The 71,817-nt window shown below is 41.5% G+C and overlaps 4 protein-coding genes across 4 annotated transcripts in view; 3 read left to right on the forward strand and 1 right to left on the reverse strand.

Moving 5' to 3' along the window:
* Window positions 1-12,746: 12,746 nt before the first annotated feature.
* Window positions 12,747-15,511, forward strand: hey1 (hes-related family bHLH transcription factor with YRPW motif 1). Its single transcript, XM_061741831.1, has 5 exons — window positions 12,747-12,914; window positions 13,012-13,087; window positions 13,501-13,584; window positions 13,677-13,758; window positions 13,892-15,511. The coding sequence occupies exons 1-5, from the start codon at window positions 12,829-12,831 to the stop codon at window positions 14,557-14,559; spliced, it is 996 nt and encodes a 331-aa protein (XP_061597815.1). The 5' UTR covers window positions 12,747-12,828; the 3' UTR covers window positions 14,560-15,511.
* Window positions 15,512-19,182: 3,671 nt separating this feature from the next.
* Window positions 19,183-28,602, reverse strand: stmn2b (stathmin 2b). Its single transcript, XM_061742449.1, has 5 exons — window positions 28,444-28,602; window positions 23,019-23,114; window positions 22,752-22,924; window positions 21,741-21,932; window positions 19,183-20,995 (listed from the first exon to the last, which is right to left on the reverse strand). Exons 1-5 carry the CDS (start codon window positions 28,460-28,462, stop codon window positions 20,936-20,938), a joined length of 540 nt encoding a protein of 179 aa, XP_061598433.1. The 5' UTR covers window positions 28,463-28,602; the 3' UTR covers window positions 19,183-20,935.
* Window positions 28,603-34,811: 6,209 nt separating this feature from the next.
* Window positions 34,812-49,837, forward strand: si:dkeyp-120h9.1 (Y+L amino acid transporter 2-like). Its single transcript, XM_061742450.1, has 12 exons — window positions 34,812-34,920; window positions 39,333-39,638; window positions 39,832-40,007; window positions 40,336-40,478; window positions 41,758-41,883; window positions 42,202-42,346; window positions 42,500-42,623; window positions 44,295-44,398; window positions 44,541-44,637; window positions 44,755-44,904; window positions 45,507-45,690; window positions 47,992-49,837. The coding sequence occupies exons 2-12, from the start codon at window positions 39,510-39,512 to the stop codon at window positions 48,084-48,086; spliced, it is 1,473 nt and encodes a 490-aa protein (XP_061598434.1). The 5' UTR covers window positions 34,812-34,920; window positions 39,333-39,509; the 3' UTR covers window positions 48,087-49,837.
* An 18,729-nt stretch (window positions 49,838-68,566) lies between these two features.
* Window positions 68,567-71,817, forward strand: part of ripor2 (RHO family interacting cell polarization regulator 2) — a 75,659-nt gene continuing 72,408 nt past the window's right edge. The window contains exon 1 of the mRNA XM_061742452.1: window positions 68,567-68,639. Coding sequence (XP_061598436.1) covers window positions 68,579-68,639 — 61 coding nt within the window. The 5' untranslated portion in view covers window positions 68,567-68,578. The remainder of the gene's footprint in view (window positions 68,640-71,817) is intronic.

A 71,817-nucleotide genomic window follows, 5' to 3' on the forward strand; every position in this document is an offset into this window, starting at 1 on the left:
TGTGCTCTGGTGTGCGTGGTGTTGCGGTTGCTCACCGCCTGCCCCCTCCCTGGAAAGATCAATTTCACAGGATCACACAGTGAGCTCTGGTTCCCAGGCGCTCCTCACGCGCTCTGCAGACGCAGCCCATTCCTTCTCACAACCTGACTCTTGACCCCCCCGTCATTACGAGGGTCAGAGGAGCGGCAACCCCTCGCTGCAGCGGGAGAGGAGGAGCCTTCGCTCTCCTTGAAGACTGCAGACACACCGAAGGCAGGGCTCCTCAACGGGGGGCCAAATGTCAAACGTTAAAACATGTTTCAACTGTTTGGGCTTGTTATCGAATTAGCGAGTAAAGATGAGGCGATTACAAGTTTGTGAGCATGAAGAGTTTATGTTATGAGTGTGTGTGCACACGCACGGTTGACGAATGCTTGCCACCATTGCTGCTTTTTTTGCCTCACACTGCAGCATGTGTTCATGTTACGCTCACTGATCACGCTGTAGCCGTATCAAAGGTATCAGATGTGAGGCAGTCAGTGTCGGTCACGGCAGAATCCGTGAACTTTTCTTTTACTCGTGACTTATGTCGCCTACCCACCAGTTCCCCCGTATCTAATCCCAGCTGCCGCTCACATGCTAGGCACTCCAACGACCTTAAATCGGAAAAAAATGCGACCAGATGCAAATTAAAACATATACTCTGGCTTTTCTGGCGGATTAAATGCTCGTGGAATCTCAGTGCGAAGAAGAGTAAATCACGTTCAATCATGAGGACATCACCGCATCAAGAATATTCATGACAAGGGATAACTTTAGCAGGATTTATTATGTCCAGGAACAAACATTTGCATTTGCAGGAAGAACGGGGCACAATAACAAACGTGTCCTCAATGCCACCGAGACTTTGTATCTGTGAGAAGCAACGGCGTAACGTGCACTGACATATTTGTGGAATGTGCTTCAGGCCTGAAATGCAAAAAAATAAATGGATGTATATTAAATGAAAAGAAGAAGATTATATGGGCTCAGGCGGTCTGGAATGAAACAAAAGCAATGTAAGAATAGCTGTATTTTATTGTTCCTTGGCCTCCAAAGGTCACCGCCAGAGACCTGAACGCCTCCCATGCTGCTGTTCATCAGGTGCACAAGTCAAGAAAAAAGTGTCTGAAGTGAAATTATAATCCACTTATCAGAATCTCAGTTCTTGATATCTGACGACTATTTAAAACTGTTGATTTAGATGGAGCAGATAACATACTCTCTTAGACTTCAGAAAAGTGTTTTTTCTTAAAAGGTGGAGCCCTGTCATGTTTCTGTTAACGCAGTGAATGGACTCTTCTACACACTCACAAGTAATACATAAGACACACACACATACCCCCCCCTTTTTTTTTTATTTTCCTCTCCTTCTGTGTCTCGATCTTATCTCTATTGCTTTGCTAATTAAATGGTGCAAACTAGGGGTGGAAGGAAGGAAGGAAGGAAGGAAGGAAGGAAGGAAGGAGGGAAGGAAGGAAGGAAGGAAGGAGGGAAGGAAGGAAGGAAGGAAGGAAGGAAGGAAGGAAGGAAGGAAGGAAGGAAGGAAGGAAGGAAGGAAGGAAGGAAGGAAGGAAGGAAGGAAGGAAGAATGGAAGGAAGGAAGGAAGGAAGGAAGGAAGGAAGGAAGGAAGGAAGGAAGGAAGGAAGGAAGGAAGGAAGGAAGGAAGGAAGGAAGGAAGGAAGGAGGGAAGGAAGGAAGGAAGGAAGGAAGGAAGGAAGGAAGGAAGGAAGGAAGGAAGAATGGAAGGAAGGAAGGAAGGAAGGAAGGAAGGAAGGAAGGAAGAAAGAAAGAAAGAAAGAAAGAAAGAAAGAAAGAAAGAAAGAAAGAAAGAAAGAAAGAAAGAAAGAAAGAAAGAAAGAAAGAAAGAAAGAAAGAAAGAAAGAAAGAAAGAAAGATAAATTCCGGCTGATGACGTGTTTGTGTAACAAACATGGCGGATCTGAGTCATTCCAGTTTTGCAGTACAGGTGAACTCATTTAATTGGTTTTCATTAATTCAATGTAATGGGTGTAGTTTAGTAGCATTTAGTATCTTTTAGAGTAGTGGTTTGGGGGCTCCAAAGACTAAATGTGGTGATAGATTTATAGTTACAAAGGTGGAGTTGAATTGGTATTTTTTTTATCGTCATTTTTATCGTTATCAGGATAAATGCCAGAAATTATCGTGATACATTTTTTAGTCCATACCGCCCATCCCTAGTGCAAACTAGTCTGTGAGTACAGATGGAATAAATGTAAAAAGGTAGACAATATGTATGTAAAGGAATGTATAAGTTGCTGATACTGAAATAAAAACTAAGTTAAAAAAAAAACAAAAAAACTGTTGATTTGATTTTATTAAATTCAAAGAAGCGGCTGCTCAGGACCCTTATGATCATGATTATCATTATTTGAATGTTCTTTAGCATCATTTTCTGATTTGAGATGTCCAAACCTGGCTCGTGTTCTGGAGGCCAGTTGGAGAGCGCGACCGGGTCAAACTCGAAGCGAATAATCACCTCAAGCTGAGATGAAAGTTAAGTAACCGCCTTTGTTCTCCGTGACTCTCCCGCTCCTCTCACAGTGACCACCCATTAGGAGTTTCAGTGAGTCCAGACAGGAGTCACACCCACTAACCCCCCCACTCCCCACCCCCCACTAATGAAACCAGACAGCAATGATTACGACCTGCAGGTACTTCTTGGATTCAAACTGGGAGTCAAATCAACTTCTACATCCCATCCACCTGTTGAATTTAGATATCAAGTGTACCAGACTGAGGATTAGGGACCATTGAGATCAGAGAGATGCAGATGAAAGGGTGTGTTCAGGTCCCCGTCGTTTCCTGTGGGAAGAAAGAAAATCACCAGTGGGATCTTTGAAACATATGTCCATCAACCGTTCAGCCTGGAAAGCGCTCCAGGTTGTTCTGGGAAACAGCTCACCAGGAGACCACAACACATACGAATGTATACAAACAATAAAGATTTATCCCTGCTGTTTTCTTGTATAAACACACTAACACGTGCATCTCAACAGTGAAACTAGTCCCACTTTTACTTTTGAATAACGTCTTTTATGCTACTTATTGATTTTTTATTGTTTAATTTCATTTTATTCTTTATTTCATTCAAAAAAAAAAAACTATTCAATACAAATACAAACACAAATGTTCATAAATTGTTAATGAAAAGGGAGCAGAAAGAAGAAGAATCTTATTTAATCTGCCCCTTTTTCCCAAAAATAAATTCACAAATAACATAAATTAAAATTTTTAAAAACAATAATATTATAATATATATTATAATAAAATAATAATATAAGTTTAACAAGTACTGGACAAAATAGTGTCCCAACTATTTATAGCACTCTTAGATAGCCTTCTAGGCTTGAACGTTTAGCTAACACCATATTTAGAAATCCATCCATCCATCCATTTTCCACCGCTTACCATATTTAGAAATGTTGATATTATTTTTTTATTTTACTAGTTATTAATTAATTTGAACTAATTTCAAATTAAGTGTATGAATAAAAAGGCACAACACTTTATTATATTGCTGCACATGTAAATAAATCAATATTGAACCAGTTAAATGCTAACTAGCTTTATGTGGATTTGAACCTAAAAGCAACCAAGACTTTATTTCTAGTAAAATTGCATACATTACTTAAATCAATTATTTAATTTTATGTATGTATTTGCATCGTCCCAAAGTGATCTACAGAGTGTTACCAGGACTTCACGTATGCTGCAGCTGTTGTTCACCTGTTCACAGGTTGACAGGAGCAACAGAGCCGTTACTTGTCGCTTCACTGCACACGTACGTTTGAACACGAGTACTTTCACTCTCGTCCCTCCAGTTTGTTCTGAATGTCTGTGAACGGCCTTGTGAGGTGAAGACGTACAACAGTCCTGACCCCGATGTCTTTAGTTGTTGGCAGTGGATCTGCAAAGAGTCAACACTGCTCAGGGGTCGGTCTCCGGGCTCAGATGTTGTGTCTTTATCTATAAAAGGGGGTTTAACTCAAACTGAATCTAAAAAGAGACAAAATAAAAGAATCAACTTGTAGTCAAAGTTTGTGGTGATTGAGATGACATCCTCATATTCAATGGCTGTGTTCATCTTCACACTGATGTCTGGCTGGTTTCTGTCCTTTTCCGGGTGTGTGGGTTTCTGTGTGTGAAAAGGAGCGAGGGGGAGGTCCTAAAACACCTCCCATGGGGACACGAGACAGAGATGAGTGTCAGCGGGTCAACTCCGACACGTCCCCCACTTCCTCAATACACATGTGCGTTCTGAGCAACGTGTCCAGAGTGGAAACGGGTGGAGGAGAAGACGCGGTCAACGAAACTCACGGGGGAACTAGCAGTGATTGACAGGGGCAGACAATGAAACCACGTCCCCCCCCCCACAAGCACAATACGGGATTGTCACACACACAACCCTCACCCTTCCCTCACAAACAGCCCACCCCCTTAAAGACACTCACATTCATGGCTCATTTTGCTTTAACCCCCCCCCCCCCTCTCTCTGAGGGACAATGGTCTGGTGTCACACACGTCTGGAGCAGAATTAGCCGTTACTTCCTCTCCCTGTCAGGGGAAACAAAGTTAGCCTTCCTCCGTGCTCCACGCATCTCTATTTATAAACAATAACAAGGCTCACCCTCCGCAGGGTTTCACCAGAGAGTGGCTCCACACATTGTTTTGAGCGGATGAACATCTGTCTGTGGCTAACCTGCAGACGCCGCGCCACTTTAGCGTCTACTGACTCACCGAGGCCTCATCTGGTTTAAGTGACCCCCAAAGAAGCGTATATACATTCCTGCACCGCTGGTTGGCTCGCTGCACGTCGACCGCGTGAAGGGTTCCTGATGCCAACACGTTCTTGTGCTTTTAAACTCGGCAGTGAAGCAAAAAACGCTCCTCAGTTTTTATGTTTATTCTAAATTTATGAGGTTTTGATGAGTGAGACGTCCCAAATGCAGCAGCTTTTTAACCAGAACATGAAGGCCTAGATCCTGCAGCTGGTAACCGTCATTAGGACCACCGTAAATATGTGGCATGGGTAGAAAACAGTGCATAAAGTACGGAAGAGTATTAGGGCCATGCAGGAGAAAAAATATTTTGAGAGGGGAAGATTTTTTTTTATTGTGCACTTCGAGGAAAAAGTCGAAATGTCAAGAAAAAGTCGAAATGTCGAGAATAATGTTGAAATACAATTTCAAGAATAAAGTCAAAATTTTGCCTTTTTTTCAACATTTCAACTTTATTTCACGAAATTTAGACTTTTTTCTCAACATTTCGACTTTTTTTTCGGAATTATATTTCAACATTAATCTCGACATTTCGACTTTTTTCTCGGCATTTCGACTTTTTTCTTGAAATTGTACTTCAACATTAATCTCGACATTTCGACTTTTTTCTCGGCATTTCGACTTTTTTCTCAATATTTCGACTTTTTTCTCAACATTTCGACTTTATTCACGAAATTTTGACTTTTTTCTCAACAATTTGACTTTTTTCTTGAAATTGTACTTCAACATTAATCTCGACATTTCGACTTTTTTCTCAACATTTCGACTTTTTTCTTGAAATTGTACTTCAACATTAATCTCGACATTTCGACTTTTTTCTCAACATTTCGACTTTTTTCTTGAAATTGTACTTCAACATTAATCTCGACATTTCGACTTTTTTCTCAACATTTCGACTTTTTTCTTGAAATTGTACTTCAACATTAATCTCGACATTTCAACTTTTTTCTTGACATTTCGACTTTTTTCTCGAAGTGCATAATGAAAAAAAAACCTTCCTCTAAAATATTGTTTTATTCTCCTGCCTGGCTCTAATACTCTTCCGTAATAAAGAGACGTTTATATCTACAAAAATCATCTTTGGGTTTTTCCGGGACAACAGAGATGTTGTTGTGTATGAACAGACCCTGAACTGGTCACATGACAGTGGTGTTGCTTCCTGCTTCATGCCTCTTGGACACTCTTCAGCCCCTCTTAATCTAAATAAAAAAGAATGATGGCTTGTGGTGCGAATGTGTCTGACACGGACAGTCTCCTGTGTGAAAGGACGACCGCCGACCGTATCGAGGTCCGATTCTCCGGATATTGTCTGGAGTTCATGCGTGAAAAAGCGACTTTGCAGACGTCCGAGGAGCAGAATGGCCTTTTAACAAAGAAGCTGCACCTCGTAATTTTTATGTGAGACATTTATCATCATAAATGGCTACCTACTTGGCTGCTTAAGCTTATTCCTGCTTTTCCATGAACTCCAATACAGGTTTCTGTAACTTCCTCTGTCACTTTGCATCAGCTCGAGGTGTTATTGTAAGATTAGTTATCTGATGTTTTAACCATGTCAGGAAAATTAGCAAATAAAAATCCACTCCTGCAGGAAAAACTTTGTTTTTATTATTTTATTGCATAGTTGATGAAAGGAGAAGAGGCTGACAAAATCCTTTACGAACCAGCCTTTAATAAGGTAGCAGCCCTCAGCTGATCATTTTCACCAGAGAAGACTCTCCGGAGAGGTTCAGATTTTGAGTCATTATTTTTCAAACCCTGCAAGGAAATAGTTGGCTTCACATCAGACTCTCGCTTGCACCGATCTCTTCTCGACGAGCATGGCTGGCATTAGAGCGACACTTGTGCCGATGACGTGCCTGAACTCCACGCGGAGCCTCGGGAACACACGTCAGCGTTCAGGCAGTCGACAGTCTCGCATGACTTGACTAACTGAGAGTTCCTGGACGTGGCATCAACATCGTTCATCAAAGTCAGTCTGTCGTCGCTGCAGCCTGACTCGATTTACACTCCCCGAAGTCGTGCAGGGTTACCGAAGCTCTTCGCAGGAAATCACATCCAAACAAACCAAAACAACGAGACACCTGACGACATGCGAGCCACTCTGTAAACACGTTTGGCAGAAGTAATTACACTTGATGCAAAAAATATGTACAGCACAGGGAAGGGGGGGGGGGGGGTGGATATTGGAGAAATCCCTCTTTCAAACAGCTTCAAAGCCTGAATGTGCTCTAGCATTTCCTCTGGTGAGACAGTCTAGGCGCTCTTTGTCTGAACTGATGCCATTTAATTGCGGCAAAAAGCAGTTGTGGCTTTCTCATAAACTGGAATTCCAGCCCCCCCAATTTTTTTTTTTGTACAGTACAGGAAGAATGTGGAAATGTATGACTTGAGGGGAACTTGAATATTTAATCTCTAAGTATATACTGTATAAGCATATCTCCCCGTGCGTTTCAGTCGTCTGCGTCTCAGAGGATTTAACGCTAATAAGAAGGTCTGAACACTCGAAATGACCCTCGAGTTCAATCTCACAGAGAAATTAGTCACTGGGAGGAAAGAAAATGCAGGGAGAGGGCCTGATCTAAAAAAAGAAGACAAGAAAATACGTGACGAAAAACAAAACAATGTAAATTAGACATGAAAGAGAAGAAGAAGTGAATACATGACAGAGGGAGCAAATGAGGTGAAGCATCACTGAGTTTTGGCTGTGAGTTTGATTCGATTCGGTGGCCTGATTTGCAGGGGGAGGAGAGGACGGGCGGGGAGGGGGGGGTTTGATGATGTGGTGTTGCTGGCCCTCACCTTCAAAGGGCGGCCTCTGAAAGGCCCTACTAATCACAACATGTGATGAGACCAGTAGAACAAAGACAGCCGGGCAGAAAATAACAGCGTGGGAACTCTGGGTGAACTTGAAATACAACAAGAGCCCCCCCCCCGCCCTCCCCTCCCTACTCTTATTCCCACTCCCACTAGTTGCACACACACACACACACACACACACACACACACACACTCACACACACACAAGCAGCCAGACGTTAATGCGGACACACACCTGTGTTTATTAAGACAAAGGCTTCAAGTTGCATGAAGTCGGACGTGTGTGAAGGCAGCTCCCACTGTCCCCCCCACACACATACACGCACATGCATGCACACACACACACACACACACACACACACACACACACACACACACACACACACACACACACACACACACACACACACACACACACACACACACACACACACACACACACACACACACACACACACACACACACACACACACACACACACACAGATAGCTCACCAATGCTCAGCTCAAATAATGCATGAGTGCATCTGTGTCTGTCCTGCTATAAGCATCCCCCTGTACAACAACAATGAGTTGAAAACAGCCCTAAGTGCTTCCTCTCATTCATATAAACCAAACAAGGCGGCCGCTAAACTCCGTGATGACTATTACGCCTTCGGCTCCCATTGATAAGGATCACGATATTACTGCATGGGCACACATGTGCATGCAAACGTTTTTATTACAGTGAGATTCTCGGCTGATTTTTGTTAACGTTGAGATTCAAATCTCAACCAGCTCGGTCCCTCTCAAGGGGACGGGTGCTTTTATGTGATTTTTCCATATTTCTATACTTCATCAACAGTCTTTTGTTGCTGCTGTCTGGTCCCTGATAAAAATGAAACAGATTTAAGAAAGACCCTTAATAACATTTCAAACAGATTTTTTCCTCTGAGCTAGCATGACCCGGGATGAACTGTGAATGTCCCGGATTAAATCAATGACATCAGTGCAAACGAGTCTGAAATACATTAAATATGGCAATGAACAATGGAAATAATAAACATTTATAAAGCATATACAGCTCTAACTTAGGGTCAACATGAAACAGGCTCTTAGTAAATCGACAGCTTTTTCAGACACAAAGAATTGTTATATTACGCTTCTGGGCTAAAAATGTGTTGCACGCCTATGTTTGCTTTTTAAATGCACAACATTCCTCAGTATCATATTAATAACATTAAACTGTCGTGCATGCTCAATCATGAACAGTTTCTACTTTTCCAGTCGCTTGGTTTCAGTCAGACTCAACACGTAACTCTTTGTGGATCCACGCTGATTACAGCCAGTACGTTTACATGCACTAACAGAAAGTCGAATTGTTGCCTTAATCCGACCGATATCGAAGTTTTAAAAGCCATGTATACACCTTAGCCGGGCTGTAGTCGAACAGAACTGAAGCTCTTGAGATCGAGCTTTTAGTGCCAGATAATGCGTCCTAATCCGAGTTACTTCGGCACGTATACAAACCCACGCTAAACCGAGTTACTGACCGCCCCGGGACCCCCCCACTGACGACACAGCGGGAGCAGGAATAGTCACATCACAACAACACGGTAACAGAAGAAGAAGAGGGAGACTTTGTGTACATCGTACCTGCAACATGAATCAGGCTTAGGCCCCGTTTACACGGAGCAAAAACTGAGGCGTTTTCATGAGTTTTGGCCGTTCGTTTACACGAAAACGGAGCTCAAAGTCACCAAAAACGATCATTTCTGAAAACTCGGGCCAAAGTGGAGATTTTCAAAAACTCAGTTTTCACGTTTGCGTTTAAACAGAGGAAAACGGAGATTTAGGCTTCAGAACGTCACATTATGCAACAGAAACGTCACCAGCGTCATGTGTGCGACCTGTGTTTACAATTAGTTTGGCCACCGTCAATATTTTCTTGTATTTTACCTGTTTTATATTCTAAAGTCACACTTAAAAGTAACTCCACTTCTCTGTCACTCCAAACGAAAGACTCTCGTTCCGTCTTGGAAGTAAAGCCTGAATTATGGTCCCGCATTAAATCGACGCAGAGCCTACGGCGTAGGGTACGCGGCGATGCGCGCCGTACGGTGTTGGTGTAACGCGGAACCATAAATCAGCCTTAACTGAAAGTTACACGTGTCATTTGTTGATGTTTTTTCCAGGATTCTGATTGGCTGGCATGACGTTAACAGCGTATTTATGCGGATCCGTGTAAACGAAGAGATTTTGAAAACGATCTCGTGTAAACGATGGAATTTTTCAAAACGTAGAGGGGGAAATATCTGTTTTTGTAAATACCCGGCTATGTGTAAACGGGGCCTTGTGTATGTACAACATTCACAGAGCTGCTGCATCGTTAGCGTCCATTATTTTGGCATGTTGTTGTCCTGCTTCGCACTTGTTTACTAATTGTACCGGAAGAACGCCAACGTGAAAGTGCGTGTGGTCCCACCTAGCGTCTCGGAGTTGAACGCACCTCCCTCAATAATCGATTGTGTTCTTGTGCATGTAGACTTGGATTTCTCTGAACCTCCAGTTCAATCCTTAACTAGATTGTTGCCAATAGCTTGATTTAGAAGTGCAAGTAACCACACTGAGTGTTTACAGTTGTATTTAGCTCTGAAGTACCACAATACAAATATTGTCATATGTCAACTGTTTATGCTACACATATTACAAATAATTAGATGGGCATTAATTGAGTTGAAAGGAGGGGCCTGTTTCACTGGTTCTATTGGCCCAATGGAAGCTATTTCATTGGAACTAATGCATTTAGCCTTTTGTTTTATGCTTTTTTTTTGTGTATTTTGCTGAATTCTATATCTATTATTATTATTATTATTATTATTATTATTATTATTATTATTATTATTATTATTATTATTATTATTATTATTATTATTATTATTTCATTATATGCACAAATATTTAATGCTCCAGAAATTTGCAAGACTTTATGTCCCTATAGTTATTGTGTTCATTATGTCTTCAGATTGATAGCTTTGTGGTTTTCTTTTGTTCAGACAAGGATCCGAGTTCTTACCTTCAAACTTTTCTGACAGTTTCGGCAGAAACAGTTGTGCCGAAACTGTCAGAAAAGTTTGAAGGTAAGAAATCGGATCCTTGTCTGAACAAAAGAAAACCACAAAGCTTCATGTCCCTATAGTCCTGTTTTTAAATGGATATACCCCAAACCCTATTTTTGTATCACAAAAAAACATTATAAAAGATATTTATTGTGATGTAAAAACCTCAGCAGCCTTCTGGAGCTGATTACAAGTGCAGAACTTGACTGGACTTGCATTTTCCAGCACTAAATTGCTGCAGTGATGACAAAGAAAAGATTTTACTTTTGCACCAGCCCATCTTATGTCACGACTTTTATATTCTCTTCGTGCATGGGGAATATAAGCAACTGTTATATTTAAAGAAAGGAGCCCCAGCTCCGTATGCAGTAACATGACCCCCCCATGTATACAAACACGGCAGCCCTGTCAAATTATTTACGTAGTGTGCCTATTATAGGAGCCACCACTCGCGCTGTGGTGATGATGTGGAAACTCCTGGGACACGCAGCGTTATGGACTTTTGTTGAATGCTCGCAACAGAGTCCTTGAAGTGGCCACGGAGTCTTCACCGTGCATGAGGTCTCTCTGTGGGGTAAGATTAGACTTGGTGGCTTCCTCTGGTTGCGGCGGTGCTCCCTCTGTCTCTCCTCCCGGGCTGAGTTAGTATTGGATTACAGGTTCACACGCTCGCTCGCAGACCGCCCGTCGCCCCGACCAATTGCTCCATTCATTCCAGCGCCGGAGACGGCCGTCGGCCTCTGATTGGTTATCAGCGCCGGTTAGGGAACTTTCCCACGGCCAGCGCGTGCTGACAGCCGGCCAGCCACTCCTCGTCACCACCGGGACATACACGGGGGAGGGAGGGGGGTGGCGGGCCAGTCACGGATCGAAAGTCCACTGGACCGCTGTCAAAGTTTGTACAGAGATCCTCTATGTCAGGAAGGATCCCTCGCATGTTTGTCAGGAAAAAACAAAAAAACAAAAAAACAAAAAAAAGAAAGAAACGGGAATGATTTTTTTTCTTTTTTCTTCCTGGGATAAAGGTTGACTTGCTAAAATGTTTTGATCTGCGGAGACAGACGCCACCGATGATGACAGACTAAGATTGAGGAGATATGTTTAAATGAGCTCACTAGTACAATAGCATAGTTATTGGTCTAAAACAGACATCTTTTTTTTTTTTTTTACAGCTTGTTAGTTCTGGATGCCACATTCAGGAAACAGCCAAGTCCTTTTTAAATAGGATCACAAACCGCTATGACCCACGTCGCTTTGTCATTTGTTGTCATTTTGTGTATCTCTGCCTGCTTATTTTGATTATTCTAGGCAAGGCAAGTTTATTTATGTAGCACAATTCATCACAAGGTGATTCAAAGTGCCTTACCTCAACATTAAACGCGACAAGACACAATTAAACAGTAGAAAACAAATAAAATGAAATAAAATGATAAGAAAAGAGGTAAAATAATAAAATCCACAAGTTGTTAAAAAGTAAGGGCAGTAAAGTACAGCAGATAAGTATTTAATTTAAGAACGCTTCAGTAAACAGTAATGTTTTTAGCCCTTCTACAAGATAATTAGCTTATTCGTTGGAAGTTTGAACATCATTGCATTTTGTTCTCATTGGTGTCACTTTATTCCTCTGCCCGGTACCTTAACATGTGCAATGATAATAAAGTTGAATCTAATCCAATCTAATCTTTATCATAACTAAATGTAGATTTGTAAATTGTTTGTCTCTTTCTGGGACCTATTTGAGATGGGGACAAGTGGTCGCATGACCTGTTTTGTCCACGTCTGACAGGCTTAGGGGGGGGGGGATCCAAAGAGTGAGTCGTCTCAGCTTCCCCTCCCGCCTCTCAGATCTGTCAGGGCGCACTGAGACGCCATTGGCCAGCTCCGCCGTCACTCAAGCCCGACGCGGCTCCCTGATTGGTCGGCGGAGCAGCAGGCCCCGCCCCCCTCGCTGGCCAACAGCGTCGTTGAAATGACACCGTGGGAAAGCTGAGCGCTTCAAAGGGAGTCGCTCCGGGCGAACCTGCACAGACGCACGTCTGGGAGACACGAGCGACGCACGGACGGACTAACTCACTCACTAACAGCAAACATGAAGAGGAACCACGACTTCAGCTCCTCGGACAGCGAGCTGGACGAAACCATCGAGGTGGAGAAGGAGAGCGCGGATGAGAATGGGTATGCATTTTATTTAGTTATAAAAAAAAAAGTGTTTCAAACCTGCCAAAGTTGGATTTGGAGCACGGACCAAACCTGCGTGTGACTTGTGTTTCAGGAACATGAGCTCTCCTCGGGGCTCCATGTCTCCCTCCACATCCACTCAGGTGCAGGCGAGGAAACGGCGGCGAGGAGTGAGTACATCCGCTTATCTATTCAATTCAATTCAGTTTTATTTGTATAGCGTCTATTACTTTTTTTTTTTACCTTGTCTGCACACATATTAATGATTGATACCATGACGTTAGAAACCAAAAGTATATATATGTGCATTATTACTATATTTAATATACATATATATACGCATACATATGCGTACACATACATAAATATACACATACAAACCCAGTGATTTTTTTTTTTTTTTTTTTTTTAGCGTCTATTACAACACAAGTTGTCTCTGGGCGCTTTCCAGAGACCCAGAACATGACCCCCGAGCAATTATTACATTATTATCAGATTATTTCATCCACCCGTCGCCTGTTTGCAGACATGTGATGACAAATGCACCAGGTCTAATGTATATTATTTTTTTTTTTTTGGTCAGATAATTGAGAAACGGCGCCGTGACCGAATAAACAACAGCCTGAGCGAGCTGCGCAGGCTGGTTCCCAGCGCCTACGAGAAGCAGGTGAGCAGGAACCCCATCAACAGGACCACAAACATGAGAAGAAGCTCTGAATGATCTCATTTCTTATGCCAATTTGTGTCATCACTCTGAAGGGTTCAGCCAAGCTGGAGAAAGCAGAGATTCTGCAGATGACTGTTGATCATCTGAAGATGCTTCATGCAGCTGGAGGCAAAGGTAACCTCACCTCACAAATACACTCATATCAGTCCAGTCAAGGTCAGAGGGATTCTCTGCAGAGCTTCTACAGAAGTTTTTTTTATTGTCTGCAGTTGATTTTTAAATGCATAACCTGTTGTCTCTCCCTCAGGTTACTTTGACGCCCACGCCCTAGCCATGGACTACCGTGGTCTGGGTTTCAGGGAGTGCCTGGCGGAGACGGCCCGCTACCTGAGCATAATCGAGGGCTTAGACAGCACAGACCCTCTCCGGATGCGTTTGGTGTCCCACCTCAACAACTACGCCAGCCAGCGAGAGGCTCACTCCGGCCTCAGTCACCTGGCGTGGGGCTCTGCTTTCGGATCCCCTCCCGCCCACCTGACGCACCCCCTCCTCCTGCAGCAGAAAGCCGGGGCTCCTCTGGCCCCCCTGCCCCGCAGCACCACCAGCAGCCCACAGAACCCTCTGTCGTCCACGTCGGGCTCGTCTCCCTCCTCTTCTTCCGCCTCGTCTTCGTCATCTTCGTTGGAGAGTCACGTCCCGGGGAGGCACAGCGGCCGAGCCACCCCACACTCGGATCAAGGTCCGATCCGGGTTCCCTCCACCACGGCGGCCACCGCCACAGTCCTGCACCCGGCGCTGGTCCCGTCATCCGCATCCAAGCTCTCCCCGCCGCTCCTCTCCTCTCTCTCAGCGTTCCCCTTTGCCTTCAGCGCCTTCCCCATTATCTCCCCCTCCGCCGCCCTCAGTCCCCCGGGCCAGACCTCCGGCGTGGGGAAACCCTACAGACCCTGGGGCATGGAGATAGGAGCATTCTGACTAAAATAACAAGAAGAAACGCAACACCATCGTCTAATAGACTCAACCCACCTACCAGCTGAGCTGGACTCAAGGACAAGACTTTATTTTCCTTGTTAAGAAAGTGCTATTTTTTTGCTATGATGTTGACATCCCACGGAGGATAATTATATCTTTTTTTTTTTTGTACAGAAAGAGAATCAGTGGGGAAGGAGACCGCGACTAAAAAGCAGCAGAAGTGATTTAATGTGTTGATTGACCTCGGTTCCTGCTCACCCCTTTAGAAGTTTCACCCACATTAGCCGGCGTGTCGGGGATGGCTTTTCCAGATGGTCAAGCAAGTTCTTGGGCGAAAGTGCCCGACCCCCACCCAAACCTTTTTGTTTCCCAGAAACACCAAAACCAAGTGTTGGTGCCCTGATTACAGCGGGGAGGGGAGGGGAGGTCTGAGTCGGAATAACTGAAACCAGGTGTTTTGTGTGACTAAATCCTGAACACAGAAGTTAGTTTCCAGCTTGGTTGAACTAATCATTTAGTGCTCCGTCGCAGGAGCTCGTGTCTGCGACTAATGTTGCCTCTGTACAGTAAATTATGCCCTTTTCAGCCAATGTATCACATAGGGTTTTCCTTTTTTTCTGTTGTAAATGATGTTAGGTTGGTTTTCATCACCTCTTGTTATCGTCATGTACTCGTTCAACGTTGCGGTTGTCGGCCAGCGGGCGCCAAGATGAGCTCCATCAATCAAAGCACCAAAACAAGGCAAAGCAATTATACCAACAACCTTTTATAAAAACAATCAGCACATCATTCCCACCTGCTACTTTGGGTTCTCCTAATGAAAGTCACTGCAGATTTGTATATTTTACAGTTGTACAAAGCATAAACAAGCTCTGAAAATGTGATTCTCTGCTGTTTAAAGTTGTTGCTGGTGTTAAAAGCAACATTCCTGTAATAAAGGAGTTCTAAATAATCACTTGTTTGTTCAAGCGTTTGTTTGAGGGGTTTGGATGTGTGTTTACTTGCTGCTTTTTTTGTTTTGTCCGTGTGTGAGTGTTTGTGCATGTGCGTGCATGTGTGTGTGTGTGTGTGTGTGTGTGTGTGTGTGTGTGTGTGTGTGTGTGTGTGCATGTGTGTGTGTATGCGGTACATATCGAAGACTGGTATCAGATGAGGCGGCTTGTTTCTCTCAGCGGCCCTCTGTGTGTGCACAGGAAACCATTAACAAGGAGGGGATATCCTGGACAATAGCAGCCCGCCTGGCCCCATGTCATGCGTGGGAACTAGGGGAGGGAAGAAGGAGGGAGGGAAGGTTGGAAGAGGATGAAGAAGGAAACGAAGGAGGGACTGAGGTTAGAGTAGGTGGAAGGAAAGGGGGAAGAAAGGAATGAAAGGAGAGAGGAGGAGAGATGGACTGAGAAACTGTGAGAGAGGAAGTCCACAGCAAAGAGCTTTGTCTCCCTGCCATCATTTCAGCGTGCACCAGCTGCACCCTCTGTTCTCTGTGCAGACACCCCCCTCCTTCTCCTCTAGACCATTTTAAGAGAAGGATTTTTTTTCCTTTCAAAAATATGGATCAGTCTTTCTCCTCTGGCCTCTCTCATCTTCCTCTTTCATCCTTTTTTCGGCTACCGTGGCTGATACTGGGTCAGGTATGATGTCAGCCTCGCAGCGGCTGCAGCTCGACACTCTGCGACACAACTGGTCGTTTGTCTCCCCCTTCTGGTGAGAATTGGAACTACACTCATGGAGTTTGTGAGAGAAATGGCTCTAAAGGAAAACCTAGCAAGCCGGTGTTCTGCCAATTTCTGCTGCTTTGCCAAAAAATGCTCCCTAGTGGTTTTCTACCTTTGTAGAGCTACAATTTTACTGTATTTTACTCCGTAGCCCACTTCTTTTTCCCCCAAATGGCCCTTGTCACTTGCCAGGCCGTCATCGTAATAAGAATGTGTTCTTAATGACCTGCCTGGTTAAATAAAGGCGAATGACTGAATGAATATCAAATAAAGCGATATAATTGTTTTTTTCTCTCTTTATCGTATAATGTTCACAAAGTGTAATGCGATTCAGGTCATGGGTAGTGTATTTTGAAGGATAAAATACTTAACATCCCATATTATCAATTTAGCGTGGCAATCAAACTTTGAAAATCGATTGTGCGCATGCGCAGAACCACAAAGTAGCATTTCTCGGCAGGTAGCAGAAATTGGCAGAACACCAGGTGTCAGCAAAGCTAAAACATTCAGTTTTTCAGTTGTTGATTTCGCTAATGTTGGTAAGAATTAACAGAAGCTGTAACCAGAAACTGTTTCAAGTAAATGGATTGCTGGCCTTGTAGTAAGCTCTAAAAAGAGACACAAATGTCTGTTGCAGCTTCCATTTTAGTTAATTAAATATGCATAGTATTATGTGGGGATCATTTAATTGTTTATTGTATTTTGTAATTGCTTACTGATGTCTCCCACATATGCAGTTGCTGTTAATAGCCGGTAGTAAAATATAATAAAGGAGCCTACCGTTTAGTTTGAACAATCCTTGTTGCATCCTGTCTAGACCCATATGCCTCCACGCCCTCTCCCCTCCCCCCACCTTTTGTTTAGGACAGTAGTGGTTCCTGTTGTTCAGGTGTCAGAGTCCAGCCACCTCCCATCATCAATCATCTCAGGTATAGAGAATGATCTGCGACACCACCACACTACCAAGTCTGAGACTCGTCTATGGAGTCGCTCACATGCAGCCTGCACTATTTGTCAGATGCACATCCTTGATGCAGATGTCTCCTTCCACCAAAAGTCAAAGATGCTCTGCTGGATTGAGGTCTGGTGACTGAGGACACCTTTGGAGTAACAAGAAATCATTGTGTTGATCAGAACCACCAGTTTGAGATGATTTCAGCCATGTGATGGGTGTAGGAAGTAGCGATCAGGAGACGGGTACACTGCAGTCATAATGCCATGGGCACGGTCAGTAACAATACTCAGGTTGGCTTTGGTGTTTAATGATGCTACTAAAGGGCCCAAAGTGAGCCTGAGCTGTTGATCCGAGGCAAGATGGATCCATGCTTTAATGGTATTTTAAAGGGAACCTATTATGGCATCTAATACCTATTTTAAACAGGCCTTGAATGTCTTAAAAACAAGCTTTTGATTGTTTTTGCTAAATAAATTAGAAATTCAGGCTCTGAGCCATGTCTTTATCTTCCCATTCTCTAACCTTATTATCTATGAGGGATTCTGAGTGGGCGGGGCTATGATAATGAGGCTCTGTGCTGATTGGCTGCCTGAATGACTGATACACCGCTACGAAAAAATGGCGGAAGCTCCGGCCGGCGGAGTTAGTTGTGGGCGTGGTTTCACGCATTGGAGGCCAAACTATGTAAATCTGCGCCCGTCATTACGTAACGAAAGGGCGCAGAATCTGAACGGCTCGTAGAAGCCACATCACACTAGACGGCTCATCCTGCTTCTATTTTCTTCCTGCCGCTCGCGTTGAAAGTCATGGATGAGGAACGGCTGATCCAGTTAGTTGAAATGAGAAGTTATCTCTATGATTCCTCCTCTTTTCACTACAAAAACCTCAATAAAGTGGCAGCTGCTGGAGGGAGATGGACAGAGAGCGTCCGATGTCACGCAGTGCTACGTGATAGTCGGACGCTCTCATGCAGTTACACGGTTTTATAGTTGTGGGTGTGGTTTTCATTTTGGTTACGTAATGAAAATGCACCGAACCTGAACGGCTCTTAGAAGCCACATCACACTGGACGGCTCATCCGGGCGGCTGTACAGACACTGCAGAATTTAGTTGCTTTCCTCCTTCTCTGAGTTGGCAGACTGAGGAGAGACCACTTTATATATGTTAAAGCAAGAAAAAACCTGTTTTTCATAATAGGTCCCCTTTAAATTGTGACCCTATCTGAATGACACTGAAATCGAGGTTTGTCAGATCATTTTTTTCTAATCTTCTATTGTCCAAGGCCTGTGCGAGCTGTTGCCTTAGCTTAATGTTTCAAGTTGACAGGAGTGACTTCTGCTGCTGCAGCCCGTCTTCAAGGCTCGTCCGGTCGTGCATTCAGAGGCGTTATTCTTCACATCTTATTGATAATGAATGGTTATGTGATTAATGTTGGCTCCCTGTCATCTCAAAATAGTCCGCCCATCTTCCCCTGACCTCTGACATCAGTTACTTGTGTTAATTGAACCAGTGTACCTATAAAGTGACCGGTTAGTGCTGCTCAAGCCTTCAGGAGGTCTCTGTGTTTACGTTTGTCTGTTGGTGAAGGGTAAAACATGAGAAATTAACATTTGGATCTGAATCTGTACATTTACATTTAAACAGAAACCTCCGGCTGAAATTGCTGATCAATAACATTAACTGTATCTATCCTAATCTTTGTTGCGGTCCGTTTTTATTGCTTTTATTTGCATTTCTAGTGTGTGTTGTTTTTAATCATTCGGATGCATTTCTTTGGCGGTAAAATAATTGATTCTGCGACATGAATAAAGATGGCCTGCCTAATTTTAACAGCTTAAACAGTTGGAAGCGTAGAAAGGGTAATGTTATTGGCAGAAGTAGAGAAAATTCACCCATCAAAATGCTGGAAATTTGACCGTTTCTGTTTCCCGAAAGAACTCACTCTGAAGAAAAAACCCTGTTTTATTCACTGAACCCCAAATCTTTATTAACCACTGCTTGCTCACAAAGATATACGTGGAAAGAGAGAAACACACAAATGGACAGAGAAGAGAAAGAGAGACAGAGAGGCAGGTCGGATATTCACTGTGTGTTGAACTTCCTCACGATTTTTACATGCTGTAATGTCATCAGTGCATATCTCACCAGATCAGCGTCACACAGCACGAGCACTGTCCACCCTCTCTGAAACACACTCACACAACCCCTCACACACATCCACCTGTGCGTGCGTGTACGACGGTCTCCTCAGGTTCTAACACCCCCTGTTACAAACCATTTGCATCCTTTTAATACGCTCATATACACCTCCGAAAGATGGGAATACTGTGTTCATGGATGGTCGTTGCAGTGATGCCTGTTATGGCTTAAATATCTTCCTTGTGCCTGCTTTCAAGTGGAATTTACAGAGTTTTGGGGTGAAGTGCAATGATTCCAGTAGGTGATGTAAGAACTATTCAAGCCTTTTATGAAACAGAAAGCTGGGACTGATTTGAATTTTCTCCAGCGTAGATTCACAGTAGCAAGTGGAGTTTATTTTGTATTGTTTTGTTATGCTTTTGCACGCCAGTGTTTTCAGGATGCACCTTAACCCCAGTGATGCTGTACAAGACAGTAACAGTGACTTAACTGTGACTGGAGGCTCATTTCTGAGGACTATGAGACCATTTTTTATTTTTTTTGTCAGGGAAGTTGAAACAGTTTCCGGTGGTAAATGAACAGTATCTATAGAAAACCTCTCCCAAGCCTTTGTGTTTGGGTTGTCTGCGTGGAGAGCATGTGAATGAGTGCTTTTACAGCACAGGTGAAACAGATGAAGACGGAGAAAGGAGGATGAGAACGGGCTCCTTAAATGCTATAGTGGTCTCCTGCGGGACAGTCACTACCTAATTCACAGGAGTGGATGTGCAGCAACGACTTGCAGTCCCCACAGCAAGCAAGCAAGCTGTCCCCTCTCCACCTGGGGACTTTCCTCCACCTGCCCCTCGCTAATTGGAACACTGGCAAAAATCTGGATGGAAAATCTACTCCGAGCAAATGCAGTAAAATCCAGTTTTGCGTTCAGATCTGATGGGTCAAATGAGTTAGCGCTCACTGGAGGGGACGAGGGAGTGGATGGAGCGAGCATGCAGGCTTGGTGAGGATGCAACCGGTCACAGAAACATCAGCTAGCTGGCAAACTCACAACAAACACCTAAGCCTGTTACCACAAGAGAAAAAGAAGAAAATCATAGCAATAATAATAAAAATCTCAGGCTGAAATGAAAGAAAAAAAATGAAAATGAACCGATTTGTACATCTATATATATGCAGGAAGAGGGAAACTATATATAAAAATGGCACACTGCAATCAATACTTTTGCTGCTTGAATCGCACTGTATATAACAAAAAAAAGTATATACAAAAACGGGCTGTCGTTTGTCAATTTGATTTTTTTTTTTCCTTTTCATTAGAGCAAAAACATTCTTTTTTGGAAGAAATTGGCCAGAGCCATTAATTTTTTTTCCTTTTTTTTTGTCGTAATTGTTTCCACCTCCACTCCCATTTGGCTTCTTGTGGTAGTTTCATATCAGTATAGTGGGGATTATGGTCGAGAAAGAGGTGAGAAGGTGGGGACATGTGGGATACGCTGGGGAAGGGAGGTGTTCCTCAGGGCAGACGGTGTTGGTAGAGGGTGTGGAGGTGGGATGGAGAGACAGCTGAGGCTGCTCACGGCATTAGCTCTTCTCTCAGCTCCTTGTTCCTGCGCACCTCCTGAGCGTGCTTCTCCTGGAAAAAAACAGAAAAACTAAGGATGTCACATTTGTATCTTTCCCAACATTTCATCTGAACACCTTCCCCTCTTTGATCATCGACGTGTCAACAGCGCGTAACAGTGCATCTTCTTCTGCTTCTGCTATTTTTGACTATATCTTGAGACTTCATCTATTTTTTGTCACCGTTTCATACTTTCCTGCTTCCAAACCCTCCTCAGTAAACCACACTAGCAAACTTCTACGTTTATGCCTCCCATACATTTCTCACAGACGTCTCAACTATGGGATATTTTAGGAAAAGTCAAGAGAGTTGCGGCCTCGCTCTAAATTACAGGAGGATATACAACACTGATGCTATGTGGCTCCAAATTGCTCATCTTAGATGAGTGTTTATTTAACTAAATGTTGGCTGTAATTGTCCCTTTCCATCTCAATGAATCTATTATTAACAAAGTGTGTTGCTCAGTAATGCAGGAAAACAAACAAACAGTTAAATTCATGTGGTAATAATATGGGGGGTAATAAAAACACAATTAAAAAACCGTTGCCTCAGAGCAGGATGTGCTCCTCGTGGTCAAATATTATACACTTGCATGTGCAGCATCCATATTTTATGGGTTGAGAGACCTGCTTCTTCCTGGTTTTTGAATTTCCCCTGTCACTCGACTGCCCTGTTTGCCTCTGAGATCAGTTCGTTCTGCGTGACGTTTGCTTTGGGATTAAAAATAAATTGGACTGAAAGTTTTGCTCCCTCTCACCCTCTCCTGCAGGCGCTCCATCATGGCGGCCAGGTAGGCCTGCCGGTTCTCCTCGATCTGCTCCATCTTCAGCTGGAGCTTCTCCTCGGCCATGCGGCTGAAGTTGCTGTTCTCCTCCATAGCCTTCATTAGCACATCACGCTCGTGCTCCCGTTTCTCAGCCAGGATCCGAAGAATCTGAGCCTCCTGGCACTGGAGGAGCAGCGAGCACAGGAGGAGTCGGGTCAATATCAGGGCTGTACACTAATCATAAACCTTTCTGGGAATTTAGACGCAAACACGAGTTGCTGCAATGAATCACATTAAATGACTTGACTGTTCTTCAGGGCATGTCATCTAAATGAAATACTAAAAAAAAATGGTGGTATTGATCGGTTGAATGATCAATAGATTGATCTGTTTGTGAAATGCTGAATATTCCAAGGTGATTCTATTGACATTAAAATCAATGGGATGCAAGTGTTGTAATGTAAATAGTGTCTCTAATTCATCATTTGTATATTTCTGAAATGCAAACACTTTATTTGGTTTGATGTTTTTGCGGATTTCACTGATTCTGGGCAGATACACTGCAAAAACTAAAAATCTTAACAACTTGTCTTATTTCTAGTTAAAATGTCTCATTTTTAGTAAAAAAAAATCTCATTACACTTAAAACAAGACTCATCACTGGAAAAAACAACATTTTTCACCTGTTTCAAGTAGATTTTCACATAAAATAAGTAGAAAAATCTGCCAGTGGAACAAGATTTTTTTGCTTGTAATGAGAAAATAAATCTTGTCCCACTGGCAGATTTTTCTACTTATTTCAAATGAAAATTTACTTGAAACAGGTGAAAATTGTCAAATAACAAGTTATTTTTCTGGAAAATGACTCTTGTTTTAAGTGTAATGGGATTTTTTGACTAAAAATGAGACATTTTAACTAGAAATAAGTCAAATATTCCTGGTAAGATTTTGAGTTTTTGCAGTGTAGCGGCAGTTAAACATGGCAGGAAGAAGCATCCTTACTCTCCTCCGGTCCTCAGCTGCCTCCAGCTTCTTCTGGATGTCGTCCAGGGAGATGTCCCTCTTTGGGGGGCTGGTGATGTAGTGGGCCACTTCTGATACGGGGGAGGGCGGCTTCAGGATGACCTCGAAGGCCTGGCCTGAGGCGCGCTTGTTAAGGGCCTTGATGTCCATGTCTGCACGTGAGAGCATCAAAAGAAGAGGAACGCTGTTTGTTGTTTCCAAATGAAATTTCATGATTTTTTTTTCGTCATTCGTTCTTCCACCTACCTTGAAAGTCCCCCATGATGTTTTTGCGAGTCTCGGGATACAGACAAGAGCAGATGAGCGAGAGGAAGGAGATCTCCTTCATCTTCTCTTTGTAAGCTGTGAAGGTAAATCAAAAATGAGGCTTTGAAGTCGTGCATACTTCCAGCCGTGCAGCTCACATACGAGCAAAGAAATAAGTATTAACCTAGTAACACAGAAAAAGGATGAAATATCATTAACCTAGTTCTGCTTCCGCAAGAGTCCCCCGATGTAAATATGAGCATTTTTAGAGGAATTATTATTCACCAAAAGCTTCAAAAAGAGAAAACCTCGTGATGAAAGGAAGCCTGCCGCAGCCGAGCTGCTCGGGGGGTTGTGGGCTTTTTCAGGCCTTTTGTTTTTGCTGTGATATGAGGGGCGTGTGATGGATGTGTCCTCACTTGGCCTAATTTCCGCAACAGCCAAGACGCAGCCATCCCCACAGGATCCTCCACACATCACAGGCTATGCATTTGATTTTTATGTTTTATTTATTAACTGTGCCAGACCGACGCCCGCTCAGCACCCAGACATTCTCCCGCTACTGGAACAAAGCAAAGGACATCCATCTCATGAATCTGAGGGAAATTAAAACGCAAAGATTTAGTGCATATCATCAAATGATCTTTAGGACCTCTCTTATCTTCTTGTCTTTACGGATAGCTGTTGAGAGCTTAGCTTATCAGCATCACGCAGCAATGTATCCATCCATCCTGGGGCTCACTTATGGTCCAAAAAGTCCAAAAAACCTGGCATGAATTTTTGATAGCTGGCTTTTGTGACCTGAAGCCTGCTGGTAAAGCAGGAACGGCAGGAGGGGAAATAATGAAAAAAAACAACCTTTCTTCTCTCTAGCGTTATTGGCTTCTATATCTCGGTTATATGAGTCTCAACTTTAGCAGCAGTCCCATCAGGGAGAGAGCTAAAAGTACCTGCAACACGCTGCCGGTTATTCTGCGTTTGCACGTAATGGCTGTGCTCTGTTAAGGTGCAGCGCCTCATGGAGCAGATTTGCACGCCACCTCTCTAACGATGGCATAATCCGTCACCCACAGCATCCACCCTGCAGGCTGAAATCTGCCATTTTGATTCATGATTTGCAGCAGGCTACAGTTAAGCCAGAAATGAGATTTAGAGTAAAATACCTCCTCCGTGGTGGGGTGGGGCAGACAGAGTTATTAATCCAAATTCCTCCTCCTTACTCGTATTCGTAGCTCCCACTCCCCTATGTCTCGCTTTCTGGCCTGCAGACTAGCAGACGCCCCGGTAATGTGATAAACTCTCAGATGTAGCCCTCGCTGCTCTCTGATGGCCTTGTTAACCCCTTCCCCGAGGAGGAGGAAGGAGAGGGTGGGGAGTGATTAGGAAGAAAACGAGATATACTGGGAGTGAGGAAAAAAAGGGATGAGCACTAACAGAGCAGGAGTGACACCTCTGATGAAAGGTGGAACAAGAGAAAGCGATCGGCTGATGGGCTTCACAACAACACTCACTCCTCTCTGATTCACATGCCAATCACAGAGAGAAAGCATTCAACGGTGGCAACGCGGGCCACTCCCAGTACGGTAGCCGCTGGTGCGGCTGGCCTCAGGACAGCTCAACCGAAGCAGCTTCTTCAGGTTGAAAGAGCTTTAATTTGCAATTAGTGGATCGCACCGTCGCTGCTGCTGAGAGGAGGGGGGGGGGGGATGGGGGGCAGGATACATTTGGAGGGCTGTTGATGGCTCATTAGGGGCTGTGGATGCATGTAAGGCCTCAGCAGCCGTTTCCTCCTGCACGCCACCCCCGTTGACAGAGGAGCACTCGCTTTAACAGTGCAGTGGAGCAGGTAATTTGAGTCAAGTGCTGAATCAGCAGATCTGCGTGGACCGCATAGACTCTTGGCCATATTTCCTGCAGTTGGTAACGTTGAGAGGTGCAAGTACTCTTTTTTCTTTTGTTTTTACAATCAATAATTATGCTGATTATTTCAATTAGCTTTTTCCTGACTCATCCAGCTAAAACCCAGAGTTTTGGTATATGATTGATTGTACAGGGAACCACGGCATGTCACATTAAGATCATTTTTTTGTTTGATCCACTATAGTTATGTGTAGCAATCATTAGAACTCTCATCCTCTTTTCATATATGCTGCATGAGCTGAGGCTTTACTAATACCAGACATGAGACAATTTCCTTTCCTTGTTATCTTGAACAATAGCTGCACTGTAACTCTGATGCATATTTTTCTAAATGATCCACAATGAAAAATATATGAGATTCATCATAGTAAATATTAAATTGCCCATGCATTTCCTAAGAGAGAATCGATATGTTCCCCTCGTAATAACTTGCAGGATACAGAAAAAACGAGAGATGATGGACGGCGGTGCAGCGCTGCAGGAAGTGACCAAACACATTATGGCTTCACACGTGTTCACGTTCTGCACTTTCATGCCAGACTGAAAGAGTAATCTCAGATGGAGTCGACACCTTTAATGCGCCGCTCTGGGATGCTGGTTTCATCCAGCAAGGTCAGCATCCTTCCTCTCAGAGAACTGCTCCTCACGTCCTGTCCCAGCCTCAGAAACTGCCTTCAAATCACACTTCCTCTTCCAATCCATCAGCCAACCAGCACACATCATCAGTATCTAACTGTACCTCCCTGCCAGCGACCATCTCTCCCCCTGGCACCTAAGCCTCCATCTCATGCACCACACCAGCTGACGCATTCTCAATCTCATCCTCTCCTTCAAGCCATCTTTCTCGATATTTGTCGCCCACGCCCTCCGTGGCGTTTTCCTGTGTCAGCACAAAGCAGCACCACACCTGCACTTGTTATTTCTCTCTTTTTTTTTCCCTGAGCCACACTCTTCCATCTTGTGTTAGAAATAAATAAATACATAAAACAACCAAAACTGGAATTTAATAGTCACCTTGAGAAACAAAAGCATGAAAAGTGCCCATTAAAAGCATCCGTGCATCAAAGCTTCACTGGCCCCCTGGGTGCCACAGTTTGCAGGTCTTGAGGAGCGCATTCAGCAGCTCTAAAGTGAGGCCACTCGGCAATAATATGATCACAAAATTAGGAAGCTATCACAACAGTAAAAATTGCAATTAAAGGAAACAATACGGCACCCAAATGATCGCAGGTAGCTGTTGCATGGAGAGCTGGTGGTGGGAGGAGGAGGAGGAGGGGGGCCATTACAATTTATATAATGTGGCTCCTATGGCCTAAAAACTAAGATGTTATACTTCAACACCTCTCTAAGGAGCTTTTGCTTGATTAATGTAATAAGTTAAAAATACTGCACATAGAAGATGCAGATAATATGATATTTGCAGAGGATGTAAAAATGTCTGAAACGTCCCTGACCTGAATATTTAACACAAGACAAACAGCCCAGGAGCATGCACCACAGCAGTCCCAGAGGATTAATGTCACCCCCTCCTCTCAGCCTGCCTTTAAGAGCAACAGTCATCTGGGAGTGTCCCACACAGATCGATGGCTCTCTCTGATGGATCATGATGGATGATGACTCCGGGAAACTTTGAGGAAATGGCCCACAATGATTAAAAAAAAAAGGGATTGGGGTAAAAGATGGACAGCTACAGTAGAATGTGGATTTGAGATGGATAGAATTGCCCAAGTTGCTTTTGTTTCTTTGCACAAAGACATTGATTTTGGGGCGCCAGCTGAATGACCACACCTTATTGGACATAAGTCTGCATGATAAGGAACATAAAAGCCACACAATGCAGTTTGGTTTTCTGGATTGCTTTGAGTGTTGAGGCTTTAGGATCAAGAAGGAACCACAAATCTTCACATCCACCCATAAAAACAACATTTATTCTCCCTTTGAAACCCTCAGATAAAGAATTAAGAACTAATTGACCCATAAAGCCTTAACATTTCTTGCTCTTCCTCTTACAAGCATGAAAAAGCTTAAACATTTCTCTATCTGGGACTGTTTTTGTATATTAAGCAGAGCCTGCATGAACTCAAGAACCCCAAGAGTGATGACTGGCATGATGGAGGATTTTTTTTAACTCTCTCTCTCTCCCTCTCTCTCTGAGTGTCTGCTCTGTGCCCATCCCATTTTGTCTGTCCACAGCTCAAATGGAGGCAAAAAAGGGAGGCTTGGGAGGAGGAGAAAGAGGTGCACGGCAAGGGAACTAATATAACCAGTGCTAAGCTGCTGGTGTCTCCGAGCACAGACACTATAGGACTCTTACCACCGTCCCTCTTCATGCCCCTCCATTCATCGAGTGCTCTGTCAACCAGAAAACAGACTTATCTCTGAGACTGACACAAACATCCCTCTCACTCTCATTATAAATGCAAAAACATATATATATTTGCCATAATTTTGGGTAGTTAGGCTTCTGTTTGGAAAAACTGAGATCACATGCCGTGTTTATGATCTCGAATGTGACCATAAGCTAAATAAAACCTTAAAATATTCAAATGCAGATCAGTGAAAATAAATCACCCCTTCAAGTAGACATTTAAACAGACACAATTAAAAGGCCTTCCACCTCTAATAAAAAGAAATCTGATTTTTTTTTTCTCCAACCAAATACTGTCGCATTATGCTCAACCCTCTATTACAGGCAGAACATGATACAGCTGTGCACTGTAACAGTCCACGGTAATAAACAATAACCGTCCTAATAGGATTTGACTCCGATAATCCTGAGACGACATTCATTTTCATCATCAGTCGTAAATTCTCCCTCGAATGCAAGGATGCTCTTTTCTCTCCCTCCTTCATGGAAATCTGCAGCGGTCACCCACAAAATGGGTTCAGCGGACTTTGCGCTATACAAAATCGGCATGGGATGGCCTAATTTTTAATAAGATGTGCCGCTGTGAGACGCTTCCCACCCTGGAGAGCTGCTTTGAAGCGACAGGAGATGTTGGGTGGGGTCGCTGGCGCTGCATTATGCTGCACGGCTGTGAGTCAGGCAGCAGGACGGGGGCAGGTGCGGCACACAGCCATAAAACGCTGCCGTGCAAAATCATCACCATCATAATAAAAATCACCTCGTTTTTTTGGATGTGCATTTATTTGCTTTAAAATTAATGTAAAAGAAAAAAGCACACGCGTCAATTAAATTATAAGCGGACTAACCCCCTAATCGGGCTATCACTTGATTAAGGCTAAAAAAAAAAAAAAAAAGATGAATTGATTTAGAAAAATCTACAAATATGACTCTTAAAAGCCAAAAGACAGTGTGAAATCCTGCTTCAGATTCACAACTTAAGTTAAATCTAGTGAGTTGAAGACGATTTCGGCCGCTCCCTCCATCAGCCCTCAGCATCCTTTTGTGCCATGGGTGTCACCGCTGCCTCTCATCATCACGATGCTGCCTGCAATCTCAGAAATCTTTAACAAAAAACAAAAAAACGAAGAGCAAACTCACCAATTGCTGTATTTGCCATCTTTGCCGGGTTTTGCTGGGGTGTGTTGGCCGGAGAAGCTGCTTCGGCTGCTGGATGCTGTATCACCAGGTGGAGGGACTGCTGTTAAGGCACTGAGTCAGCAGAGAAGGGGCTCGTCTGTGCGCCTGGTGCTCTGTTATGAGCTGCGTCAAGTCAGACACGCTAAAAAAGTGCATCGAACCGGAAGTCTGAGCAGTTATCCTCCAGAATAAAAGCCCACACTTCCCCCCTTCTTGAGTTTTTGGAATAACGCAACCATGTATAGACATAATTACTGCAACATCATTGCACATTGGTAGTCAAATCGGGTAGTCGGGTATTAAATCGGGTATTAAATAGATCGTTGCACTTTTAACAGGCACTAGTCATGTCTGTTCTAACTTATTTACTGTTTTTTCTTTTTAATGTATTTATTCACTTTTCTATTGTAATGTGTCTTCATGGGAATGTGTGAATGTGGTTGTGAGCTATGTCAAAGAGGAATTTCTGTAATTATTGGGACAGACAATAAAGTATTCTATTCTATTCTATTCTATTGTATTCTATTGTATTCTATTGTATTCTATTGTATTGTATTCTATTCTATTCTATTCTATTCTATTCTATTCTATTCTATTCTATTCTATCCTCGATTTTTTTAAAAGAGGAAACTAAAGTGTTTTTTCCTTTGTTTGAATCCATTTAGAGCTTGAATCAAGTCAGACAATGTGTACCAAATAATAATAATAATCATAATCATAATAATAATCATAATCATAATCATAATAATGCCATATCTTGCCTTAAGCCAACTTGGGTTGACTAAGGCCTATGTGTTTAGCCAAAGTGAGACACCCATTTTGGCCCCATGGCTATTCATGCTCACACTTGTACTTGAGTGTTTCCACTACGAGCGATTCACGTGTGGCCAACATGAGTCCAGGGACAATCACATATGAGCCCAAATGCAAATGTGGGCTGGGTTGGTGCTTCACCAGCACCATGTTGGTGGGGACAGGTGCCCTTGACCTCATGGAGAGGTCATTGGACAGTGGGACAAATACTTTGAGGATCTTCTCAATCCAGTCAACAGGAGGCTGAGTCTGTGGACTCGGGGCGGCCTTGCCCATTACCAAAGCTGTGGTTGCCAAGGAAGTTAAAAAGCTCCATGGCGGCAGAGCTCCAGGTTACAGTAAGTTAAGATATTCCTTTACTGCTCCGCAATGGGAAAATTCACATTGTCACAACAGCAGTACATCATATGAAAATATATGATAGAAATAGACATTTTGAGAAAAGTACAGCAAGCAAAATGTAATGAAACTGAAATTGACTATTTACAATTTTTTGTTTCAGAGCGTTATCAAGTAAAGCTGAATAAAGACTTGTCCTTATCAGTAAACTAAGCCTGATGCTGCTGTGGTCACAGGAGACGACCTCCTGCATCTTCATCTGTTCCTTTCCTTTAAAAATAAACCTCTAATGCCCAGAAACCAAGCAATAATATATAATAATAAGATTGATAATGAAATATAAATTGATTTGTCAATAACTTTTATTTCTACAGCACATTGAAAATACTTTTTTTTAATCTATATTTAGATTTAATGTGTAAACACATTGGTACAGGAAACATGTAACAATGTATTAATTTCAAAATGCATTTTTCCCCCTGACACATCATATTTTTTTAATAATGATGAGGAAACAATCATTGAAAAATACTTTAAGAGGGTTACCGTATCATTGCGGTTTATGTCTATATTTGTACACACGCATAATGTTACAGTCATGACAGACAGAAAGTTTTATTTTGAAATTAATGGCAGGAACCGTCGACATATAATCTATTCAGCTCGATTTTGCGCCACTAATGAGCGTTTAGTTGCCCATTTGCAGCATCTTCCTCATGTCTCAGCTCGACTGCGTCTGCTCTGCTCGTCTGAGGCTGATTTTCCAGATGTTTCTGGACCCTGAAAAACATGAACAAAGTTGCATGTGTGAAAGAATCATGAATCAAGTACCATCTCAAGTATCTGGTGTGAATCTGCACAACTGAAATGTTAGGGCAACTCCACCCAGGCACCCCTACAAAACATCTGAGACAAGAATTCAAATCTTTATGTGGTCAAGCTGGTGAACCCACTGCCCTGCCCTTTTGTCAAGAAAAACCTCTGGTTCTGAGGTCTTTGGGGAGCTGAACAATATTTGGATGTGGGGATTTTTTTCCTACTGTGGAGAAAAACCGCAGAACCAGGAGAAAATGTGTACAAAAGTTCCATCAGTCCATTATCTACACCCTCTCCTTCTTGTTCTGGGTCTACGGGGCCTCATGGAGCCCATCTCAGCTCTTTTCAGGCAAAAGGCAGGGCCACACCCAGGACGGGTCACTACTCCTCCACAGGGCCACATATCAACACATATCCACGCACACTCACGCTAATTCTTATCGGCAATTTTAAATAATGTATTAAACTAACTTTCAGGAAAACGAGAGAAAAATGATAAAAAAAAACCTTTTTATTCAGGTTTAAGAATGTAAATCCACGCGAGACTGTGTGTGTGTGTGTGTGTGTGTGTGTGTGTGTGTGTGTGTGTGTGTGTGTGTGTGTGTGTGTGTGTGTGTGTGTGTGTGTGTGTGTGTGTGTGTGAGTGAGATGTGAGGAAACAGGAAGGTTTAGCTCCAGCTCGTTTGGACCCCACCACACTACCACACCTCCTTGCCTCCTTGATGCTCCAGCTGAGACGAACCCAGCGCCCTCTGTGACTGAGCTGCAGGCGATGCTTTACAGCAAACGATGACTGTGCATGCAGATACATCCAAACTGTGTGTGTAGTGAGTATCACCTTTGCAGCTGACTGTTGGTCGGAGGCCGCAACCAAGTTGCTGAATGAAACCACGAAACGACCTCTAGATGGCAGCAAATCTCTAGCCACATACACTGCAGGAACGCGTGGACTGAAATACATAACCTTCAAAAAGAAACCAATCACGGCGCATTTGGGAGACTTTATGGGTTTAATGTAGATCTTTTTTCAATATAGAATGTGCTTCTTATTGTGCATTTTCTGTTTTCTGTGCAACTGCCCACAAGTGTGCGTGCGTGTGCATGGCTGTTTGTATATGTGGTCCCGTGACACAGGCTGGTGACCTGCTGGGGTGCAGCCCTGCCTTCCGCCTGTAATGAGCTGGAAACGGCTCCATCCGACCCCCGTGACCCTTACAGGATTAAGCAAGAATAAAAAACTGATGGATGGATACTTAAACTTCATCCATCCAGCCACCCATCAGTCCATCCATGCATCCATCCATCCATCTATGCATTCATCCATCCATCCATGCATCATCCATCCATAAACACATGGATGGATGATGCACGGCATGTTATATCCAATATATTCATGTACAAAGTGCATAGATGATGTTTAGATAATAACTGCAATGTTGCAACTATTTATTTGAGGTGCATGGCCAGCTGCCTAGGAGCAGCCACTGATTAACTAGAACAAAGTTTTATTTGGCTTATGTTTGTAATCCATGGACAGAGAAAACCACGAAAGAAAAAATGTCTGCTCCTTGTGTTTTTTGTATAAATGCTTCACATTCCTATATAAAATAGCTTCTTTGAAACTAATGTATTTAAGGTGTCTGTATTTTTGGTATTTAGACCAATTGTTTGTGATTTAATCGAGTCTTTTTAAATATTATTATTTAACTCAGTGTGGTTCTCTAGGGTGACCACACTTGAAGTGCCCCCCTCCTCCCACAAAAAAGGGAAATGTACTGCGGTTATAAAGACCATAGATTTACATGAACGTATTGCTGAAGTACATGCTCAACACTCATACTACAAATAAATGTAAGACAAGCAACCAACTAAGAGTAACACCACAGATAGACATGAGTCTACAAACGCCATACTTCACTGATGCTCCAATCAGAAACAACTCACATGCCAATGTAACACCACATGTTAACTATCATCATTTCCATCATATATGGCCTGTCTGAGGACTACATGCAAAACTATTACAGCATATGACTAAACAATCAAACAGGCCTACTGAATGAGTATGTTTATTATATCATTGGTTACTGCTGTACCTGTTTGCTCTTCTTCCAGCAAATATATAGAGAAAATAACAAAATATGACATATATGGTCCAGTTAGTCATTTGATAAAAATAGACATTTTCAGAAAAGTACAGCAAGCAAAATGGAATGAAAATATAAGAAACATAATACAATTGACTATACTATTTTTTTGTTTCAGAGCGTTATCAAGTAAAGCTGAATAAAGACTTGTCCTTATCAGTAAACTAAGCCTGATGCTGCTGTGGTCACAGGAGCTCCTGCATCTTCATCTCTTCCTTTCCTTTAAAAATAAACCTCTAATGCCCAAAAAACCAAGCAATGATATATGATAATAATAATAAGATTGATAATTAAATATAAATCAATGTCAATAACGTTTATTTCTAAAGCACATTGAAAATAGTTTTTTTTATCTATATTTAGATTTAATTGGTTCAAACACCTTTGTACAGGAAACATGTAACAATGTATTCATTTTAAAATGCATTTTTCCTCCTGACACATCATATTTTTTTAATAATGATGAGGAAACAATCGTTGAAAAATACTTTAAGAGGGTTACCGTATCATTGCGGTTTATGTCTATATTTGTACACACGCATAATGTTACAGTCATGACAGACAGAAAGTTTTATTTTGAAATTAATGGCAGGAACCGTCGACATATAATCTATTCAGCTCGATTTTGCGCCACTAATGAGCGTTTAGTTGCCCATTTGCAGGATCTTCCTCATGTCTCAGCTCGACTGCGTCTGCTCTGCTCGTCTGAGGCTGATTTTACAGATGTTTCTGGACCCTGAAAAACATGAACAAATGTGCATGTGTGAAAGAATCATGAATCAAGTACCATCTCAAGTATCTGGTGTGAACACATTTTTACAGGAAACATGTAACAATGTATTAATTTCAAAATGCATTTTTCCCCCTGACACATCATATTTTGTTTTAATAATGATGAGGAAACCATCGTTGAAAAATACTTTATGGGGGTTACCGTATCATTGTGGTGGATCTATATCTGTACACACGCTTGTCCACCTGTTTGCTTCTCTTCCAGCAAATGTATAGAGAAAATAACAAAATATGACATATATGGTCCAGTTAGTCATTTGATTTGGTGCACCTGTTCTGCCAATCCTTGCGACCTGCCGAGAAATGCTACTTTGTGGTTCTGCGCACGCGCACAGTCGATTTTCAAAGTTTGACTGTCACACCAATCATTTCTTGCACCATGTAAAATGGATAATATGGGATGTTGAGTATTTGATCCTTCAAAATACACTATCCATGACATGAATTGCATTACACTTTGTGAACATTATACGATAAAGAGAAAAAACCCCCAATTATATCGCTTTATTTGATATTCATTCAGTCATTGGCCTTTATTTAACCAGACAGGTCATTAAGAACACGTTCTTATTTACAATGACGGCCTGGCAAGAGACAAGGACCACTTGGGGGCAAAGAAGTGGGCTAGGGCAGGGGTCGGCAAACCCGCGGCTCTAGCGCCGCCCTAGTGGCCCCTGGAGCTTCTTCAAAAATGTTTGACCTTTTTTTTTTCTTTTTTCCTTTTTTTCTTCTTTTTTTCTTCCCCTTTTTCCTTTTTTTCTCTTTTTTTCTTCTTTTTTCCTTTTTTTCTTCTTTTTTTCAATTTTTTCTCTTTTTTTCTTCCTTTTTCCTTTCTTTTTTAATCTCGACATTTCAACTTTTTTCTCGAAATTTTGACTTTTTTCTCAACATTTTGACTTTTTTCTCGACATTTTGACTTTTTTCTCGAGATTGTACTTCAACATTAATCTCGACATTTCGACTTTTTTCTCGAAATTTTGACTTTTTTCTCAACATTTCGACTTTTTTCTCGACATTTCGACTTTTTTCTCAAAGTGCATAATGGAAAAAAAAAATCTCCCCCCAGTTCTAACTAATATAGAAACATGCAGCATGTGTTGCCTTCATTCTAAGGCTTATACAAGACTTTTCATTTTTTGCGGCTCGAGACATATTTGTTTTTTGTGTTTTTGATCCAATATGGCTCTTTCAACATTTTGGGTTGCCGACCCCTGGTCTAGGGAGTAAAACACAGTAAAATTGTAGCTCTACAAATGTAGAAAACCATTAGGGAGCATTTTTTGGCAAAGCAGCAAAAAATGTCAGAACACCCTCTCATTGGCTGGGGCCCCTGGCCGCTCACCGGTCCAGTATAAGGATAATCCGGCCCTGCCCGCCGGTGTGTGAGTGGGTGGATCCAGCCAACCATCCCTGCTGCTGCTGCTGAGGAGGAGCCCCGGCAGATGTTGGACTGACGTCTGCTCAAGTTGCTGGAGAAACAAACACTTCTACACACACGGGATGGTGCACGCTTCACTGGAGCAGCAGCGAGGTAAACCAGGATCTCTACTGTTTCATCCACGCATGTCCTCTCGGGTGATTTTAAGGTGACATTGGCTGTTAAAGAGCAACACGTGGAGGACTTCCGTGAGAGTATTTCTGCTTCACCACAGCATCATGTGGACATCACCGGCGGCTAGCGCGGCTAGCTGCGTGGCAGCTCTGCACAGCAAGTTAAAGGCTGATTTATGGTCCCGCGTTACACCAACGCAACCGTACGTTGCGCGTAACCGCGTACCCTACGGCGTAGGCTCTGCGTCGATTTAACGCGGACCCATAAATCAGCCTTCAAGGCGGATGTTGTTCAGACAGACACTTGTGTAAGATAGTGAATAGACATTCATATTTGGAAAAGCTTATTTTATTGACCTCCCCGCTGTCCTTTAGGACCATATAACAGGCCAGTGCTAACCAGGCTATCCCTGTCTTGCGCAAGTCATCAACGACGCGCACTAATTAAAGGAAACTCGAGCACATGATGGGTTTCCGTGGATCCGAGCGTGAATAACTAAATTATATGGGGTTAAAGGTCTCATTTGAGCAGCTGACATTGATGATAAATGTTAACCCGAGCGTCCAGCGTCCACGTTTCCATATCCATCCTTTACGCAACCAGACCGGTTTAGTCGACGTGTGAAAACGATGCTGCAGGCAGTAGAAATGGAAATGTAAAGAACACGCTCAAAGTTCCCTTTTTAAAGATTTATTAGTAATCATACTTTTATTACTTGGTCTGTAGTTCATAAACTTTTAGGTTTCTAGTGGAGGTACAACATGGCACGACTGTGAATGTCAACTTAAAGCTGAATTATGGTTCTGCGTTAAGAGGTGCGCGTCGACGCGTAACTTACAGCGTAGGCTCTGCGTCGGTGTAACGCAGACCATAAATCAATCAGCCTTTAGTGTGTGCGTGTGTGTGTGTGTGTACAGGGTTCCTATGGGTGCTGGAAATCCTTGAAAGTGCTTGAATTTCAATGTTGTGTTTTCAAGGCCTGAAAAGTGCTTGAATTTTAGTGCTTGAAAGTGCTTGAAATTATTGAAGTTGAATTGAAGTTTGAAAGTGAAGTTTTTGTGTGATTATTTTTAATATTGACTGCTAAATTAGATGGAAAACCAAGACTTCTTGCAGATAGGTGACACATTTTGAAACATAGAAATTTATGATCTCTCTTTGTCTCTTTGTGTGCCTGAAGAATGCCAAGTGGCTTACCTTTTTTTTGGATAAGATTTTGTGTTCTCTTTTCATTTCTAAACATTTTGCTATTAAGAAACATAACTAGATGTTTACAGCAATGTACATAATTGTGATAAAAAGCGGAAAAATTAATTATGAGTATATATATTCTTGTAGATATTTTACCCCAGCGATAAAGTGCTTGAATTTGTCCTTAAAGTGTATGTATGTATGTATGTATGTATGTATGTATGTATGTATGTATGTATGTATGTATGTATGTATGTATGTATGTATGTATGTATGTATGTATGTATGTATGTATGTATGTATGTATGTATGTATGTATGTATAAACAAACATATTTGATGAAGTTGTGTCAACCTGGCTGCTTCAGGATGCAGATCAGATGTTTCCATAGTTTCATTGATGTAATAGGGCCACATGGGGCCTGTTCTTATTGACCCGTTGATACAAATGTTTTGTAGTGATGGACAAAGATGGTAAAACTTACTGTGTCAAATGTCATTTTGGGTACTTGGTCTGTAACTAACAATGATGATTCAGTTCTCACGGTAAAATCAGACAAATGCAGAGGAAATCATAAGTAAATGCATCTACAAACTTCAAAACGGCAGGCTAAATTGAAAAATAGAAATAAAATGCAAAACAAATGTGTGTTTCGAAAGTACAAATAAAAAAAGAAATGCGTTTTATCTCACACCATTGTTCTCTTAAAGGATAGGTTCAGTCTGTCAGTATTCTCAAAAATGGTAATCATTTAACTGATGTTTGTGTTAAAAGATTGGCTAATGTAGTTATCAGTTGCTCTCAACATCTGATTAATTCAGGTGACTACAGTGGGCATTTTGAAGACTTGTGACATGTCATTTATCAGATAAATAGAAACTTTAGGTTGAGACCTGTTAAGAAATGGTAGTACATGTCAGTGTGGTTTGACTTCAGAGGTTGTGATGGTGGTTATGTTGTTGTTTTAAAAGTGTGCTGCAATGTTCCGCCCTCTACCCGTTTCCGGTCTACCTACTTACTAAAGCCACTAGTGCCACAAAAACCAAAAAAAAAAAAAAAAAAGTGTTAAACTTTTATGAAGTTTTCAATTCACAGAATTATTTGTATTTTGTTATGGTTGCACCGATCAGATTTCTTTGCTACCGAGCCCGAGTCCTTTGATTCCGAGTACCGGCTGATAGTGAGTCCTGATCTGATACTTTGGCAATCTACAAAAACAAAAAAAACTTTCTAAAATTGCAAACAGGAGAAGCTGCTGTAGCATTGCAGTCACTGTCAAGCTTAAATATTTCTTAAGTTTAAAAGAAAAATGCAGAAAAATGCTTCATGTTTGCTCTGCGTTTATGCCAGTGTTGCCAACTCCTCAGTAAGGAGGGTAGCTATCTGCTTTAAAATGTATATAATATTAATAAGTGTAATGTATTTTGTAGGAGAAACGAATAAAGTCATAGGAACGATTTAAAAAAAAAAAGGAGTTAAAAAAACCCAGAAAATATGTTTAGAAATGTAAATGAATGCTCTAGATGTATTTATTTATTTAATGTGTACAATTCCAACCCTCCTAATTTTGTTTTGACTAAACGCCAATTAAAATTATATCTGTCCATCCAATAAATTCCACTCATCCAAGGTCAAGTCGTGGGGGGGTGACAGGCTAAGCAGAGGGGCCCAGCCTTCCCTCTCCCCTGCCAGCTCCTCCAGCAGGAGGCGTCCAGGGGGCATCCTCACCAGATGCCCAAACCTCCTCATCTTGCTCCGCTTGATGTAGAGGCGCAGCGGCTGCCTCTGAGCACCTCCCGGTTGACTGAGCTTCTCACCGTCTCTTAAGGGAGAGTCCAGCCACCCTGCGGAGGAAACTAATCTCAGCCGCTTGTATCCAAAATCTTATTCTTTCGGTCATTACCCACAGTTCCTGACCGTAGGTGAGGGTAGGAACGCAGGTCGACCGGTAAATGGAATGCCTTGCCTTTCGACTCAACTCTCTTTTCACCACAACAGACTGGTACAGAGTCCGCTTTACTGCAGATCCGCGTGTCAGTCTTCAGAATAACTTTGAGATGCTTAAAGTCCTCCACCTGAGCCAGCACTGAGTTCCCTAAACGGAGTGGATATTCCTCCCTTTTCTGACTGAGAGAACCATGATCTCAGATTTGGAGGTGCTGATTTTCATCCCTCCTCTTACACACTTGTTTGCGAACTGCTAGAATTGTTTTTAAATCACATTTTATTATCCAATTGCACTGGGCCAGTTCAAGACCATCCAGCTTTGTGTTTTCGTAGGGCAGCCGAGAGTGGCTACTAGAGGACTGAGAACGCTTTGGTATAGGGTAAGGGGGCTGCGGCAGCATGGGCTGCTTGCTGAGAAGAGTGAGTCTACAAAGGTTTTCAAAGACATCTGAAGTCACTACGACGGTCTGAACATATAGTGGCAAGGTGTCAAAGTTTTCAACACTGATGTCAGCTCATTAGCTGCAACTTCTACTCAAGGTTGAAGTTTACACCTACTCCCTGCCTGATATTAACTGTAATCGTTCACAATGAAACGTATTGATGGACCATAAATAAATAAATGTATATAATTAATCATTCAAGAATGGAATTTAGAGAAATGAAAATGAAAAAATCCAATCATTTTCTCCAGTTAATATGAAAACCATGTGGTCGGACCTTATTTCCAATAACATAGTTCCGTGAAAGCTGAAACATAAGACTTTATTGAACAGCTAAAGGTTGAACAGAAAACTCTCAGGTCTTTGAAGGCATTTCTAAATGAAGCTTTAAGTTATGGTTAAGTGACATACTGTACACGGATCACCTATGTCAATGTCGTTCCCAAACCTTTTCTGGTGGGCCCCCAGTAGTTTATATTATAAGCACATCTTACAGCCCCTCCAATTAGACACAACAATTGAACAAATAAAAGTAAACTGCAATAAATTACACGTTGCAATAAAACTTTAACCTCTTTTAAATACAACAAGCCACATTTGCACCGTAATTACTTCAAGTGTAACTGTTTTTATTTATTGCGCAACAGACTGCGGTCTCTCTTCGTTACCCACCGTTGGGCAGGTGAAGCCAAAATCCCCCCCTCGACTTTGGGAACCACTGACCTATGTCATCCTAACAGAATCACTGTGTGTAAAACACTTTAATGAGACTCTACATCCTTGTTTTATGTTATTTTCTTCTTCTTGCAGATTATACCACTGGATATAAACACCTTGGATTCAATCACTGGCTGAGATGGCCACAATCCTAACCTCTCCTTGACACCTAACCCCCACCTTTGTACTCTTTCGCATTCTTTCAGCTAGATTGTCCTTTATCATTTCATTACCTCAGTTGAGTAGGCTTAAAGCCATACATTCCTCAGAATGGTTGCTGATGTAGACACGGCCTCTGAGGGAGGTGGGGTACGGCTGAAGCAGGAGATTTCCCTCCTTCATGGGGTCTGTCTCATTGTGGGGAATATGATTGGCTCTGGCATCTTTGTCTCACCTAAGGTAAGGGTTCCAGCTTTTCAAGGCTTTGGATGCATTGACACTTTACAGTTAACACTTTATGAACTTGGTTCCTCATGGCTTTGTTTGTCAATAACGGCTTTCTCAGTGCCATAAAGGAGCTTAATAACATGTGATAATGTCCCCAACCCCCTATGCTTATACCAACCCTCTGCTCTCATCTGTTGCCCTGCAGGGAGTTCTTATGTATACAGGCTCTTTTGGCCTATCCTTGGTAGTGTGGGCTATTGGAGGGATATTTTCTGTTTTTGGAGCGTTATGTTATGCTGAACTTGGTACTACCATCCGTAAATCTGGAGCTTCCTACGCCTACATTCTGGAAGCCTTTGGAGGGTTCTTGGCTTTTATTCGGTATGTAGTTTTCCCATTGGTTGTAACTTCTTTAAACTTTTTATCTCAGAACGGGCGCACAATAAACCTGATTTTTAAACCGCACCAGAACCTGAACTACAGGTTTTCTCCTCTGAGCTTGCCAAAAAAATTAACAGATCAAGTTTATACCGTTTGTTGGCTCCTTCCAGTAATGTTCCACTAATTGTGTATACTATTGTCACTTGCAACTCAAGCTTAAGCTGTACTGAGATCAGATGTCGCTAGCATGTGAAGTCTTGCATTCATTACAATCAAGGTCAAAATGTCACACAAGGTCACAGCAAATCATTTGTCGTCTCCAATTTAGATTGTGGACGTCCCTGTTGATTGTGGAGCCAGCCTGTCAGGCCGTGATAGCCTTGACCTTCTCCAGCTACATGGTCCAGCCCTTCTACCCCACGTGTATGGCCCCGTATTACGCTGTTCGCCTCCTCGCTGCTGCCATCATATGTAAGGCTTTCACTCACATGTCATTTTACATGATTTAACCTATAACCCACGGGGGGGGAGGGGGATTTGTCCTTGTTATACAGGACAGGGGACATAACCTCCATGTTGAGTCTGTTAGATGCCCCTGTGAGCCGTTTTTTCAAGTGTGACAGTGCTGTAAAGGCATTCACAGTTGTCACAGGACACAACGGGGATGGGAGTCACACCCAAGTCTTAATGTTATTTGTTCTACAAGACCAGTTGCCCCTCTGGGGGGACAAATAGCTGAAGTAAAAATGTGTGCCGTTTCAATTAACTTGGCAGAGTTTATTTAGATAAGTAAGTAAGAGACACACTAGAGCTGGGAAAGATTGTGTTGGAGAGCTTTTTCAAATAGTATTTTTGCAGTAGAATCCAGTGTCACCTTGGATCTGTCACAGTGGATCTGTGGGGGTCAGAAGATTCACACACAATGAGGGCAGCCTTAAAATTAGCACCACCAGAAACAACTTACTGATATGCAAACTAAATCTAGTAGTGTTAAGCTCATAAAAGGCACCAAATATTTGCAATCCATCTGCTCTGATAACTATAAATAAATCTATAATAAATCAACTGGGTTCCCATTTTTCTGTTTGTATGTAAATGATTAACTTGAACTGCTATTCAACTACTACTTATATAAATAAAATGTTGCACAGAAATTAGGTGTGAAGTAAAAACCTCTTCTGCTCCTTCTAGAAAAAGTTACCAAACCATATTAAACTAAACATGACTCTGTGTTGTCTTGGGGGCTGAAACACAGCTTTTTGATCCAGTTTGTTTTGCTATTAAAAGGATACGTGCATTACTAACACATAGGACCTGTTGATTTACAGTTTTACTTAAAATCTACTCAACTTTGTGTATGCAAGGTTGAAGCTTTTTTGAGGAGTATTGTGTATTCATTGAGACAACCAGTTGTATTACTCAAACACTGTGTAACTGAACGTGCTACCAGCAGACCAGCTGTGCTATCTTGACGATGAAACTGGTTCTGCCGGTTCTAGGCTCACTCGTGAGATCTTAGATGGTCATACCGCTTCAGAGCAGATTCCTTTCTTTTCTCTTTTTCATAAGTCTCTACAATAAATGTCTTAACATGAAAGACCATAGTACTTTTTCAAAGCTTTGTTTTTGAAGGTCCTTTATTGAACACATTCACTAAATCCAGGAATGGTATTCATCTTTGCCAGTGTGTTTATCATGCTCATATTCTGTAGAGTCATTTACCTGCTGGTTTATTGTCTCTGTCCACCAGGTTTGCTGACGGCTGTTAACTGTATGAAAGTGAAATGGGGTGCTATTCTTCAGGTTATCTCCACTGTAGCCAAGGTCCTGGCTCTTATCGTCATCATCATCACTGGCCTGGTTAAACTAGGACAAGGTATGATATCATAGGACCTTGAACAGCTGTGTTACTGCCAGACTACTTTTCAGTCTTGGCTTAGAACCTGTTGCATCTTAAAGTTGGACAACTGCTATTGGTTACAGATTTAAATGTGTTGAAATTTTAGCTACACCCGAGCTGATGATTAGAATATCGGTACATTATTGCATCTTAAATGCAAGTGGAGGGCTCCATCAGGGAACCTCCAGGAGTGCTGCCACATTAGGAGTTTTCTGGGTGATTTAATAGAAAATGCTTTGTTTAAAAGAAACTTTGCTTGGGATGGCAAACTCTAAAACAGTTTTATTGAAATAGGTTTTGACCAGAACTTTGAAGACTCGTTCAAGGGCTCTAAGCTGGACCCTGGTGACATGGCCCTGGCTCTCTACTCAGCCCTTTACTCCTACTCTGGCTGGGACACGCTCAACTTCATCACAGAGGAGATCAAGAACCCAGAAAGGTACACAAACATAGCTATTTGAGACTTTACAATGAGCTCAATTCTAAATCTTGCTTTACTTCACTAATGACATAACATTTTATTTACCTTAAAACTAACGTGGCATAATTCTCTCATAATAACCTGTCAACCATGTTTATATTCCTTTTGTAGGAATCTGCCCTTGTCCATTGCTATTTCCATGCCCATTGTCACAGTGATCTACATCTTGACCAATATAGCTTACTACGTTGTCATGGACGCTGACACAGTACTCAACAGTGAAGCTGTTGCTGTGGTGAGTGTCAGTCGGGCTCAATGTTCTCGGACATTAAAGCAGATGCAGTTCTCCATCCACCAGCATGACCATGTGCATACTAATGCCTAAACCTCATCAATTATCTCTGTATCTGCTGAGCTTTATAGATCTGTCCCTCCTGTCTCACCGTCTTCTCTTTCATTCTGGCCGACAGCCACTGGCTCTCACATCTGGTTTTAGTGGATCCTTTTGGTTATCTGTGACTGTAGAAGTCGAGATGGCCGAGCGCTCATTCAGCTAAAGACGTTAGTGCTCCCACACAGGAACAGGGGGAAGTTCATGATACGATTAGACCACTGGTGGAGGAAGAAGTGTAGCTAAGCTTGTTGTCAGTGATATTCGATAATAATTTACGTTCATTGTTATGGCGTACTAATGCTCTGTCAACAAGCCCCTGCTGTGTGCTCTGTTGAAAGGGAACTGAGAGACACAGCATGAATGATTCGTGATTGGATTTGTCAGATTTTAAAAATGAATTATGTCAATTGAGACGGGTGCAGCATGGTCTTGTCATCGTCAGCTGTGTCGACTCACAAGGAGCTTCTAGCTCTGGATCTCAGCTGGGAGTTCAAACTAGGGCTGGGTGATATGGACCAAAAGTCATATCGCGATATTTTCTAGCTGAATAGCGATACTCGATATATATATCGATATTTTTTCTGTGCCATAATTGGGGTTTCCCCCAAAGCATTATAGCATAGCATCTCTGTTAGCTTCATTTTTTTCTGAGGCAAACCCTTAAAAAAACAGTCAGTTTTAATACAAAGCCACGTGCCAAATGTCACACAGGTTCCTTTATTAACAGAGGTCTGCACAATATCAAAATGTATAAACGAATGAAATAAAAATAAACTGCCTGCATATATAAAATAAAAATGCTTCTTGAATGAAATAAAACAAATATCCTTTTCCTGCATAACAATTAAATTAAAATACACTGTGCAATTAATACAATGTAGACAGTAACAGGCAGACTTTTCCACTGAGGTTGACAGTTGTGCAAATAACAAAACATTTGTGCAAATCTCAAATAAAACATTCAAGTCAATTTGTCACAAAATAAGCTATATCAAAATCATTTTTTTTTTTTTTTTTTTTTTTTAAATCGATATAAACGATATTGTCTCGTACCATATCGAGTTTGAAAATATATCGATATATATTAAAATCTCGATATATCGCCCAGCCCTAGTTCAAACCTCCCTATAGTCTCTCCTAAACTCTTCAGTATTTATTCAAATGGAACCACAGGCCAGGATCTTTCCAAATTGCTCCCTTTTTTTTTATTTTTATTTTTTTATCACAAAACTTAAATTCTAGCTGCCACCCTCTCCAGTCCCCCCCCCCCCCCAACAGCTGCTATAATCTGTGGCAGCAAGCTGAGCGGCTGAGGTTACTTATTAAACTTATATGCTGTTTAGGATTACTGTGCTTCATTCATACCTGTTGAAGAGTGAAGGCAAAATGTACCCTGGAAATGCAGAGGAATTTCTACCAGAAATAGAAAGATGAGTGTCGGTGAAGGTTTTAGACTTTATATACCAACTCTTGCTGCAAATGTTATTTAACAAGGAGAATAGCAGAAAATGGGGGGTAACACTTCCCAACAAATAGATATTTAAAGTGGCACTTTTTAAAATGTTTTCTTAGACGTTTGCAGATGAGGTTCTGGGTTGGGGCCGGTGGCTGATCCCCATCTCTGTGGCCATTTCCTGCTACGGAGGACTCAACTCCTCCATCATTGCTGCCTCCAGGTGAGTGTGCACGTAAAATTGGATTGCTTCATTGGAGATCTTCTTCTATAAATGCTGGTTTACGTAATGTATGTCCTAAAAAAGAATTATAGATAATAACCCTGACCTTTTCACTTTTTGGCAATGTTTGTTTTTTCTGCAGGCTGTTTTTTGTAGGCTCCAGAGAAGGACACCTACCCAATATCCTCTGTATGATCCATATTAAGCGTTTCACTCCTATTCCTGCCCTTCTTTTCAATGTCAGTATGTCTTTATTTTAGATTTTTTTTCAATGAAACTGTTTTGGTCACAGTATGATCCCTTTGTCTCATTAAACGTAAGGTTCTTCACTTCCATGTGTCTTTGTCTTTCCCCAGGGTGTCATGTCTCTGTTTTACTTAACTGTACCCGACGTCTTCCGGCTGATCAACTACTTCAGTTTCAATTACTGGTTGTTTATCGGCCTGTCGATAGCAAGTCAGATCTACCTGAGGATCAAAGCTCCTGACATGCCCCGACCTGTTAAGGTAATAAAACGATTGCAGAATGAGTATTGATGTTCATTTCTTTCTTTTTTTTAAATGTACAAGTATATTCCAAGATTACAGGCTTCATCAGGTTCAAATTATTAACGAGTTGTTCAGGGAGCATTTTCACACACGGCCACCAGAAAGACTGAGACTTGCACATTGTCCCTACGCCATCTCGTCCAAAAGTTAGTTGATCTCTGGTTTGGAAGTAAATGTTGTGGCATTGCAAGCTTAACGTAGTGTGTGTTGTAATCTGAACTTTCATGCGAGTTTTCAGGTACTGAACACAACGTGCACGTTCTTTTTTCTGTTGTCCGTATCTCACCAGGCATGTTTGCTGAGTAAACAAAGGCGTATGGCACATTGCCATTTCTTGCTAAAACATGCAGTTGGTTACTTTTATTTTTTTTCAGTTGGGAAAGTAAGAGTAATGAAGGTACAAAAAAGCTCAAATAAGTCTTGTAAACAGTTAGGGGATGTATTTTAGTCCATATTTACATTTGTGCATTCATTACCTTCAGTGATGTGTTTTTGTTTTTGTCCTTTTTCTCCTTCCATTGTACTCTGTCCCCCTTTTCCCCTCTTCCTGCTCCCCGCAGTTGTCTTTGTTCTTCCCAATAGTTTACTGCATGTGCAGCATATTCCTGGTGGTGGTTCCTCTCTACAGCGACACCATGAACTCTCTGGTGGGGATTTCTGTGGCGCTTTCCGGTGCTCCAATCTACTACATTTGTATCCACCTGCCGTCCACCTCCAGGCCAGCCTTTCTTGGCAAAATAATGGGTAAGAAAGAAGTTATTGTTTACTTTTTATTTTGTGTCATACTGTAGGTTACCTTTTTAAAACCGCTTCTTTTCAGGATCATTTCAGTTTAGTTTTTGATAGTTTTCGAATTAATAATTTTTAAAAGTTCCAGTTTCATCTCACGACTTATCGTGTTAAATTATCTTATTCTGGGGTAATACAAAGTGAGATGGCAGAAATTAATTCTGTAAGTGTAGAGAAGAAAATTGTTTTTCAACTAATTGCCAGTAAATACAACATACAGACTAATAATAATATAACTAATGCTTATTTTAGAAAGTTTTAACCACTTTACTTCAACACCACCATCCAACACATCTACTACCTCAAAGACATAAAGTTTAAATGTGAAATTACCCACACAACAAATAAGGTAATACAAATCTACAAGTTAATACAAAGAGATTTTAGTTTTTTTTCATCAGATTTTACAAAATGTCATATTTGGACTGATAAAAATGCAGTGAAATTAAACTATTTAAGATTTTCATGAATAAAATAAATTGAACTTGTCCCAGAGTTAATTTAATCCTGGTTTAAGCAGTTTAAGACTTGTGACTTCTGAACTGGCTCTGGTCTAAGTTTTCGTTCCTCTAAAATGCAGTGGAACGGTTCTTTGGTCTGGCTGTGATTCAGAAACTACAGTAGCTTCAGTGTCAGCAGAGAACGCTCCTGCTTCATTTCAGTTGGGACAGTTAAACTCACCGAACGGCTCAAAGACAATTTAAAACAGGTCTGGTGGCGTTTCTCATTTAATCACCTCTTTTCAAGGACGTGTAAATTACCAATATCTTAATACTGATCTGTGAACTGAGACTGATGACGTCTCTGACTCACGCGAGGGGGAAAAAAAAAGGAAGTCAGCATCAGTAGAATATTAATAGTTTAAACCAGAGCTCTGATAGTAAACTGTAGTATGCAATATCCCACCGCGAGAAAATAACCATAAAGGAGTTTCTTCAGTATAATGATTGATAATAATAATTAATTAAATATTTATATTTAATTATTCAAAACCAAAAATCATGATAAACATTGGTTTTGATGAGTGTCTCCGGATTCAGCAGTGGTTCTGTACCACCTATATGGTTTATCAATGTCGTGAACCCAGACTCGGTCACCGAGTGATTATAACGTCCCGTTTTAAACTGCGCTCGTAAGCAGCGACACTTTCAAACATTTGGGGCGATGATCCCCGTGTTTGGCCTGTCTGGCTTACGCACTTACGCTCCACATTTTAGCCACACATCTGTCGTACATGGCTCTGGGGTTTGTTTGTTTTAACATGCTGGAACAAGTTTGTAGTTTTATTCCTGGAGTAGTAACGTTAGCACGGCTTGCTCTGAACACCTGGCGTGTGGCATCTTCCTTTTTGTAAAAACCCGAAATAATCCTGCAGTATGGATGTGCTGTTCCTCTTCCAGACAAACTTTCAGCTGTTCCAGTTTCAGACCGGTCCACAATTAACAATAGACTGCAAAACAGTCAGAAAAATAGCCAGAGGCCATGCACAACAGAGTAAAGCGCAGCCTGAAGAGTTGATGCTCACTCTTGCGTCACGTGACAATCTTATAATCGTTCACTAAAATCACGTTTTTGTGATATCGTGACATTATCGCAAATGTGATTAATCGTTCAGCCTACCGCTGATACTGGGGTAAAGTTGGTTAAAAAATCTTTTCCATCACTGGGTTAGCATTTTTAGCAATTGCAGTACCATTTCCTTGGTGTGAACAGCAGCTGCTAAACTAGAACCTGCTGAATTTTACATTGTGGACTAGTGAATTTGCAGAAAATTGAGCAGTGAATGTGCAGGACTGACTATTCCCTGTAACCATCGACATGCTGTCATGCAGTGACTGTGCCTGCCATCTATTACATGGTTTTGTTAATTGCATCATTAATGTAAATGTGTAGTTTCATGATGGATGGAGCCCTCAGAGACGAAGTATATAATAATGATATAAGTCGAGGGACATGGCAGGCTCTGTGAATGTTGCATGTTTTCGTGGTAAGTAGCTTACAAGGCCATTCAGACCAGCTCCAATACAGTCAAGTAAAAATGGCCTGTCTCGGCATCAAAGAGTTTGGAAAGGATTAGGATTAGTGTTTCATAGTCCAGTTTGGTGTAAAGTCTGCATTCTGTAGAGGGTTCTATACTGCCAGCCCATTTGTAACTGTACAATACATTTCCTGATTGTATGAAATATATTTTTTGGGCAAAATGTTTTGAGTTTTCTTCATTTCTGCATAAACATCCTTTTTTTTCTTTTACTTCAGATAAGATCTCTCTCTTGACTCAAAAACTGTGCTTGTGCTGCGTGGCCTCATCGGACATCGATCTGGACAACATCGACCCTGGAAAGATGGAGTAATGAACAGAGAACCTGTGTTAAAGTGGTATGGAAAGAAGATGAAGGAACAGATCAGGGAACCTGCGAGCAGCAGATCAGCAGGATTTGGACATTTCCCACATGAATAAAAGATGAAGAAACGGAAGAGAGGAGAAAACGATTTTCCTGTTCCGAGTTATGAGCAAAGGAGCAGGACTTTTCACATTCAAGAACACAACAGGGTTTTGATGGTTCGGTCTCGTCCACCTGGCACAAGCACAGAAGCCACAGACGGCTCTGACGGCTTCTATTCCACAGATGAAGCACAGTTTGTGTGGGTGAGGCAGCAGCTAAACACAGAAACATGATCTTTGGACGCCTTAGTTCTCTTTTAAAGAACGTTTAACATCTTACATCTTCTGTAAAGTGGTTGTTTCAAGCACCATTCTGCTTAGTTACTGTACTGAAGGACCAAAAGTTGTAGTTTTTGTTTGTTTTTTAAACTTTTATGTCAGTTTTGAAAAGGAGGCATTAACTAAAGTGCTGTTAATTGTTACAGATTTTTTTGTTACCTCAAGATGGTGTAATTTGACCCCGACTCGTGCTATTGACAAGGTTATTCCTGCTCTAACTACGATCACAAAGCTGTCACCATGTCCTGCTTTTCTTCAGACGCTGCACGTGGCACCACGTTTTTATTACAAATTCAGACCTAAAACTGAACAATAGCTCAAGTAAACATTTATCGACAACTTAGGAAAATTTAAAGTGTCATTCAAGTTTGTTTACAGTGTTTTTCTGTTATTTTTTCTGTCCATTTACATGAAACTTGAGTAGCGAATACTGCAGTTGTTTTTAAAAGCTTGTGGTTATTAACGGTTTATGGAAAAATACATTTGTAGTTGTGTGTTGTCTTAAGAAACAAACCTCAGGATCAACTGTGCTCTTGTGCGGAAGATGGTGTTGACATCCTCCCCAACAAAACACTTTCTTTATGAATTGTGTCAGAAATATTTAATCTACTGCTTTTGTTGTTGTTTCACCAGCTTGGACCATTTCTTCGCAGTACTTGAGCAGTCATCTCAGACTAACCCCAACACCCCTGTGAGTTTTTAGCAAAGTGCATCTGTTCCCTAAGTACAAATACAGCTCTAGTGTTTTAAACTAAAGGTAATAATGTATCCAGCTTTGTTTTTCATCAAAAACTGTACGTGCCTTCTGTGAGCGTTGTCAAGGTGTATCTTCTATTTTTTAATATTTCAGCCTCGTGTTTATGTAGAACATCTTGAGCACAATTGTGAACACAATGCTGTACTGTTTGCCAAATGTTGCCGAGGTCTTCAGGTAGCTAACTAGAAATAATTGGGCTGTAGATTCAAGAGGAATCATGTTTACCGTCTTGACACAATCAAATCCATAATAAAAGCCAGCAAGAGCCCGCAGATGTTCTGTTCCCTTGGAGCAAATCGTCATTAAAGAACCTGAGATGTCTTTGCTGTTTAATAGGAACTATTTTGCTGCATATTTCCACATATTGTCTTCTAAAAGAAAGTGAATGTTATACTATAATGTGTCTGTTTCAGTCTGTACCAAATGTATATTTGAGGAAAATGTTAAAGAGTTCTCTTAAGTGACTTTTCTTAATGTTAATAAAGAATTCTCTATGTTGAGTTTTCATTTATCCTGTTTTGAGATCTGACACCGAACGGTAGCTTAAGCTGTTCAGTTGGAGAAGGACTTGTTTGTGTCAGACAGTGGCAGGGGTGGGTTTTTTTGTTTTTACCAAAATAAAGCAGAGAATAACCTTCACATACTGTATGTGCATTTACTTTGACTCTGTTCTCGGCTTTCGTTAAACCAGGAGACACAAATATCTGTCTCTTCATTTTAAACTGCAGCTTTTACAGTCTGTTGAGCAACACTGTTTTGTTCAGTGTTGGTCAAGTTTTCTATCCAGTTTGTGGAACTTGCAAGATGATTTATTCCCTTTTTGGTTATGTCGTTCCCTCAGTTTTATCAAGGTTAAACTGTTTCTCTTTGCCCGATTTTATCAGCTGTAGGCAAGAAAACAACAAAAGTACACTCTAGTCAAACCCATTATTGTATTCCTGTTAAGAAGTGTTCTATAAAGCTGAATATAATGTCATTCTAACTCATTTCATGATCAACTAGTTTATGAACATCCCGGGGCAGCAGTGTGGACGTTATTCCCTCCCACAGAGGAGCCTGCTCTGAAACCCCATCTATAAAACACCTCTGTTCAAAGCCAGTCATGTAACATTAATTCAAAGCAACACAGTGAAATCAACTTCAGTAATTACCGAGTCCACAGAGAGGTCAGTGGGGAGAAACGGCTCCACGCAAGAGACCTTACTTCCATTAAATCCAACTTTTAGTAATCTGTCATGCACTCCGTATTTGTGGGTGAATTTGTACATAATAGAGAAATACGCCTTCAAAAGGTCTGCAGAGTCATCAAGTTCATGCTCTGGAACCGCATGAAACATTTGTAATCCAGGCTTTCTTTTTTTTTCTTATGCCTTTTGAATGCATTTGCATTTTATCCTGCATGGTAAATTAAAAAAAAAAAAGAATTGCAATGATTAACTTGACATTTTGTTAAATAGGGACTTTACGTTCAGACTGAGTGTACAGATTAAACATTAAAAGTTGTTCTGTTAGAGCAGAAGTTACAGCACGGCTTTTATTTGTTTACAAGTTTATTTGTATAACACATTTCATGTACGAGAGAATTCAAAGTTCTTTGGCATAAAAACATTTTACAAAATGTATTAAAAAGTAACAACTTTAACAGCAGAATAAAATACACAGACAAACGGAAATGAATAAACCAAATGAGATGCCAGAAATAAAGGTTGCAGTGCATTGTGGGAGATTACTGAAATGCAGCAGTAAAAAAAAATATTTTCAGCCTCTATTTAAAGCAAGTAGCCCTGATGCATGGTGGGAGTTTGGTTCTAACTCTGGGCACAGAAAGTAGGTGTGACCCTGATGACCTGAGGGTTCTGGCTGGTTCATCATGGACCAGATCAGACTTGTATTTTGGCACGAGATCATACAGTGATTTAAAAACCAACAGCAAGATTTAACATCTATTCTTGGGACAGACAGGAAGCAAGTGTAAAGATCTAAGAACTGGAGTTGTATGGTCCGGTCTCTTGGTCCTGGTGAGGTTTCAGGTCTCCTGGTCTTAGTGAGGACTCGGTTCTAGTGAGTGAGTTCTAGGGAGACCCGTGAGAACAGCGTTACTTTAGTCCAGTCTAATGAAGATAAAAGCTGGACAAGTGTTTCTAAATCCTGCTGAGACACCAGTCCTCTAATTCTCCACATGTTCTTTAGTTCTAACAGGCTTCACTACTGTCTTAATGTGGCTGTTAAAGTTCAGGTCTGAGTCCAGAACCAAACACTATTATTTCGGTTTTGTTTTCATTTAACTGAAGATAATTCTGGCACATCCACTATTTAATTTGATCAATGCATTTGATCAATGTTTGTATTGGATTATAGTCTCATGGCGTGATGGCTATATAGATCTGTGTGTCATCTGCGTAGTTATGGTGACAAATTTTGTTCTTTTTCATAATTTAAGTGTGGGAGCATATAGATGTTAAACAACAGAGGCCCCGAACTGAACCTTGGGGAACTCCACATGTTATTTTTGTTAGCTCCGATTTGTAGTTACCTAAAGACAAAAAATAATTCCCTGTCTTTTAGATAGGAGTCCAACCAGTTAAATGCTGTGCCAGAAAGTCCCACCCAGTTCTTCAACCCGTCTATCAAGATGTTCTGGTCGACCGTGTTGAATGCAGAGCTGAAATCCAGTAAGACTGAAAGGTTTCCACTATCAGTACTGGAGCGGATGTCATCTAGGACCTTTACTAGAGCTGTCTCAGTGCTGTGATGTGGATGGAAACCTGACTGGAAAACATCAAAACAGTGATTTATGGCCAATCCCAATACACCCTCTACTTTCTACCACTAGCCCTCCCTCACTATCACTCCCCCTAAAAAAGAAGCCACAGATTTTAGGGCACTTGAAATCTTCACAGGGGCCTGTCCCAATACTCCCACTTCCCCTACTTTCAGCACCACCCCTAAAATCAGGAAGCTGAGAGCCAAAAGCTGTTTTAATTTCAGCTGTAGCGCTGTTAATATGCCACTTTATTAAGTTTTAATATTTTTTCAGGCGTAAAAGTAACCGTTAAGATCCCCAACCTGGGCTCAGTTTATCCAAATAATGCCTGTTGTAGCTACGCCTGTTAAGAAATTAGCTCCGAAAATTTCCTGATTTCTGCCTGCCTGCCGGCTCTGGGGCTGATTTATGGTTCCGTGTTATATCGACGCAGAGCCTACGGCGTAGGGAAGGACGTAGGGTACGGCGCAGGGTAGGGCGTACGGTGCGCGTCGCCGCGTAACCTACGCCACAGGCTCTGCGTTGGTGTAACGCGGAACCATAAATCAGCCTTTATTCTGGCGAGGTTTGAAAAAGACTTCGCAACAACGGGCAAACGAGTGATTATGTACATCCACTGAGTGAATATTATGAAAGTAAAATATATATTTCTCGCTAGAAATGTAACCAAAATGCATTTTTATGCAGAAACTAACTCAAAATATTGATTTTATTCACTAAAAAATAAGAAATGTCCGCCATGTTTTTTTTTTTTATTCAGTCCGCAAATGACGACGAAAAGCATTCTGGGAAATTTTTCTGGCCCTCGTTCACCTAGTGAGCATCGGAAAACCCTCGATCCGTAGGGACAGATTCATAGCCCCTACACTCGTTTTCTCCACTACCCCTAGGTGAAAAGAGGAATTGGGACACCACTACCCTCACGGGAACGTGTAAAATTTAGGGGTAGGAATGAAAAGTAGGAGTAGTGGGGGTATTGGGACAGGGCCTTAGTGTCTGGAGGTTATGCAGCTGCTGAAAAACAGGTTTTTCTAAGATTTTCCAAAGAAAGGGGAGGTTTGATACGTGCCTTTAGCTGTTCAAAAGTGACCTGTTTACTAATCTTTTTTTTTTTTTTTAAAGTGGCTTATTGGCGGCTGTTTTTAGACACTGAGGACAGAGACCTGAAAGAAGAGATATATTTACAAAGTGTAGAAGATCTGAGGACATCCAATGTTCAACCCTGTTGGCGGAGTATCAAGGCAGCAGGTGGTGGAGTTCAGGTGGTGTATGATGTCATCATGTTCTTTTGAGTGATTGGACAAACCTGTGGCCTGGTTTCTACTACTCTGTGTCCACTTCTCTAGGGGGTGGGGGTTGTTAGCCTGTCAATAGTACTGACCAAAGTGCATTATTGTTGTTTTTTGGCAATGATATTAGTAAAATATGACTGCCTTGCATCATCTCAGTTCCGTATTATATAAGCTCAGCCTCTCTTTGTAGACGTCATAATGAACCTGCTATTTAGTCTCCTTTATGAGCATGTCAAGACTGCTGCTACATAAAAAATTGTTTACGTTTTTCAAGCATGTCTGTTACACTGCTATCATGTTTGAAATTAAGACTTTTGAATTGAACTGATTTAGTTTTCCGGGTGCGTTCAGCTCTGATACGTGCAACATTTCTCCAAGGAGGTTTCTCTTCAGCAATGGTATCAATAATACTGATACTACCAATAATTTATCCTTACAGATATTCAGACCTTTGGACATTATTAACTCCAGACGATGTCCTTTGTTGTGTGTGTTTTTCCATCACAAGTTGAGTCAGTCCAAAATACTCAATAACACATCACAGTTCCTTTGCCCACATGTCCTGAGGGTTGTCAACATGGATGTTAAAATCCCCAACAACAGTTACACAATCATCAACACAGATGACAGCAGTCCAGTAATGTCACCAGAGAAGGTTCATGGTACTTAGGTGGTCTGCAGACGCTGAGAAACAGCACGCGGGACGAGGATTTCCACTGAAGAGCCACATATTCAAATGAAGCATAGATGTCATGAGACAGTAGCTTCCATTGAAGGGCGTCACTACACAGAGCAGCTACCACTCCTCCTTTCTCACTCTGTCCTGGTTTACTCATGAAGGTGGAGGCGGTAGGTAGTGTTTATAGAAGAACCGCTGCAGGATCATGCAGGATTTAACCATGTTTCTGTTGGTTAGGGCTGCCTCTTTTAACCCCAGCTGTTTCTTGTTTCTTGTTTCCAGTCCAGTCACCGGTCCAGATCCAATCACCGCTCCGGATCCACAGCCCAGGGAAATAAAAGGCTCCAGCCAACCGTCATTCGGGAGGTCCTTGTTTGCTCAGCTGCAGCCGACCTCACACGTGAGACCAGATAAGACCTTTCACTGTGGTGGAACCTGTGTTGATAGTTAGACTTTAAATGCTACTTTGTCTATAGCTTTGTTGTTTTCTTAACTTCTCTTTTACCCGTCTTGTTAGTTTTGATAGGTTTTAGCCCAGAGTTGGGATAGTTAAGGTTTTGTTTTAGTAAATGGTAAATGCCTTTTGTATGTGAACATCTTTTGGATGTTCCTCTTGTGCTCAGTTGACGGTGCTGCTCCCCTTTTTTGTACCCAGAGGACCGGCGTCTTGTCATTTCAGGATCATCGAGTAACTGGCTTGTTTGTTTTTCAGATGGTGACTTTTGATGTGTGTTTGTGTTGTTGAGCAGCATCTCGATGCCCAGCTCTGTTTAAATACATCACCCACTGTGTGTTTACAATAAACTCCTGTTTTTACAACTTGTCCCGATCCCCTTTGTTGTGACCCCGCCCCGTCCCCGGCAAAGCTGGCATAGAACACGGTTAAAAACACCCGCTCCTGTTTGTTTTGAAATAAAACCATTGATCAGAAACAGTTTCCCTCCCAAAACCCTGACATTTATTAAAGAGGACCTATTATGGCATTTAATGTCTATTTTAAACAGGCCTTGAATGTCTTAAAAACAAGCTTTTGATTGTTTTTTCTATATAAATTAGAAATTCAGCCTCTGGGCCATGTCTTTATCTTCTCATTCTCTAACCTCATTATCTATGTGGGATTCTGAGTGGGCGGGGCTATGATAATGAGGCTCTGTGCTGATTGGCTGCCTGAATGACGCGATACACCGCTACTAAAAAATGGCGGAAACTCCGGCCGGCGGAGTTAAGCCTGAATTATGGTTCTACATTAAATCGACGCAGACCCTACGCTGTAGGGTACGGCATAGGGTTTGGGTTGGTGTAACGCAGAACCATAAATCAGCCTTTACACCGTGTCCTAACTGCATGCGGAGCGAGCGAGCGTCAGCGACAAAATCAATTCCATTGCTTTATTTTCTATTGGACTCAATAAAGTGGCAGCTGCTGGAGGGAGATGGACAGAGAGCGTCTGATGTCACGCAGTGCGACGCGATAGTCAGACGCTCGCATGCAGTTAGGACACGGTTTTATAGTTGTGGGCGTGGTTTGCATTTTGGTTACGTAACGAAAATGCGTTGAATCTGAACGGCTCGTAGATCCACATCAGACTGGACGGCTCATCCGGGCGGCTGTACAGACACTGCAGAATTTGGTTGCTTTCCTCCTTCTCTGAGTTGGCAGGCTGAGGGGAGACCACTTTATATATGTTAAAGCAAGAAAAAACCTGTTTTTCACAATAGGTCCCCTTTAAAGCTAGTTTCAGTGGATTAATAATAGTATCTGTCCTGTGGTTATTATGAGATAGGGGGTCAGTGAAGACCTTGTTGGGGTTATCATCATCATTAACTCCTGCTGAGACATGATGTCATCAGCTTACCTGATTAGAACTTTTGTCGGGTCGCTCTATACAAAAAACTGCTTTGACCACACCTGACAACAGTTGCCATGGAAGATGGTTGGATAGTTGTCTGGTAAAGCCCCTTCATGAACCATTAAAACGGCGCAGACAACTTCTGCTTTTAAACGGTTTCGTTTAAAGATCGTTTTGCCGGGTTAAGAGCTGACGAGCGAGTGTTTTGCAGGACAGATCAGCAGCCGAACACGTCAGCGTCTACACCTGCCCGTCTGCCGTCCGGCCTCCTCAGGTATCTGGCAGATCCTCTACTTCCTGTCCCTCCAGCTCCCTCGTCTACCTGCAGTCTCATCACAGCGGTGTCACATTTCCCCCCATGTTGCCCTCTGCGCTTCAGATGCAGCCCGTCTTTCTCTTTCCCGGGGAGAGGACTATCTGTGTTCCTCCCCAGAACCGAGGGGGTTGGGTTCCACTGGCTCATGCATAAAAGATAAAGTGGAGTGGGGGAACGGTAGCTGAGCACCACAACAGCTACTGTACCCGCTCTGTCCATCACAGTGGCAGGAAAACTGCAGTTTAGGGGCCTTACTGGTTGTTCCAGCTCCTCTCTGGTAACGGGGTGCCTGGCACCTCCGGTGCTCTGGAGCGACTGTCTGTCCTGGGAATGGACAGAAGAAACCGGGTGCTGTTCCTCGATGGGTGAGGGGTTACTTCACGCTGGCACCTGCTTGGCGACATGGAGTTGCCTCGCCTGAAATGGATACGACGCCGACCCTGGAGGCCTCCTGTCTGCCGCAGGACCTTCAACCGTAAGTGCACCGAGTGGGCCCCTAGCGGATCTTTAGTTTCATGTTTGCATGTGACATGCAAGCATCCTTCTTTGTAAAACAACTGTTGTTTTTGTTTATTGTTGTTGTTTTTTATTATATATTTATGATGTGTTTGCAATGGCTCATGCTCGATTTAAGTTGATTTTAGTCCACACTCCATGACACCTGTATGTTGAATTACAGATGTGACTTACTTACCTTAATAATTGGGATATGGCCACATCCTGTTGCTCAAACTTGTACAAAAGTTTAGCACTTTTAGCCATTTTGATGCTTGAATATTTCATTAAGATATTCCGCATGGACGTTAGAAGACTGTTTTTTTTCTTCTCACATCACATTTGTACTGTAGTCAGACACCATCCCTATGTGCTCCTTGAACATTTTTCTGACATTTCAAACATACTTGTGTTGAAATAAAGTTAAAATCTTGATATTGTGAGTCAACCTTTCTCTTTTTAAGGCATTAAAGTTCAGGCTGGTTCTGTTTGCTGCATCTCTGATATGTTGCAATATTTTTGTCCGGTTTAATAGTGTGCAGAGCTCTCTTCTGCAGTTTAGAAAAGCAGAATATGCTGCAGATTGTGTTTTCATTTTGAGGGACCTGGATTACAACAGTGTTGTCCAGGTGTGCTCCATCAGAACCAAATATTCAGATCATACCTGGTTAGTGAAATTCTAGTCAAAAAGGCTTAGCTTCAGTTTATTTGACTTGACCTGACAGTGAATGTTTACTTTAAGCCATGTGAAGTATTGTTAACTTCCCAGTTCTGAACTATAGACAGGGAGGCTGAGCAGAACTTCTACATTTTGAGTCCAACTCTCCCTCCAAAATAACGTCATGTTGTGTCAGAGTTTTTACATTGACGGGGACGCTAAACACGGAAATAGTTAATTTTTTGGTAATGTGACCACTTGTTTTTGAGCAGAATTCAAGTTTCTTTTCTTTCTTTTTTTTTAGCTAAAAAAAAAGAGTTTTCTGAGGTCAAACACTTTTGAAAATGAGTCTTCTTGAAGAGAACTGTTGGAGGATATCTCTAAAGGACAGATGGAGAAGAAGTAATCTTTCTAAACTCACTCGTGAAGGTTTCTCCCTGAAAGCCATAAAAAGCTTCGTGCTGCGTTAACTTGTCCAGGGAACATCTGAATAAGTAACGATGTTCTTAAACTGCTGTTAAAACCACGGCAGAGAGCCTTCAGCTCTCGTGCAGGCTAGAAGCGGTGAGTTTAAGACATCACATCCTGCGTGAAATATAAAGCAGTTAGTGGAGATGTTAATCAAATGGATATATATATATATATATATATATATATATATATATATATATATATATATATATATATATATATATATATATATATATATATATATATACATACAGGACTGTCTCAGAAAATTTTTATATTGTGATAAAGTTCTTTATTTTCTGTAATGCAATTTAAAAAAACAAAAATGTCATACATTCTGGATTCATTACAAATCAACTGAAATATTGCAAGCCTTTTATTATTTTAATATTGCTGATCATGGTTTACAGTTTAAGATTAAGATTCCCAGAATATTCTAATTTTTTGAGATAGGATATTTGAGTTTTCTTAAGCTGTAAACCATGATCAGCAATATTAAAATAATAAAAGGCTTGCAATATTTCAGTTGATTTGTAATGAATCCAGAATGTATGACATTTCTGTTTTTGTAATTGCATTACAGAAAATCACAATATTCTAAGTTTCTGAGACAGTCCTGTATATATATAAAACACAACTGCAACTATAGAAAATGAAGTTAATACTGAATTTAGAAAAGGAAAGATGTGAAGAAACAACAGCAGAGTACAGAGATGTTCTGCTGCACTCGATGATGCATTATTAAGTATTTTCCTAAAATAAGCTCCTGAAGTCAGCTCAGGTTATTTCCTCTCACCTCGTTCATGCTTATGAAGCAAATACAAGGACTGCTGATAAAAAAGATTAGCTTAAAGGTTGTTTTTTTAAGTAGCACCCTTATAAAAACAAACGTAACAACATTTACAAAGTAAGTCAGATATTAAAAATCAAAAAGCAATCTCTAACTACCTTTTTACAAGTTAGATTAACTGCAGCATTACAAAGTTTTTCTTTAGTTTTTTTTTCTGTTGATTAGATTGTTTTTGGGTTCTGACCAAGCCTGCTCAGATGGTTCAGAAAAAAGCTAAAACAATGATTAAACATTGAGTAACCTAATCCAGTAAATCCCTCAGTAATGTATTAAAAACCCTGCCAGAAATAAGCTTCTTTTAATCCAGACTATCAGCAACAGCCTAACTTTTAGTTCAGCACTTAAAAAGGAAAACAGTGTGGTTATTGATTTGTTCCTTTCTTCAGTCCTTGAGTGGCTTTGTCCGCTGTTGACTCGGACGTATCGATAAGAGGATGTGCTGTTTGTGTTCCCACCAGGAATCATTACAGAGCGGCCTTGAGCGCAGAAATGAGTGGTCTGTTACAACATCTGAGTAAAGACTTGAAAAGAACATAATACATGCTAGTATTATATTTTGTATTAAAACTATTGACTAAAAATTAGTAATATGAAGGTTTTCATTTGTTCTCTCTCTCTCTCTCTCTCTCTCTCTCTCTCTCTCTCTCTCTCTCTCTCTCTCTCTCTCTCTCTCTCTCTCTCTCTCTCTCTCTCTATCATCACATTAAATTAGCCCACACATCTTTTCCAGAGATGGATTTGGTCTAGATCTTGTAATGTGATACACACAGTACTTGAGATGAGGGGGGATGGCATCACCCCTGAAATAAAAACGGTCCAAATCATCCCCACTGTAAAACTGCCATCCCCCCTTTCCATCCCTTATGTCATTTCATCAATGAATGTGGTTTTACTGATATTTCAACATTTAGAGTCATTACCAGAAAAATAACACCAGAAAAATAACTTATTTGACAATTTTTACCTGTTTCAAGTAAATTTTCACTTGAAATAAGTAGAAAAATCTGCCAGTGGGACAAGATTTATCTTCTCATTAAAAGCAAAAAAATCTGGTTCCACTGGCAGATTTTTCTACTTATTTCAAGTGAAAATCTACTTGAAACAGGTGAAAATTGTTGTTTTTTCCAGTGATGAGTCTTGTTTTAAGTGTAATGAGATTTTTTTACTAAAATGAGACATTTTAACTAGAAATAAGACAAATATTCTTGTTAAGATTTTGAGTTTTTGCAGTGATCCATTTTACTTATCCTGTGAAGGACAGAGGCATATTGATAAGTTCAGAAAAGTGTTTTTTATTGATGTATTTGATGTATTTGATGTAAGCCCAGTGGATATTTAAAGCTTACAGAAGGCTGCATTTAACTGCTGCTATGTCATTCCTGCAGTATTTCTGCAGGTGTTTTTGTCAGTGCTATTATTTGTAGTATATTATATTATTTGTAATCACCACAAATTATCTCTCCCCATATGATAAAATCCACCATCCCCCCTGATTTTTTTTTTTTACAATTCGAGTACTGGATACACAGTAAGATCAAACAGGACCTTTCTGTCTTTGGAAAATAGAAGATTGTATATTTATATATATAGATTGTATTCTTGTATATCAGTGTGGCTTTCAAAATACATGGAAATAGTATTAGAGCAGGATAATGGGAGGAAACGACAGAAGACTCTGTCTTCCCAGTAGTCACCAGCAGGGGGCGTCCGCCCCCAGGTAATGTTACCGCAGGTCGCCTAGCCTCAGCTGAGCATGAACACACATGCTGTTGGTTCCTCTAAAAGCTCCAAGGGAAGTGAAGCAACTATTTCTCTCTGAGTATCGCAATCAGTTCTTCCCTTTTCTGAGACCAGACGGACAGCAAAGCGACATCCCTTCATTGAGTCACTGGTTATTTGGAGCTTTTATGGATGTGATGTAGTAAACCACTTTTCCGTATTACCAAGTTCCTATGACCTGCCTAACTATAAATCTTCTTGTTTCTCTTTGTTTCTTCCTCTTTTTCTTCATCTCATCCTTCACCTCTGCCCTCTGTGCATTTACTTTATTGCTTCCTTTCTCCCCTCGACCCCTCCCCTCTGCTCTGCCTCTTCACAAATGTCCACGACTCCCCTCTGCTCTCCATTTCTCTCCGGTCCCTCCCCCCTGCATATCTTCGTTATCCCCCCCTTTCTGCACTCCTCCTCTTCAGCCTGAACCATAATGATGCTCCCTCTCTGACAAATCTTCCCACTCCCTAGCAACGCGCCTCCTCACCACGGCGGCCTCTGCTGCCACTGATGCAGGCGGGATGTGCAGCTACATCACAGGAGGTTACACACTGCTGCAGCTTCAACTGTTTCTCACAGACTCTCTGTCCCCTATTCATTCTTTTTATTCTAATGTCCATTATTTTAATCTCTTCTTTTCTCCTTCCAAGCGGCAGATCTTATTTCTCTTCCCCACCTTTTGTCTGAGAATTAATCATGTTGCAGGGCCAGGCGTTCAGACGGCATGTGAGTGGAATCACGCTCAGCCTTTTTTTTTTTTTCTGTAATTTCACACAATAAAGTCAACATGTGAGGCTTCTGCGTGGGCTGCTTATGAACACAGAGATTTATTGAAAGTGAGAGAGACGAGGAGACACAACCAAAGACACGTGCAGTGGTTCATGCGTTTGTAGCCGTTTACCTTTGTTGCTCATGAACTCAGGTAGAGCTGAGAGAATGTGTCATGTCATCCCAAAGAATGACTTAAATGGACCTTCGTTTGTGATGCTGCCTTTTAACAAATGTGAAGGATCAGAAATCACCAAATCCCTCTCCTATGTTGGGTGAGTTTTCTTAGAAAACAAACAAAAACAAACATTGGCATATTTTTCCTTCTGTTCACATCTGATCCTACTCAGATCTCAAAACACTCAGATGAGCAACACATAACATTTTATACTTATTGCAATGCAAAACACAAACTAGAACAAATTGCAGAAGCAGGGTGTGAAAAACCAGCGGCAGTAACTTGAACTAGTGGTCTTCTGCATGTCATTATCAGTCCGTCGCATCATTTGTTCTCTCTTCTTTACAAAGGCTCCATTTCACTGAGGTTTGCAGGTATTTGCTTGTGCACAGCTCTCTTAAGGTCTCAAGGTCGTGTGTCAGCCACGCTGAGGTCTGGACTATTAGGAGGATATTGCAAAACTGAAAATCTTTATTTAATTTCATCTTCTGTTTTGTATTTTCTGGTGTTTCTATGATACTTTGACTGCCCCTTGAATTGATTTCAGCCAAGCGTTAGCAACCATGTTTCTCCCAAAGATACAAAACAAGCCCAAATCATCACCCCTCCACTCCCGGTCTTCACAGTTGATCTTTGACCTCTCCTGTAGGAAGCTAAGGTAATAGCTCATGGTGACTCACAAGGCAACAGTTTCTGAGGGAAAAAAAATAGATCTTGTAAGTAAACTTGTGTTTGAAAAAAAAATTCTTCCCTGCAAAGAAGATGTTCAGTTGTAATAAGCAAGTTTGAAAAGTGAAATACAACTGCAGGGATGAACTGAATACACACTGAAAAAAATAAATCTAAGCGCATGTAAATATAACATATTTAAATCTGTGATATTAATTAATTAAAAATGAAGTTTGTTGCTTTACATGAATACATCTAGTTTTGAACTGAATCTGCATTTGTTCAAAAAACAAGACATTGTGCATTTTTTCCTTAACCAGCAGTATTTATGTAATCCCAGGCAATCTTTTCATTTACACACAAACAACAAGCAATGATCTTGTTGTATTTACTTTTCCTTTAACAATTTTTATCTATTGGGCAGATTGACCAGCGTTTAGATGAAACGTGCTTTATTTGTTTAAGTAGAACACCCACAGAAAAAAATATCTGGCTTGATCTACTTTTAAAAATTAAGTCAACTTTTTGCATGAGATTATTATGTAGATCAAGAAAGACTAGTCTTTGTATAAACTACTTAATTTTTAGTATGTACACAATTCATTTGCAAGTAAAGTCAACTTAATTTTGATAAATAAAGTAAACTTAACACAATTAAGTTGACTGTACTTGCAAAATGTATTATTTACATATAAAATTAAGTAGTTTGGCAAAGACTAGTCTTTCTTGATCTACATAATAATCTCATGCAAAAAGTTGCCTTAATTTTTTTAAGTAGATCAAGCACAATATTTGTAACAGTGCATGAAGATCATCTAAAGAATTGTAATCTGTGAAAAAGGTCATTTCCAAAACACAAAAGAAAATCTGACTACATGAAGGAACTTGATCATTTAGTTCACTGGTTTCTTGTGACTGAACACACACGACGACGGAACAGCCTCCCCCTCATTCATCGGCCTGCTCATCGAGACATGAATAATAAGTTCTTGCTGAAAAGCGTGAAGCTGACTATTCAAACATTATGTTAGCTGGAACATCTCAAGGCCAGAGCTGGAAGAGCTGGCTTCCTCTGACTAACACTGGCTCACGAGCGCACGGTTCCCATGTCACCAGCATTGGACTGGGTGATCAGTTTCCTCTTTGTGCTTCTCAGCGGAGCTCTCGGGTTTTCATGGTAGCCAGGATGTGGCTTTATTGAGTGTCCATTACCCTCAGAGGGCTGCCAGTTTTTCATAAATGTGGGTGTGTGCGTGTGTGTTCTTGCATGCAAGAAAGTGAGAGCTTGGCCTTACTTCAAGCCGTGCTGGCTTCAGTGATGAGAGGAAACATTCAAATGCTGATGAACCAGAGAGAAAGCCGTGATTCGATTCTGAGCCTCTTTGGGAGACTGTTGGCCTGTTTCTTGCAGCCAAAATCGATTTATTTTGATTTCATTTAAACCTATCGTCTGTGACTAACAGTGCTGTGTTTTAAATCAAAACATAAAGGAAATCAAGGTTGTCCTTGGTTGGCACCGAGTCTTAAAACCTCTACCAAGATCCACCATTTCATGCTTAGCTAGATCAGGTAGGAGCCTCCGTTTGGGTGATTATTGCACGGATGATTATGTTTCCGCTGGAGACAAGTTATGTAACGCCAACTGATGTAGCGAGGAGCTTCTCATTTCTAAAACAACCATGTTGGAAGACGCATCCTCATCTAAGAACTCCAGTTATTAGATCTGCACACTGTCTTCCTGTCTGTCTCAGAATACAGTAGATGTTAAAATCCTACTGTTGGTTTATAAATCTCTGAATGGTCTCGGACCAAAATACATCTCTGATCTGGTCCATGACGAACCAACCAGAACCCTCAGGTCATCAGGGTCACGCCTACATTATGTACCCAGAGTTAGAACCAAACAAGGTGAGGCAGCATTCAGCTTTTATGCTCCTCACCTGTGGAACAAACTCCCAGAATGCATCAGGGCTGCTTTAAGTCAAGGCTGAAAACCTTTTTATTTACTGCTGCATTTAAGTAACCTCCCACAATGCACTGCAACCTTAATTTTTTGCGTCTCCTTTGTTGGATTCTTTTTGATGTATATTTGTCTGTATTCTATTTCATACAAAAACTTGGGTGGACTCCCCTTTCTGTCAGACGTGATAGGCATTGGTTTCTCTTTGTTTATAAAGCCCTAATTGGAAGGCTTCCTCATTACCTTAGCTCCTTACTGAGGTGGCATAATGGTAGATACTCAACCCGCTCCTCTGATTTTCTTATGCTGGAAGTCTCATGTCCACGGACTGAATTTGGAAAAACTGCATTTAGCTAATGCGCGGCTCACAGTTGGAACATTTTGCAACATGCATTGAAGTTGGAAAGGTTGGTCAATTCAAATCCTTGATTGATGACCATTTTACTCGTGTTTGTAATTGTTAATTTTTCTCTTTTATTTTTATTGTATTATTCTTTTTATATGGTTGTTGTACATTTGGCATCATTGTAAATGAGGGCTTGCTCTCAATGATTTCTCCGAATTCAAATAAAGGTTGATTGATACAAATAAACGTACCTTGCCTTCAACTTGCTGGGGAGCATAAAGATTGGACTCTGGATGAATAGATGAAGGTCATGATGAAGGTCATGTGGTCTGATGAGCCCAGATTTACCCAGAGTTCCAGAGTGATGAGCACATCAGGGTAGGAAGAAAGCTGGATGACGTGATGCACCAATCATGCCAAGGGTCTACCCTACAAACCTGTGGTGGCGGCGCTACGATCTAAGGTTACTGCAGTTGGTCAGATCTGGGTTCGGCAGTTTTATGAACCCAAACAATGAGGTCAGCTGATTACTCGAACATACCGGTACTGAAGGACCAGGTTATTCCATCAACGGATTTTATTTCTTCCCTGATGGCACAGACGTACTCCAGGAGGCCAATGCCAGGATTCGTCGGCCTCAAAACTCAGAAAGAGCAGTTCTGGGAGAAGGACACATCATTTTCACACATGGATTGGTCTCAGACCTTTACTTAGTTGAGCATCCCTGGGATGTGCTGGAGAAAACCTTGTGCAGGTCCGATTCTACAGCTAATCAATACCAGATCTGGGGGAAGAACCAATGCAAGTCTGGATGGAAATATATTGTAACATATCAGAAGCTTATCGCTTATTGGTTTAACGAGATAAAAGAATGTGTGACTTTTATATGGACAGGAAGTGTATTTTGCAGCGATGAAGTTACTTCTCATTAAGAAAATGACTTAACTGGTGATTAGACTGACAACTGAGCCCCTCCTGCCGCTCCACCTCACGTACACCGGTAGACAAAGATGCTGACCTAAAGAACCATTTAAAGCATCCCGTCTTGGACAGTTTCAGCACATTCTTTGCCTGCACCTAGCAATCATGTGTTTTCCTGCCACTAAACTGCTGTCAAGAACCTTGCAGACGGTCAACATGTCATTGCAGGATGCACAGACACCCATCGCTGCCACTTGAGCCTTTCTCTAATGAAAGTGGTCAGGTCATGATCTTAGTTAATTCTATAAGGAACTCTTAGAGGAGCACAGGAACTTAACAGATCCCCCAGTATTACCAAAGCTGGATACCGGAGAACCCACACATTCATCCCCAAGCCCTGCAGATTAATACAGGAAACAGTACTGATTGTAGCTGCTTGGTCAGAAGTGGTGGCGATTTGGACTTCAACTGAGTCTAGATTTTCAATATTTCAGATATTGACATGTAAATAAAACATTACTCCATCCATTTCTGTTACCCACTCGTACCCACTTCATTCAGTTGAGAGTCGTGCAACGATCCGGACCGTCCACTATCCCAGTCAACTATGTACACTCGCTCATTTACCCATCAGCCTTAGGTGTCTATCTTTGGACTATGGGAGGAAGCTGGACAGGTGTGACTTCAAATATTAAGAAGCCGCCTCTGTTATTAAAGAAGCTGTTATCACATATAAGAGAAGGGAGACAATTCTATATATTTATATGATTTTTCGGTAACACTTTATAATAACTACACACTATTAAGCATTAGTTAAGCATTAGTTAAGCATCAGTAAATGCTTAATTGATCATGAATTCATCATTAGTAAAGCATTATTCATACATTACTAAGCATTAATAAACACAGTTATAAACTTTACATACAAATGGTTCGTATATAATTTACTTAGACATTCTAAATGATCTTATGAACCATTAACAGACATATAATACTTATTTATAAATGGTGAACCTATCATTTACGAAGTATGAGAATCCAGCTATACAGATGATAAATTCATGATCAATTAAGCATTTTACTAATTCTTAATAGTGTATAGTTGTAAGGTTTATAACTGTGTTTATTAATGCTTAGTAATGTATGAATAATGCTTTACTAATGATGAATTCATGATCAATTAAGCATTTACTGATGCTTAACTAATGCTTAACTAATGCTTAATAGTGTGTAGTTATTATAAAGTGTTACCGATTTTTCTGTCACTTTTGCAAGGCAGTCTTGGTTATATTGTTAAATTATGAGGCATCCGCATCAGTATTATTGATGGATCGTAGATGTGAAACACATTTATGTTCATCATTTATGGAATGTGCGTGACAGGTAACAACTTTAATGGCTTTTAAATCAAGAAATCTCTTCAGTATTTGGTGTTTCTGTGTGTTTCATTGGTGTTACTGGCACGTTTTCAGGACAGCTGTGCAGATTTTTCTTGACTGAGTGACTTGATACGAAGCCAGACACCATCAAACTCACACTCACACATACATACAGAGTTATTTTTAATCCTGTAGACGCTTTCATGCGCAACGATCATCTGTCACCAGTGTTTCCTGGTGTGTTCCTGCTGCCCCCGTTCCTCTGGCCACGGAGGCTTGTATGAACTTACACCGCCAGTGTAAAAGGGCCCCATGTCTTGTTTTTACTGTGGCACATGTATATTCAAAGAGAGGCTACAGCTGCGAATGCCACGGTGTTGTTTTACACACGATTGGCCAACCTTCCTTCCACGTCCCCACCCTGTTTCTCAGAAACTGGGTTATTAGATCCGCCCTACACATCCTCTTTTTGCAATTTAGTAAAACTTATGAATGCAACCCCCTTCTCACAAACATTCATTAAATAAGCTGTCTCTGTTGTCTGTTTTGTGTTCATCAACCCAAGAACACGGTTTACATTTCATACAGTGCTGTGGTTTATGCTGCTCGTTTACAGCTCCTGTCGGATTCATTTATGTGGTTTGAAAGCTGATTTCCCCTTTCTCTTACCAGCAGGTGTAAGCTGCACACTATGATGTGATGGGTGGCGTGGGAGAGGAAATTGTGGTTTTGAGAGCTCTCGCCACCCTGTTGCCCCACCCTGCTGCAAACCTCTTCATCTGGTTTCTGGATATCCCCACCAGGAAAATATCTCCTTTTTAAAAAAAAGAATAGTCCAGTATTAAACAAGACTGAATGATCTGGTTACCGCTGTGGTATGCTGCAGCATATCAGTGAAATACTGTAAAAATGAGCTAAATGAGCTAAATTTGCTTAAAGGGAACCTATTATGGCATTTAATGTCTATTTTAAACAGGCCTTGAATGTCTTAAAAACAAGCTTTTGATTGTTTTTTCTAAATAAATTAGAAATTCAGCCTCTGAGCCATGTCTTTATCTTCCCATTCTCTAACCTCATTATCTATGTGGGGATTCTGAGTGGGCGGGGCTATGATAATGAGGCTCTGTGCTGATTGGCTGCCTGAATGACGCGATACACCGCTACGAAAAAATGGCGGAACCTCCGGCCGGCGGAGTTAGTTGTGGGCGTGGTTTCACGCATCGCTCCTGTCGTGACATCATGACAGGAGCAGAATCTGAACGGCTCGTAGATCCACATCACACTGGACGGCTCATCCGGGCGGCTGTACAGACACTGCAGAATTTGGTTGCTTTCCTCCTTCTCTGAGTTGGCAGGCTGAGGGGAGACCACTTTATATATGTTAAAGCAAGAAAAAACATGTTTTTCATAATAGGTCCCCTTAAATAATGAGCACAACATCACGCATCATCTTCTGGATTCCTGAGTAAATCCATCCACTCAGTCCCTGACCCCAAAAATAAAACACATCTTGTAGAATCAGTGGTTCATGTGAGCAGCTTCTGCTCTTTGCGGATGCATTGAGGACATCTGTGGAAGTACGACACTGAGAGTTGCAGAGACAAGCGAACAGACAACGCCGCGGCCTGCTGCCGTAATTAATTGCGGTTCAGCGCTTGAGCTGGAAGCTCTCGCCTCCCTCCAGGTGTATCCAGCAGGCGGGGGCAGCGACAGCCGGCCACCACGTTGGTGCTGCCGTCTCCGCCGTGCCAGCCTGCACAGCTGGCGTGCAGCGGCTGTATTGCAGTCATTGTCTGATGCCCTCTGTGCACTCTGGGACAGTGACAGAAAAGCTACAAAGAGTGGATGAGAGATAGAGAAAAGGATCCAATTGTGAAACAAAGAAAGACAAAATACAATAGCAGCAGAGAGAGATGGGGAGAGAGGACAAAGATAAAAACTGGTGACAGCACTGAAGGATTTGTTGGCTTCACAGTGTTGAGGGAGCGTCGGTCGTAAAATGGATCGTCGAGTCAGGACATACAACCATATAAAGATGAAAAGATGTCGACATGTATACAGTAGGTATTCAATGTTTGCTCTTATGTAAAGTCTCTTTGTTAACACGACCCCGGCTGTTCTCCCTCTCCTCCTTCCTGGAAAAATCATTTAAATCTTTGTTTTAGGATGTCTCCGAACTTTGAGCATGAGCGCTGCTGAGAAATTAGGATTTCTGTCCTTAAACAGCCTGAACTGGGATTAACTGCTGCACAGATATTAAACTATCAACTAATGTGAACATGGAGTTTCAGTTATCAGAGTGCATGGATGGTGTTACGTTCGCCTGAGGCTCCTCATTTTAAACCCATTAAACCCACGTTCAGGTCTAAGATGCTGATAAACAAGGATTCACCTGATTGCATCTGTAATGTGATAACGATTTACTAGTTTGTAGTTTGTACAGTAGGTGCTGTTTGTTGTAAAGATGTTACAGAACCCTGTGGACGTATATCTGGGTAGGTGTGAGGTGCAGTTTCTGGTCCATAAAGGACACAAAGCCCAAATGTGTAACACATACACACACGGACACGTGTGCACCGCGAGTGAGTCAGAGACTGCTGTGGCAAATTGGATTTTTCATCCCATGCTCTCATTATTGTTACCCGGGTAACCAGTCACCCCTTCACAATCGTCGCTTTTTGTCATCTGTCTTGCAGGCAGGGGGGGGGTCGAGGGGGGGCAGAGGCCCTTGTTGGTGGAGGGACTTTTTCTTTTATGTCTTCCACTCTAATTATGTGTGAATTTTAAAAGTTGACACGGCATTAAGAGCCCTCGCACTTTGCAACGTGCACCGAGGAGGAGCCTCGGGTCGGGTGGATATCTATCTGTCTTTACTCAGCAGAGGAAGTCGAGCTGACAGCAAGAACTTCCATCCGTCTACGCCCGTTTCTGCCTTTTCAAACTTTATTCCCCCTTTACCAGACTTCCGGGACTTGTGGGGGCAGAGGTGTCAAGTAACAAAGTACAAATACTTTGTTACCTTACTTAAGTAGAAATTTTGGTTATCTATACTTCACTGGAGTAATTATTTTTCAGACGACTTTTTACTTTTACTCCTTACATTTTCACGCAATTATCTGTACTTTTTACTCCTTACATTTAAAAAACAGCCTCGTTACTCTATTTCATTTCGGCCTTTAAAAAAAACTATCCAGTTAAATTGCTCCATCCGGATAGAGTGAATTTGGTTGTGGTTGTTTCAGATGTTCTTGTCCAGTTTTGTTCTTACATCCGTTCCCTCAGATTCCTGCAACTAAACTTGGATGTACATTCCAATAAAGGTTAGGATAAATGATAACATGCCTCTGAAGTTTGACTTTTTGCACCATTACAATACTTATAGGCAACTAGTCATCATATCTCCTGCTCTCTGAAACACATGTTAATGCTCAATAGTACACATATATGGTTCTTTAATATATTTGCATTATACTAAGATACATTCATTTTCAATGGCTTTTGTCCTTAATGGCTTTTTTCCCCCTTACATTACTTTTACTTTTATACTTTAAGTAGTTTTGAAACCAGTACTTTTATACATTTACTTGAGTAAAAAACTCGAGTTGATACTTCAACTTCTACAGGAGTATTTTTAAACTCTAGTATCTATACTTCTACCTGAGTAATGAATGTGAATACTTTTGACACCTCTGTGTGGGGGTTTACAGCACAAACTTGCTCAAGCTCTCTGTACATGGAAGTGAGGTTTCCACATGATTGTGCGATTAAGCCTTTTACTGTATGTTGCAACGACAGCGTGAATGTTGGGTGTAAACCTCTGCAGTGCACATGCTGTATGTGTACGTGAACCAGGTACAACCGGACTCTGTTAGGGCGACAAATGAGCCAAGTGTTTTTGGCCGACTCCGAGTCCGAGGCCAGTCTTGAGTCAGTGTTGACGCTCAAGTCCAAGTTGTAAAAGAAAAATCGGCGCCCAGTCCAAGTCAAGTCCAACCCGAATGACACAACCATCAGATTTTAAACGCGTGGTGTTTAAAAGGCCTCTCTTAGCACACATGCTCTCGTCACATTTTTAAAAACATGACATTCATGGAAACGATTACAAGCCTACGCAAACCAAGCAAAGTAGTCAGCTTGACTACATGTTTATAGTCTGGATCATAGCAGGTTTTTGTCCAAAGCAACTTGCCAGATGATGGTTGAAGCTGGAAGCTATCCCCATCATCAACTTAATGGGTCTTTTACAGAGAGAACACTGAACTCTGTACTTGTTACTACTGCATGAGAAATCAGTAAAAGCAAAGCAGCCCATCCTAGAAACTTTTTCTGCCGGTATTTCAGCTCCAGTAGTTTGTTCCTAAACACGATCCATGAGATGAAACGATGTTATGCAAGATGTTATGCATATGAACTGATGCGTAACATCTTGCATAAAATCCACCTAATGTGGATATCATCTTATACCGAGTCATTGTGACTGATTACGTCAAAAAACAAAGTGCAATAAATTAGATTAAGGGCAGCATGATGGCTAGTTGTTCAGTGCTGCTGCCTCCAAGCAAGAAGGACAATCAAATCAAATCTGAGGACTCAACTCAATTCAATTCAATTCAATTTTATTTATATAGCGTCTATTACAACAGAAGTTGTCTCTAGGTACTTTCCAGAGACCCAGTACTGACCCCCGAGCAATTATTACATAAAACCTTAAGGAAAAACTCCCCTTTAGGAGGGAAGAAACCTTGAGCAACCTTGAGCACCTCAACTCTGAGTTACAAGTCCAAATAGGATTAAGGCAGGAGTCAAGTCAAGTCAGCAGTGATCAAGTCTGAGTCAGGTCATAAGTCCTTGAAATTAGAGCTCAAGTCAGACTTGAGCTGGAGTCTTGGACCTTGCTGAGCCACATGAAGGACTTGAAGATTGATCATTTTTTATTTCTTTTAGTCTGTAATCTGTAAGTGTTGACAGGAAAAAAAGAAATGAAGATGACATAAATAAACTACTCAGGGTTCACTGGACAGATGATGACTCTTCTGACTTTAAGAATGACTTTCCAGCTGCGTTTCTCTTCACCGCCTCCAACCTTCTCTCGTACAATGTGGCATGCACCGTACATACACCGTACATGCTCCGTAATGCTCCGTAATGCACCGAACATGCTCCGTACATGCACCGTACATGCACCGTACATGCACCGTACATGCTCCGTACATGCTCCGTACATGCACCGTACATGCA

The sequence above is a fragment of the Cololabis saira genome, chromosome 15 (genome assembly GCF_033807715.1).
Source record: "Cololabis saira isolate AMF1-May2022 chromosome 15, fColSai1.1, whole genome shotgun sequence".
NCBI classification, from domain to species: domain Eukaryota; kingdom Metazoa; phylum Chordata; class Actinopteri; order Beloniformes; family Belonidae; genus Cololabis; species Cololabis saira.

Bases quoted from the DNA above. Each gene is read 5' to 3' on its own strand.
- si:dkeyp-120h9.1 (XM_061742450.1), top strand. From the start codon at position 39,510: ATGGTTGCTGATGTAGACACGGCCTCTGAGGGAGGTGGGGTACGGCTG. The intron at 44,905-45,506 runs GTAATAAAACGA...TGCTCCCCGCAG, and splicing joins ACATGCCCCGACCTGTTAAG to TTGTCTTTGTTCTTCCCAAT. The intron at 45,691-47,991 runs GTAAGAAAGAAG...CTTTTACTTCAG, and splicing joins CTTTCTTGGCAAAATAATGG to ATAAGATCTCTCTCTTGACT.
- stmn2b (XM_061742449.1), bottom strand. The intron at 22,925-23,018 runs GTAGGTGGAAGA...TCTCACGTGCAG, and splicing joins CATCATGGGGGACTTTCAAG to ACATGGACATCAAGGCCCTT. The intron at 21,933-22,751 runs GTAAGGATGCTT...CTGCTCCTCCAG, and splicing joins CAGCTGAGGACCGGAGGAGA to TGCCAGGAGGCTCAGATTCT.
- hey1 (XM_061741831.1), top strand. From the start codon at position 12,829: ATGAAGAGGAACCACGACTTCAGCTCCTCGGACAGCGAGCTGGACGAA. The intron at 13,088-13,500 runs GTGAGTACATCC...TTTTTTGGTCAG, and splicing joins CGAGGAAACGGCGGCGAGGA to ATAATTGAGAAACGGCGCCG. The intron at 13,759-13,891 runs GTAACCTCACCT...TCTCTCCCTCAG, and splicing joins TCATGCAGCTGGAGGCAAAG to GTTACTTTGACGCCCACGCC.